Genomic DNA, 72,089 nt, shown 5'->3' with positions numbered 1-72,089 from the left:
TGGTTTTACCTGAGCAATTTCCTCTTCACAGTCCTTTAACATTTTGGGAGCTTGAGAGCTATAAGATGTAGAGAAAGGCTAGACTGCCAACCCATGGAAGAACCGAGACCGCTACCTCTGCGTGGGGCATACTGGATTTACTACTCCCCCCAACACACACAACAAAGGAGCTTCTCATGTGGATCCTGTTTCCACCGACAGAATCGTTTCCCATGCTGCCTCGTGATACTTGCGTCTTAGCCATTGTTCTGTTGCTACCAAGAGACGGCAAAATCATGGAAACTCTTATAAAGGAAAGCATTTAATTGGGACTTATGGTTTTAGGTTTAGTCCATCGCTGTCATGGCGGGAAGCATGATCACAGGCAGGCAGACATGGAGCTAGAGAAGGAGCTGAGAGTTCTACAACCAGATCCACAGACTGCTGGAAGAGAGGGGGGGAGAGAGAGAGAGAGAGACAGAGAGAGAGAGAGAGAGAGAGACAGAGACAGAGACAGAGAGACACAGAGAGAGACAGAGAGGGAGGGAGGGAGGGAGGGAGAGAGAAAGAGAGGGAGAGAGGGAGATGGAGAGACAGACAGAGAGAGGGAGTGAGGGAGGGAGAGAGAGATGGAGAGACAGACAGAGAGAGGGAGGGAGGGAGAGAGAAAGAGAGAGAGAGGGAGATGGAGAGATAGACAGAGAGAGGGAGGGAGAGAGAGAGATGGAGAGACAGAGAGAGAGAGGGAGGGAGGGAGAGAGAAAGAGAGGGAGAGAGGGAGATGGAGAGACAGAGAGAGGGAGGGAGGGAGAGAGAGAGAGATGGAGAGACAGACAGAGAGAGAGGGAGGGAGAAAGAGAGAGAGAGGGAGATGGAGAGACAGACAGAGAGAGGGAGGGAGAAAGAGAGAGAGGGAGAGAGAGAGACAGAGACAGAGACAGAGACAGAGAGACACAGAGAGAGACAGAGAGGGAGGGAGGGAGGGAGAGAGAAAGAGAGGGAGAGAGGGAGATGGAGAGACAGACAGAGAGAGGGAGTGAGGGAGGGAGAGAGAGATGGAGAGACAGACAGAGAGAGGGAGTGAGGGAGGGAGAGAGAGATGGAGAGACAGACAGAGAGAGGGAGGGAGAGAGAAAGAGAGAGAGAGAGGGAGATGGAGAGATAGACAGAGAGAGGGAGGGAGAGAGAGATGGAGAGACAGAGAGAGAGAGGGAGGGAGGGAGAGAGAAAGAGAGGGAGAGAGGGAGATGGAGAGACAGAGAGAGGGAGGGAGGGAGGGAGAGAGAGAGATGGAGAGACAGACAGAGAGAGAGGGAGGGAGAAAGAGAGAGAGAGGGAGATGGAGAGACAGACAGAGAGAGGGAAGGAGGGAGAAAGAGAGAGAGAGAGAGAGAGAGAGAGAGAGGCAGGAAGACTTGCTATACAATCATGAAGACTTGAGTTTGGATCCCCAGCCCTCATGTGATTTTTTTTTTTAGCAGTTGTGATTATTATTCATCACCTCATATCACCATAAATTATCATTATTACCATTAATTATCATTATTACCATTTATTATCTCAGGTCCCAGGAGGCAGAGACAGGCGATCCTGGGAGCAAGCTGTCTTAGGTAGACTAGCTGAGTGAGAGCTAGGTTCAAGTGACAGACTCTGCTTAGATAGACAGTGTGAGCAGAAACCAAGGAAGAAGCCTGGAAGTTTAGCATCTCTGTCCTCCACATACATGTGCATAATTGTGCACCTTCCAACATACAAACACACACATACACACCAAAAACTAAACTAAATACACAAAGCTTACTTTTACTGTTCCCATATCTCCATGAGAGTGTTCTCAATTAAAGCATGCCTTCACGATACATAATTTTTCCTATATGTTTAAATTAGATTATTTCTGGATACAAGCACAAACATCTCATTCTTAGCATTGTGTGTGAATAAGGTGAATGTGTTGTGGGATGCGGGAGGGGTTGGGGAGTTCTTTGCACCAAGAGTAGAAGCTGACCTAGAGAGCCTGAGACATCTGAGCTACATGTAACATCTTTCCACTACCAAGAAGGTGGCCTCAGTCTTACTTTCCGTAAAGCGAAGTTCTTAGGTGATTTCTGGAGTCCCTTTTAGCTGTCACTTTCATGGAGTCTAAGCATTCCCTACGTCTAGCTTTTGCTTTATTTATCCCCTGCAAATGTGGGGTTGAATGAATTGCTTGCTTTCCAGCTTGTCTCTTTTCTTCTTTCAAAACAGCATGAGATTAGATAGTTTTCCCTGACAGGAATAATGGTCAAATGCTTAGACTCGGGCAAGGGAGGCAGCAAGGTGCACCCGTGGCCCAATATCTCGATCCTGGCAGTGCTGGCCAGTGCCTGGCAGATCTTTGGGGACTGCTGGGATCTACAGAAGCTTCATCTTCACTGAATGTCTGTGGTCCAGGCTGGCCTACTGATCTGTAGTCACGGGGAAGTTGTAGAAAATCAAGAGTCTTGAATATGAATTTTATCTGGTAAGTACATACAGTATTTCTCACTTCTGGAGAAGATCACCCTAGAGACTGTATTGTATTACCTGGTAAGATTCTCTGCAGTTGCTAACAAATTTCAACATCTTTCATTGTCTGATATTCAAATTCCTCAAATTCACTAATAAGAACTTACTGGTTTTCCCCTTTAGAGAAAGAAAGAAAGCATTTGACTGGAGTTCAATTTTTATTAGACTTGTGATTTTTTAAAAAAAATCATTTTTACAAATATTCCATGGGCATAATTTAATGAAAGGTGTGTGTTATAAGTGTGTATGTGTATGCTATAAGGTGTGTGTGTGATAAGGTGTGTGTGTGTGTGTGTGTTATAAGGTGTGTGTGTGTGTTATAAGGTGTGTGTGTGTGTGTGTGTGTGTGTGTGTGTGTGTGTGTGTGTGTATGTAAGAAAGAACAAACGCACAATGGTTGTATACTTCCTTGCTCATTGGTTAACATTTACCACCACAGATAATCAGCTATCCCCACTGGGCTTTAGTTGCACCCACATTAAATCAGTACACTGTGTCTGATTTAGAAAGTTCATCCTAGCCTAGGTAGGTCACTTTACTGCATCACAGGGTTCAAGAGAATCCCAGAAGCTAGCATTTAATGTAATTATAGAATAATGATTACCGCATGTAAAAAACACCCTGAGTCGTCCGAACATAAAGAAGCAGGAACAAAACCTGCCTTCAAACCAGACGGGGGTTATGAAATGGCTAATTGGTTTAATTGTCGTTTCCTCCCACTCTCAGTATCCGGTCCTTGAACCTTTCTCTTGCCTGGATGAGGAGTCTGCTAGGAATGTCCTCTCGGTGGGGGAAGTGTGCTGGGAGAGACTGATACAAAATGGCTGGCATTATCTGAACTCAAGGAATCAGAAAGAACTGTAGCTCCAATGTGGACATTTTGCTGCTCATATCAAATAATGTAAATTCCAATTGGATGCTAATCTTTCCTGAAGTGCACATAACTTTAACCTCTGTTTCTGCTGTAAGCTCAAGGAAACGGAGATAGGACAATTACCACTTCTAATTTGGAATCAAAGATGTGGCAACCCTAGACTGAGAATGGCATCCTGAATCTTCCTTTTCTTTTTTTCTTCTCTCTTTTAGAGATGGGGCTTTCCTAAGTAGCTCAGGCTAGCATTTAAACTCCCAGAGTTCCTGTTTTCACCTTCAGAGGGAGAAAACTAACATTACAGGTATGTATTACCATTCTTGGCTGTGAGTCTGGCCACTCTTTGATTTTCCCAGTCTTCACTCACCTTGAACTATGTTAACAGTCTGTGTATCCCATCTGATTTTTACTTCTATTGGCCTGTATCATCTAGCAGTAGTCACGACTTACAGGTTAACCTATATGACCACTCTTCTCTTTCAGCTAATACATTTTTGATTCATAGGATGAGTATTTAGACTCTTCCCGAAATGGAAACCTCATAAGATAATTTTCAGCATGGAAGGGTGATAGTGAGTGGGTAGCCAAAGTATGATTTATTCTGTCTGGATTATGATAGGCTGTGTAACTTCCATACAAACCCCAAAGAAGTGGATCTGTGAAATCAAATTCAATGCACAGATAATTGTCTTTCACAGCCTGTCTTAGAATACGACAGTTGTGCTGTGTCTACTTTCTACGTGGATCAAGTAGAAAAGAGAGTTGGTCTTCCTCTTGCTTGATTACTGAGAACTTCGGGATTTTTGCTTATTGGAAGCATCCATGATCGTAAGTAGTCCCTGGGAATGGGAGTCTGTGGTGAATCCTGGACAGTCACGAAGTAGCTCATTCCCCGGAGCTGTGCAGCACAAACGTATACGAGTGTAGCTTTCATGTCTGGGTATTGCTTAGTGGTGCGAATCAGACTTCAAACAGAGTGGAATCTGGGTCTCCTTGGGATGCATGGCTCTCACAGACTCCTGCTAGGAGCACTTCACTCCAGTCTACATCTGTTACCCAGCAATGTGCAAGACTGACTCCCGCTAGCTCCCGAGGAGATGAAAGATGCAGGTAAACATCCCTGGGGCAAAATGCATCGCCTTGATGCAGCTAAAAAATAATTTGCTCTGGGCAGCACCAGGAGCAGTAGGTACAAGACCAGAAAAAGTCTACAATCCACTCCCAAGACTATAAAGAAATATCACAGGAGGGAAAAGAAGGCTCCCCACACACATAGCACTCCCCGCTTCAATCCAGGAGGACTCTGTACTGGCAGCATTATCTTAGCATCAGCAGCTTGTGCTCTAGGTTAAAACATGTAGGGGTGAAAAGAGCTGTATCTCTAACCATAATCTTTCTGCCAGGCCCCTTCCCCTGCACCCACCCCTGTCTTCTTGCAGGAAAGCTCTTGCTTGCATCCCTTCAAGGAAAATCATTTGTATTCTTTCCCTGTGTCGGCTGGCAGCTCCCTGTCACTCATTCTCCCTCAGCGACAACCACCTACCAGCACGTCCTCGGAATTACAAACATCAGCCCCATCATTTACCTCCCTGATGAGAAGTGCTGTTGTCATTTGTTGCTGTGTCCTAAAAATAGGAAACAGAACACGATGGCAGGGGAAGATGAGGAAGAGAGGGTTTTTGACTGTCACAATTAGCTAGATTCCTGCTAATGGAGGTCTTATGTACTTCGCCTTTTTCTTACTTTTTTTTTTTGACATCTCGGCAAGATTGACTCCTGCTGCTGCAGAATATAATTATGGACCTATCTTCAGTGATACAGGATATTGATTTGCCTTCTCCGGGTAGTAAATTCTTACTGACAAGAATTATCTTCTGTCAATTTCTTTTGTACAATGCCTAGCACATGCCTAGACAAATACAGTAATTTTAGATATATGTTTTGATTTAAATCATTTTGATTTAATGGCTTAAAGGAAGTTATCGAACTTTTGTATTTTACTGTTTATGACAAAAAGCACAAGTAATTATGAATAAGATGCTTGAAAGAAACTTCCATATGTCATAGAACATTCTACAATATTAATTTATGTAGACTGATTAGCATATAGCCCCTGACAGATAGTTGGTGATCCATAAATATGGGTTATGTTTCATTATTATTATCAGTGTAAATTTAAGATGCCTTGAGGATTTATAGTGAGGTCCTGTGCCACACACAGACGTACAGATGACAAGATCCTCATGGGGAACAGAGTTCGATGCCTATATCCTGGAGGAGATAAATGCGGTCCAGAGCTTGTGGTCACTGGTGAGGTGGAAGGGGGGGTGTTGAAGGGAAGTGAGGACCATCATGAAACAGCTGGTCCCTTAGGGACATGCAGTGATGACCTGTAAAAGTTTATGTCCCAAATATTAGGGTTATTTATTATTATTAAAGTTATTAGGGTTATTAGGGTTATTAGGGTTAGCGTTGAGAACCAGACTCCAATATCAATGGATGATTCCAATATGATAGATCTCTGATATTCTGATCCGATAGCCCTTTATATCCATCTTATTTAATCTTCAAATAGCCCTACGGAATATTTGTTACCCCATTTTCAGTTAGTAGGTGAATTTTAGGACTCTACAGTTAAGCGAAGAGACAATCTCAGTTCAGGCTTATCTATTCTATTGACATAATCTCCCCTCCCCCCTTCAATGTACCGTGCAGAAAAATGTCTCTGTAGTCCTTTCCCTGAGAAGTCTAAAACAAGCATTAAATGCCACCGGCTTCACTCCCATGTTTATTTATGCTTGCTTTCCAGCGTTGACAACACCCACCATGGTTAACATACTAATGTTTTGAGCTGAAGGGTGGGCAAATGCAGCATCCATCAATCCTAACAGAGAGAAAAAGCTGCATCCCCTAGATTGCAAAGATGGAGGACCACTGCAATAATGGGGAGGGGGGTCACGCATGACAGTGTCACAGCAAAGCTTGTTCTGTTGACAATCAGTATATGTGAATGAAACGCTAAACTAATAAAATTAAAAAAAAAACTGCTGTGTTGTAAAAGAGGGGAAGGGAGAGAGGAAAGAATGGAGGAAGAGAAGAAGGAAGGGAGTGAGGGAAAAGGAGATAGATAGATAGAAACAGAGTCAGAGACAGAGAGACAAAGAGACAGAGAACTACGGGGGCCAATTCACCAATCCTACTTGGCCCACATCAGCTTTTCCTGTTCAAACAGAAACTCTCTTATCATCCTCGAGTTCCTTTGTGTTCAAACACCAAGATGCATACTCCAACCTTCTCAGAACCATAAAACCACGGGAGCTCATATGCTGTCCGCTGATCACAATTAGGAAACATCACTGACAATAACTGCAGATCACACAAATACATCGAATCATTTTATAGATAGGGCAAAACAGGATCTTTGTGTTTTAGATTTCTATTTCTCATATAATCAGAGGTTTGTTGAGGGCAGGGAATATGTTCTAACATTTGAGGACGCCCCTCTTCCATTTGCTGTCAGAGTGCTCATACATAGTGGGCCTTGAGAATGCTGCTAAGTGATTGGATCACTAGCAAGCACGTATTACTAGAAAAACGTCATCCCCAGGAATGATTTCCCCCTCTGTCTTGTGATCTTTAGACTGTTTCACTACTATACTCCAGAGACAAGCATGCTTCACTCAGGAAACATCAAAAGGCAATGGAGGGTGTTTTATGGTCTCCCAAATGTCCTGCTATCTTTGCTTAACAGGCACTGTGGGGGTACTCACTTCTTAACATTTATTTATTGCTGGAATAACCCTGTAACTTTATTGGTGATAAATTGGTAATATTTAATACTTGAGTTTTGGCTTAAAATACTCATATGGACTATATAATGCTCTCACATAAAAACAAATTAACAGAGGGGGAAAGGTTCCCTCCTACTATTTCCTCCTGGAATATTCACTGCAAAGGATGCAGGTTGTCTTAGTTTACTCCAGATGCTATAACAAAATACCCAAGACTGTGAAACATGGGAACCGAAGAAGCTTACCGATTATCATTCCAAGGCTGGGAATTCTAAAATCAAGACTTGGCACCCAATATGAACATTTCTTCCCCATCCCCCTCCCCAACAAGATGGCACCTTCTTGATGTGGCCATGACAAAGGACATTTTATAAGGGCACCACACTTATCCCTCATGGACTTACAACTGTCTGAAGTTTCACCTCTTAAAGCAGTTGCATTGTGGATTAAATTTCAATGTGAATCTTGGACAGACAAATATTTAAACTGTAGAATATATACATATATTTTCATATTTTATTTCCTCTCCCAAGCTCTTCCCTTTCTAACACTCCATCTAACCCATGAGTATTTCCTATTGGCTTTGCCTTCAACATGTTTCTGTAGTCTAAACTTTAAACCGCCAACCTCGCAACTACTGCGTGTTCGTTAAGGACATGGAAATCAGAGCTCGCATCCCATCCTAACCCCTCACATACCAATATGTGAGAAACATTTAAAATAGTTCTAGGCTCTTTAACAACATTGTGGTAGTCGTTGTCGTCATCGTCATCGTAACATTGTCATCATCGTTGTCATCATTGCCGTCATCGTCGTCGTCGTCGTTGTCGTCATCATCATCATCATCATTGCTGAGTAGTTATTGTCCCAGCCTTTAGTTCCTTGTCCAGATTTCATAAGATCAGTTCTTCATCACTAGTGAAAGACACCTTTAAAACAAAACCATGCCCCTCATTTCCTAAGTCCCAAATGCCCTGCATCTTATAAAGAAATTCAAAGTCATTAGCATGACGCATCTGGCTTTGTCAGAGCTAGCTTCTGCTTACTCCTCTGAGAGCATATTCTATTACTCTTCCCTAACTTCATAATGCTTGGTTGGCCTGCTTACATTCCTCAGACTTACCCTTGATGTTGTCTCTACCTGACCTAACTTCCGGGACATATTTTTCTGGCTCTTTACTGTCTCCAGGTCTCTGCTCAAATGACGCAACAGTTTAGAGCAGAGGCTTCCTTGGCATCTGTAGCCAAGACAGTGGATCTCATACCTCTCATGCTCTTTCCTCTTTCCCACTTTATTTTTCTTCATTGTATTCGGCACTTCCTGACACCATGTATTCATTTACTTCTGTTTTTATTCCTGCCTTCCCCGGTAGAATGTAAGCTCTGTGAAGTTAAACCTTGTCTTTGTGTCTAGTATTAGATTTCTAAGCTCTCCAAGTTTAGCACACTCCAGAACCCATTAAGTTCCACTTATTTCATGAGCTTTTCTCAATTATAACCAAAGCATAACTACGGCCTCTGGACACCATAGATCATATATTCATACAAATAGATTTGTGTATATATATATATACATATATATATATATATACTTTTTGTCTGTTATTACTCTTGCAGTTTCTAATTACTTACCCATAGCTTAAATATTCCGTGTAGTATTGTCTTAAACTATTTCAAAAGAAGGCTTGTGTTTTTCTTTTATCAAGATGACATAAATGTCTCATATGTATGCTTATGAAAAATGTTTATTGAACAAATGAATAAATTAATGAAATTAAAATGTTATCCCAGTGATCTGAACATTGGAGTTTCTTTTTATTTTTCTTCCATCTTTATTAACTTGAGTATTTCTTATTTACATTTCAAATGTTGTTCCTTTTCCCAGTTTCCAGGCCAACATCCCCCTAACCCCTTCCTCTCCCCTTCTCTATGGGTGTTCCCCTCCCCATCCTTCCCTCCATTACCCCTCCCCCCAACAATACGTTCACTGGGGGTTCAGTCTTGGCAGGACCCAGGGCTTCCCCTTCCACTGGTGCTCTTACTAGGATATTCATTGCTACCTATGAGGTCAGAGTCCAGGGTCAGTCCATGTATAGTCTTTAGGTAGTGGCTTAGTCCCTGGAAGCTCTGGTTGGTTGGCATTGTTGTTCATATGGGGTCTCGAGCCCCTTCAAGCTCTTTCAGTCCTTTCTCTGATTCCTACAACGGGGGTCCCGTTCTCAGTTCAGTGGTTTAATGATGGCACTCGCCTCTGTATTTGCTGTATTCTAGCTGTGTCTCTCAGAAGAGATCTACATCCAGTTCCTGTCAGCCTGCACTTCTTTGCTTCATCCATCTTATCTAGTTTGGTGGCTGTATATGTATGGGCCACATGTGGGGCAGGCTCTGAATGGCCGTTCCTTCAGTCTCTGTTCTAAACTTTGCCTCCCTATTCCCTCCTATGGGTATTCTTGTTCCCCTTTTAAAGAAGGAGTGAAGCATCTGCATTTTGTCATCCTTCTTGAGTTTCATGTGTTCTGTGCATCTTGGGTAATTCGAGCATTTGGCTAATATCCACTTATCAATGAATGTATACCATGTGTGTTTTTCTGTGATTGGGTTACCTCACTCAGGATATTTTCTAGTTCAATCCATTTGCCTATGAATTTCATTAAGTCATTGTTTTTGATAGCTGAGTAGTATTCCATTGTGTAGATGTACCACATTTTCTGTATCCTCTGTTGAAGGGCATCTGGGTTCTTTCTAGCTTCTGGCTATTATAAATAAGGCTGCTATGAACATAGTGGAGCATGTGTCTTTGTTGTATGTTGGAGCATCTTTTGGGTATATGCCCAAGAGAGGTATAGCTGGGTTCTCAGGTAGTGCAATGTCCAATTTTCTAAGGAACCTCCAGACTGATTTCCAGAATGGTTGTACCAGTCTGCACACCCACCAACAATGGAGGAGTATTCCTCTTTCTCCACATCCTCACCAGCATCTGCTGTTGCCGAAGTTTTTGATCTCAGCCATTCTGACTGGTGAGAGGTGGAATCTCAGGGTTGTTTTGATTTGCATTTCCCTTATGACTAAAGATGTTGAACATTTATTTAGGCGCTTCTCAACCATTTGATATTCCTCAGCTGTGAATTCTTTGTTTAGCTCTGAACCCCATTTTTAATAGGGTTATTTGTCTCCCTGCAGTCTAACTTTTTGAGTTCTTTGTATATTTTGTACATTAGCCCTCTATCAGTTGTAGGATTGGTAAAGATCGTTTCCCAATCTGTTGGTTGCCATTTTGTCCTAATGACAGTGTCCTTTGCCTTACAGAAGCTTTGCAGTTTTATGAGATCCCATTTGTCGATTCTTGATCTTAGAGCATAAGCCATTGGTGTTTTGTTCAGGAAATTTCCCCAGTGCCCATGTCAAACATTGGACTTTCATCATACTTGCTCTCAGTTTTAGGTTGATTCTAAACTTTGCGAAGGATATTACTCAATACATACTGTGTACGTGGCAAATACCTGTTCATTTTTCATGCCCCAGTGGTACTCACACACTATTCAATAGATCGGACACACATTGCATCTCTTCCACTCATCCACTTATTAATGACAGCAACAAAGCCAGTGCAGGCATGTAGATAAAGTCTGTTGGATTATGGGTTGGTGATATACCCGAGATGAGATACCTCTTGGTGCCTGGAAGACATTCTGCCAGTTTGGCAATCATCATTTGAAATTACATATCCCCTCCCCGCACAGTATTCCATTATATGGATGAACAAAAGTACGTCTCAGAAAGGTTAAGTATTCTAAGCTGGGTGGCAACACATCAATAATAAACATAAACAACCAACTACTGTGGTAATGTTAGTTACAAAAATGAATGGGAGATTCTAACGGTGGGATGATAGCATTCAGTTCTCCCTACTCCTTGGGAAAGTAGTGTGGGTCAGAAAGGATTTCTGTAAAACAGACTTCAATGACAAATCAGGAATCATCTAGACTAGCGAAGAAAGCCAGACAAGTGTACAAACACACAGAAGTTCCAGAGCATAAAGCTAGAGAGAACAACTCCTAAGTGGTGATGGGAGCCAAAGCCATTTAACCGATCCTGTTACTTGAAATGTTTCTAACACAAAGGCTTTGTCTGCCACACTATGGCTGAGTTTGAGAGTCAGTTTCTGGGATAAAATGATGGGTTTTTATATAACTGCTCCATACCTGCATCATGCCTGCATCATGATTGCACAGGGTTCATGCTCCCAGGTTTAGGATGTTTACACGGCTGCTTAGACTTACAGCTGGACTGACACATGCTGATGCTAACTTTTGTTTTGGCCATTTTCAAGGCATCTCTCTAGAAATAGACATCTCAGAGGCAGTCACAGGGTAATAGTGACAGGAAGGAAGAAATTATCTGAGAACTAGGTAATGAACTCTTTTTTTTAAAAAAATTATTTATTTATTTATTTATTTATTTATTTATTATTTATTGTATATAAGTACACTGCAGCTATCTTCAGACACTCCAGAAGAGGGCATCGGATCCCATTACAGATGGTTGTAAGCCACCATGTGGTTGCTGGGATTTGAACTCAGGACCTCTGGAAGAGCAGTCAGTGCTCTTAACCCCTGAGCCATTGCTCCAGCCCTAGGTAATGAACTCTTGACTAAGCATAGCCTAAGTCAGGTCCGGGAGAGTCACAATCCTCTCATGAATCTGGCTCTCAGTATATTGCCCAAAAGTGCAACAGAGATTCCAAGATAACAAGATACAGTGAGGAATATCTGAATTGGGAGATGCTGTGAGGATAAAATATGCTCATTATATACAAAGTGAAGAATCAAAAATGCCCGGTTCGCTAATTAAAGTATCTTTCCACTTTCTAATCCTTTTCCATTCTGACTGCAGGGTGGTTGCTGGCAAGAGCTGCCCTCCACCCGCCAGCTTCTGCACAGAGTCAAGAAATCAACATTATAATCATGCATTGTTTCCACAGCAAGCTCTCCCACAGCTCAGAGCAAAGCAACACTTTCTAGCTCCTGCCAGAGTGTATGTGGCAAAGGAAGATTAATTAGCTGCTCACTAATTGACAGTATTTCCCACCACATCTGCTTGTGCCTGATGTGAGTTTAAATGTCTCTATTTAAATGCGTGAAGCTGATCGAATGTGTATAAAACTTAATGCCTCCTTTCAAACGTCAGAGCCGCCTAGCACTGGATTCTCTCTCTTTAGACAGTAGAGATGTCAGGGAGTGTGAACACAGGTGCCATCTGGTCGACTATAGGACCTGAGGGTCACACTGCCTCTTTAGAGTTTTCTTTTTATCCAGGTATTAAATGAGATCCCTGTGTTCCTGTGTTTCCTGATGCTCCAAAAGAATCAGGTCTCTTAGTATCTCCTACATTTCATGAGAGTGGTGTTTCATAGAACTTTTCACCCATCAGATTTTTCTGCCATGATAGAAAGGCTCGACAACCACAGCATTTATCTCACAGGCAGAAAACACAATGGTTTGTTTCTCCCTGGTCACACCTTGGTGCAGACTCACACAGCACAACACAACAAGAAAAGTGGATATAAAACTGTAATTTAAATTATATTTATTTAGTTTAGATTTCAATAGTCCTGTGTGGTGAGGAGCTAGCATTTGGTTCCAAGTAGCTCTTGGTGCAGTTGGTGTCTAAGTAGACATCACTGAAGACTTTATCCCATCAAAGGATGCTCTTCAGATGATGTCTTAGCACCATCAGAATCTTTCCACATGTCAGGCAAAATGTGTGGGAAAACAGATTGGGATGATTGCTCTTCTCTAAAACCAAAGAGATGATGTTCTGCCCCTGCTGTGTAAAACAATAAGAATTGGATTATGGAATTAGCATCCTGAGTCTTAGAACCTCAGAGATAATTTAGCCTAGAGGTTCTCAAATCCAGTGGAAGCTTTGCTTGAGCAAAACTATCAAGGAAGTACATTACTGAAAAGAGAATAGGTCAAGTGTACTCTGATTGCAACTGGAGTAGAGATGTTCAGAGCTCTGTCCAACCAACTTGTTCCAGAGGCTACTAATAGACTCTGAAGCTTCTGGAGGCCCCACATTTCAGACTGTGGAGAACATAAACATCAGAACTCAAAGAAAAAAATTGAGTAAAGTTAATTTTCTCAGCCTGATAAATCTATTTTTCTTCACAGACCAGAAGAGAAGGTCAAGGATTTCCAAAGTAAAGATGGTCAGAGCTCTGTCCAGGCTACCTCAGAACTCAAAGCGGCTCCAAGGGTAAAGATTATGTCAATATGGTCTTTGGAGACTGATGCTGAAGACTGGAGAGACAGTGGTGATGCTAAAATGTGTGTGCGGCTACAGCTAGAAGGAAATTGAAAAGCGGGATTGCCAGTGATCATGGTGAAAGTTTGAGGGGCCACTGTCTAGGTGTGACTTCTGAGACATGAACTAAGGAGATTGCCTTCTATGACAGAAGAATCACTCCTGAGGGCTGAACTTGTGAAACCACCAGGACGTGAGGTTTCCAGCATTTTCTATCTGAGAATTATACAAATCACGTAATGTGCAACAAATCCCATAATAAGTGGCAACATCTCTGTGGCTCTGGGAGAAAAGGGAAGAGATTGTCATTCAGTCATGTAGGCCAAGGTTTATAGCACAGGAGTCTATAGCTCTCTCAGACAGGGGAGACTCACACAGTCCTTTAATTCCACTTCCCCAGACTCTAAGGTACATAATCTCCAGCAACCTTTCAGAAACTTGAATGACAGCACGGGTGTAAATTTTCAGTCTTTCTCTACCACATAAAGTAAGCAGTGGGACCTGTTAAACTTCAAACCAATATTTTAACCAAGACCTACAACTGTGGAAACTGTATTACTGTATAAATTGTTTCCCAACTCTCATTCTCACTTGGAGTCTAGATTAGATTGTTGGCAAAGGTTTTGTCTTTCACCATAAGTTTGGGCAAGTCTGACACTCTGAAGTGGACTTATCACAAAAGTGCCGTTTGCTATCATTTTTCTTGGCTTTATCACAGTCCTGATTGTCTTTTCTTGCTCTTACCCAGCAACAGAAACCATCAGTGGAGTGAAAAGAATGTCTGTGTGTGGGAGAAATAATTTTCCAGCTGCACAGGATGGGCTAATATCTAGGATATGTAAAGAACTATAAAAATACACAAAGCAGCATATCTAAACAATAAATGAACTAGCACCAGATACTCAGCTCTCTAAAGAAGAATCACAAATACCCAGTGAATACTTGGAAAAGTTTTCAATAAACTTACCCAGGAAATGCAAAGTAAATGAATGTACTTCCGATTTCACCCCATTCCAATCAGACTGACTAACCCCAAGAATTCAAGCAAGTCTTGGTGAGTACTGGGCAAAGTGAGACTGCTGACTGGAATGCAAACTTGTGCAGTCACTGTAGTAACCAATCCTCAGGTTCCTCAAACACCCCAAACTGGAACTGCCACATGGGCCATGCTGGACTGATCCTTATCAAATACCCAAAGATGCTTAAGTTTTACTATGGAGATACCTACACAACTGTGTTTATTGCTGCTCTGGTCAAGAGAGCTTAGATTAGTTCTTTGTCAACAGATGAAACTGTTAAACTATGCATGGTACGTGTACCCAATACAATTTCACTCAGTCATGAAGGAAAATGAAATCAAAACATTTGTAAGAAAATGAGTGTAATTGGAGATCACTCCACTAAGTGAACAAAGTCAGATCCAGAAAACAAACACCGCATGGTTTCTCTCATATGTGCTTCCTGCATTTGTGTGTGCATGCATGTGTACACATGAGTGTGTGTGCCTGTGTGTGTGTGTGTGTTTCTAATTTCACAGGGAATTTGAAAGGGAATTGTGGTGGTGATGGGTAGAAAAGATCTTAAAGGGAGAAGGAAAAAGTAATGGAATATACATGGCATGAGGGCAGAGGGGGGCGGAAACTGGGCGTGAGGAAAGGGACCAACAAGAGGTAGAAGAGAGAAGGAAGGAGGAGGGGAGTGGTTGAGGGAGATGACTAAGAAAAAAGTATTGATGTGTATGAAAATACCATGATGAAATCCACTATTTTATATACTAACTCGCAAATAATAATAATGATGAAGGAGGAGGAGGAAAAGGAAGAGGATGAAGAGGAGGAGGAAGGAAAGAAAGAAAGGAAAGAAAAAAGAAAGAAAAGGAAAAAAGGAAAGAGGAAAGACTGCCTCCCCGAGTGCCTCTCAAATATAGCATAGTAAGATCCTTTGCCTAGTACAACCCACCCTGGAATTCTGCAGCTCTGTCTTTGTCCAAGGATGGAAAGACCATGTTGTAATCCAGCTTGGTCTCTTTTAGTTCACAGCTATGTGTTCCTGAACAATCCAGGTTCCCCTATGTCCATCTCAGCTCAGCCTGAAACCACACCTGCCAAAGGAAGAGCGATGCATTCTGACTTCCTTCTGAGCTCACTGCTACTAAAAGAAGTAGGACAATTGCCGAGTCTACTGAGGGAAGACCAATTACAAGTCGAAATCTCTATCAGAGCATCCAAGCACCTTGGGGTAGTAATTGCATGTCAAGTGTGGGGTTACCCTCCTAAGACTTCGCTTTTGTTGTGAGAATAGCTCTTGGTTATGGGCAGTAGCCTATAATAAACTCATCATGTGGAGCTGGGTCACATGTACTCGAGGGCAATTTAGAACTCAGGGGTCCATGTGGCTCATTACTTTTCCCTCTGCCATAGACCTCTGGTTTAATAAATCTAACTTGTAGGGTAGGAATTATTTCTCAGAAAAGATGGTGACCCCATTGGACTGGCAGCCCTTCGTATGCACCCTACTCACTGAAACACTCTTGCTTTCCACCAGCTATACAAATAAACTCCATGGAATCATTTCCCATGATTGATTGGAATGATAAAATTGAAAGCTATTGAGACTTTAAAATGGAAGGAGAAACCTCAGGTTAGAAAAATGGGAAACTTATTTTTCTTCATTCCGTGAAATTACTTACATCCTCACAGGACCCAGCAGAGGATTTTGCTTGATATCTGCCTACAGTCACATGAAATTCATTTTCCCAGTTGTTCACAAGGAAGTGATTAATGACAAATTGGGAAAATCACCACTCAGGAAGTCTGTTCTTTACAACTCTGGCCTGCTTCTTTGAAAATGGACTCAGAGGAGTCTCGTTTGAAATGACTGGATGAGAAAGTCGGTTCTATGGTTATGGCAACCCTTAGGACCTAGGAGAGGAATTTGCCAAGAGCAGAGCAGAGGTAGACCTTTGGGTTGAATACAAGAAGAAAGTAGTTAAGCCCTGAAACATACCATTAAAAGAATTGCTAAATCCAGCAAACCCTGCAAGTTTGTATAAGGACAGCCAGTTAGGAAGACAGCGCCACATGGCTAACGATGTGAATACAGGCGAGATCCACCTCACTATAACAGTTAGGCTGCAGGCTCACGGCTGAGTAGGTAAAAGAGTGGTAGCAGCTTACAGTTAAGAAAACGGGCTGCTTGGGAGGTGGCACTAGGCCGGGTTTATTCTTTTAAGCTTCGCCATCATATTAGCATATGCCTTCTGCTTTGCAGAATAATGCTGTCCTTCAGTTAGACCTGAATAATTTTCTTTCAGAAGGATCTGCGGTCATTTTTTCATAAAGCAACATTTCCCTCTGTGATCAGTTGGCTTCTGAGAACATGTGTGAGTGTAATAAAAATACCAAACCCTTTGAAAGGATTGGATAACTTCCTGGGTGCCCTGCTCTTCCAGGAGATTCCTCAACCACTCTTCCTTACAGATCACGGGGAAACCTCTTGATGGATCTTGCTGCTTTTCTCTGTCATTCCATGCCATGGTATAGAGCTAAAGAGGTGTTTGTCTGATGTGGAAGTGATGCTTTGCAATCCACCTAAGCCCCAGGGGTGAAGATGGCAACTATTACTGTCCTGCTATAAGGTCAATTGGAGAAATGGATCCCCAACAAGTGAGTATAAAGCAATGCGAGGTCTAGCATTGAATGCTGTAGCCTAGAGGAGCTATGATAAATCAAAGGAGGGGTTCAGAGAAAAAATGAACAAGAAATGCTTCTAGGAGCAAGACAGCAAGGCCCAGAGAGTAAGCATGTAGCTCAGAGTCAGTCAGGCCCAAGTTCAAAGCTCGAGATATTTAACACTTCACTTCAGGCACATACTAAAATATCACACTAAACTAGGAGATGGACACAAAAGGGTAAAAATCTGGGGTTGTTCTTCCTGTTTATAGAACCCCAAATATAAATGGCTGTCTTGATCCTATTAACCAAAGTACCACAAAATGGAAAAATTGCAAGAATCAGACACTGGCAAATGGGAAATAGCTTAATGTTTCTTCAAAAGTTAACTGATGCTATTAATTTTTTCTTCCTTATCAATTTATCAATTACCTATAACCTATCAAAATTATGCTATGAATATATAGAAAGAAAATTGTAGTCTTTTCTCGTCTGTGTTTGTCTAAGGTTTTCCATTGCTGTGAAGGAGCATCATGGCCACGGCAACTCTTATAAATGAAAACATTTAATTGGGGCTGGCTTTCAGGTTCAAAGGTTTAGACCATTATTGTCACGGTAGGAAGCGCAATGCCATGTGGGGTGACATGGTGCTAGAGAAGGAGCTAAGAGTGCTACATCTGGATCAGAAGGCATCAGGAAGGAGAGAGACGGTGGACCTAGCTTGAGCATCTGAAACCTCAAAGCCCACCCACCCTCAGTGACACATTTCCCCCAATAAGGCCATATCTACTTCAACAAGGCCACACCTCCTAATAGTGTCATTTCCTGGTGACCAAGCATTCAAATACAATGAGTCTGTGAGGGCCATTCCTATTCAAACCACCGCAGTATTTTAGGGTCTACAGAGGTAAATTAAATGGTTATGTTGGTATAAATTTATGAGTTGTGAAAGAGGCCACAGAATGTATTAGTAGGAGAGCTAAGAATATGTGTGGAGTTGGACCGGGTTGGGGCTATGAGGATGGTCATCTGTAAGGAAGAAGCTTTGGAGTTGTGATCTAAAGGGTTCAGATGAATTCAATGTGGGACAGAAGAAAACACAGCAGCAGAGACCTTGGGGCCACTGTGTGAGCAGCCAGGCTGCCAGAGGGCAGCATCAATCTGACTGCGCGTCCAAGGGTACAGGCCCTTTAGGTCAAACTAAAGAGATGGAATATCCATCAAAGCCAAGGGAAGTCATTGAAGTATTTTTATATCTCTTAGATCTGGAGAGGAGAATGACCTGAAGCAGAAAAGGGCTGAAAATGTAAAGACCCAGGCGTTCCAGAATCCTGGAAAACCATAGCAGAAGCTAGAGATGGGACAATGATGCTGGAGTTGATCAGACACACATGTACTGGAAAGCTAGGAGGTGATATCTTAAAAACACAGGGAAAGACCGCCTATTAGAGGGTGAGCGAGATGGTGTCTAGATGGAAGACTATGGCAAGGAGGGGCGATGGCCTTAGAGACTGAATGCCCAGGAGAACCTGCGAGCATACAAGAGACCTATGCTCTTGTTTTCGTTGGGTACAGCAGAGGAAAGTGAGGGGCAGGGTACCTATTCTCTTCCCGTGACAATAGATGGGTACTTGAAAAGTGATAGAATAATCTGGAAGCCTGTGAAGGATCTTGGCTGTAAGGATATCAGGGCTTTCCCTTCAGTAGGGGCAAAGAGACCGGCAATGAAGTTCTGGGAAGTGATGGAACTCATGGGTGGCTAGGACCTCAGGGGGACCGAGAGCTGTCCTAGAAAGACCAGTGTAAATGAAACACAACAGAAGAAAAGATAAAGACCGGTTTGTGGGTACAGTACAGGGAAGCCCCGTGCGCTTTCGATCAGAGACTAGACTCCTCAGTAAGTCTTACAGTCCCTTGCTTTGGTTCTTCAGGAGAGGTGCCCTTCTTGGTACCTGGTTTCCCAGTTTTCAGACAGTTGTGTTGGCAGATTTTTTTTCTAGGGCACAGAGTTGGAAACACCAGCAAGTGGGTGGTTATTTCCCATCACTAAAGAGCATCCTCAGAGAAGACTCTAGTGAATTTCCAGGGCCAAGCAAGGCTGAGGGAATGCTGGCCTGGTTCTAGGTGAGCATATCTAACACATTGTGGAAGACCTCAGACTGGAAGTCAATTCCCAGATGAACTTAGTAAATTTGGGGGAAAAATACCATTTGTATGTGAATGAGGTGGTGATATTCTGATCTGATAGTGTCATGCCAACTGACTTCAACCGTGACCCTGTATCTGGCTTATTTTCCTCTGGCTTGGAATAAAGGAAGAGCCCAGGCTGACTCCCAAAACCATGGCGCTCTGTGCCTGTCGGTACTCACTTGGCTCTCTTTTTCTCCTTTGTGGCTGAAGAGGCCTGAGGTCCTCAGGCTGGGGCCTTGTTCCCCTGTGCTTTGCTCTTCTGCTACATGACCATGGAAGACAGAGTGGTTGAATGCAGGGCTGTGGGAGCAGATCTCCACCGTGCAGAGAGGGGGAGGAGTGAGGCCAGTGAACCTGTGAGCAGCAGGCTCCCGTGTCTTGCTCACCCACCCTCCAACTCACTCTTTGCTTCCTGAAATTCCCAGGCAGCCTCACACACAATGTTGCCTACACAGATGAGAGCAGGCCTCTGGAGGAGCAGTTTACAGACTCAGGAAGTGGTTTTTTTTTTCCCCAAGCCGTGCCTCTCCCCATCAGCAGCATATTTTATAACCTTGCTATCTTTTATTCAGGATATTTTTACACACCCATCAATCTTTTCCTTTTCCCAGTTGTCAGCAGCACATCACCCACAGAGGTGAACATTTATCCACGATCCACTCCATCAGAAATGCAAATCAAAACAACACTGAAATTATATTTTTGTCAATCAAGCTGGCAGAATTTGTTTTTTTTTTAATATTAATACCCACTGCTGTCATGTTTCTATGAAGTTGGGCATTGTAATGTACTACCGGCAAGGGTATAAATTGCTCAAACTTTCTAGAAGGCAATGGAACAATTTTTATCTCAGATCTTGAAGACATCTATGTCATTTGACTTGACAGTTTTACCTTGGAAGCCTGTGCTGAGATCTTGGCTCAGTTCTTGAGATGATTTCATGAGTTTTCATTATTATATGCTCACTTACCAGTGAGAAGATTGAACTCAGAAAGGGTGGGTAACTTGTAGAAGGTTGCACAGCAAGTGCTGATGAGAAATGGGCACTAACTCAAATCTCAAACACAATGTTTCAATCTCAACGGATGTTGGAACTATATTGTGATACCTAATGGAAACTACTTGAACAAAGCTATTCTCAGAGCTGGAGATATATATATATATATATACATACATACATATACACACACACACACACACACACACACACACACACACACACACACACACACATATATATATATATATATATATATATATATATATATATATATATATATATATATCCATGTCTGCAAATCCAGGTACTTGGGAGGCTGAGGCAGGAGGATTCCAAGTCAAGTTCTAAAGCAGCCTGTGTTGGTACTACATAGATAGCAAGTTTACTGAATTGCATCAGGAGGCCCTGTAAAAACAAAAGAAACAATAAAAACTCTTCAAAGCGTTTTTCAAAAACGCTTCAAATCAGGAAGCAACCTGGATATCTATCACTAGGGAGTTAAGTTTATAATATATATCACTAGGGGGTTAAGCTAATTTTATAATATAACCACACAGGTAAAGATGCACACTTAAAATAGCTTTGTGGTGCTGGAGAAATGGCTCAATTGCTATAGTGCTTGCCGCGTGAGCATTAGGATCCCTGGTAGCCAAGTCCATAGTTGAGCACGGAGGCTGTGCAAGTCTGGACTGGGGTGTCGGGGAGAGGAGAGACAGTCAGATCCCTGAAGCCTGCTGCCAGCTACTTTAGCTGAAATGGGTGAACTCTGGCTTCAGTGAGGAATCCTGTATCACAAACTAAAGTGAGCTGCAATGACTTGAGGGGCCAGGGTGAGTTAGTACCTAGGGAGGACCTCCCCCTTCTCAGAGGTGAATGGGAGGGGTCCCAGGTAGGGGCTATGTGAGGGGAATTCTGAGGGGAGGGGGAGGGTGCTATCAGGATGTAAAGTGAATGAATAAATAAATAAATGGGGGAAAGCAACAGAAGTAAATAGCAATAAGCAATAAAGACACCTGAAGTTGACTTCTGACCCCCACACAGATGTGCTTGCATGTACAAGCATACCCCTGCACACAAGTGTGAGTACACATGGGTATTGTAGAGGAATGTTTAATGATGCAGGGTTAACTTAGGTTTGCAAAACTGAGCTCATGCCACAGAACGTGCAATGTAACCTCGGCATTATGAATCGTGCACATATGCCTAGAAGAGACCAGAAGACTGTAACTCAAATGCCACTGGTACCTGTCCCCACTGTCTTCACCCTTGTCTGCACTTTCTCATTTTCTGTAATGAATCTGTACTGTTTAGAGTTTGGGGAATGGTTTGAAAGTCAACGTGCACTCCATTAGAGCTCCATTTCCTTAAGCACCTGCATTCTGCCCACCAGTAGGTAGTTCGAGGACCATTCACAGGCTCCGTGTGGAAAGCTAAGGTTCTGCAGGGCTTGTCACAGATGTTGCAGCTAATAAGTGGTGGATACCCCCAGGGCTCCTAGCCTCTCCAGATGATTTTACAGCCTGAGGTGAGGTGGTTGAGAGCTAGGACTTCAAAGCCAGCAGTGGAGCTACTGGCTAGCCATGTGAGTACTCTTCCTTTTGGCTCGATTGCCTCTTATGTAAATTCGGATAATAAGGCTGTCTGCCGCGTAATGACGAGGATTAAATGAAGTAATTATGTAAGGTGCTTGAACAGCAGGAGGCATGTTGCATTCAAAGGGCCAATGTCAATTTAAAAAAAGGCTGTGCCCGATGGCGGTTGGCGCTGGCAGGTAGAATGTAGCCTAATCTATCCAGAAGTGTAGTCTGCTTTGGGCCACTTAACCGAGTGACCTTGAACAAGTCCCCCGAACCTGTTTCATTACATTTTGTGTCAAGTGTGCACTGCACAGTAATTTTCAAGAGGACAATCGCTGCCCTAATCACTCATCTCAGACCTCTGCCCCACCACCCTCGCCACACACAGTTGACTCAGTTGCTGGTTAGGAAGGGGCCTTTGGCTCAGGAGGAGCTGGTGTCCTTGTGGCCACAGCAGCAAAAGGGCTCTTGTGGGGAGAGCTAGCTTCAGGGACAGCTTAGACACAGAGACTTGACCTCTTTTCGTGGTATCCAATGGAGTGGGAGATGGGGAGGTGTCTGTTGGGCTTCTTGTGTGGGAGAAGCAGCTCTTGAGTTTAACACCTTTCTCCTCTCCTTACAACAGCAGATTCTTTCGCTGTGCCAGTAGAAGAGCTCCCCAAATGTTTGTTTCTTTTAATAGTATTTTTTAAAAAAATCCCTTCAACAACAACATCCAACTGTCTGCCATTTACCTCCGGAGCCTGGAATGGCTGTAATTCACCGAGCAGCTGGGGCGGGGAGGGAAGAAGCAGTTTAGTGGCTGCAAGGGTTTGTGGCTGTGCAGCCTGGGAAAATAATCTGCTGTAGCTATTAAGGTGTCTGCGTGTTTCCTAGGAGAGAACACAGGGAAAGAAGGGCAAGCAAGCCTGACTGGAGAATTTTTGCCTTTAAATTCAGAAGCCTCGAGTGCCCCCTCCTCCATGCTGCTCCCTGGGTCTCAGGTACGAGCGGTGCCAAGATACATATTTGTTGGGTTCCCGGGACCACCCAGAAGGTGTAACTTGGAATGGTAACTTGTCCAGCTCTGGCTGCTGATGGCAGAGCATTGGAGATGTGATCTGGTCCAACGTCCTCCATGCCTGGGATGATTCCAGATGGGCCACCCAGCTTTCTCTATAGGTTTATTGGGGTCGGTGCAAGGATCCCAGCTCAGCGTAGGTCAGATGACTAGTTTTGGGTGCACTGCGGTCTGTAACCATGCCACAAACCTGGCCTGAAAATGAGTTAGTGCTGTCTTGCTGAGGAAGGTGGTGTGGCTAAGGGCCTCACATACATCTCACTTAAGCAGTGTTTCTTCTATAGGGCTTCAGGGAGAATCAGTGGACTGAGGAGTCCAGGAGATCGTCTGTGCCAGGAGACAGATCAGAAAGAAAAGACTGCTGAACTGAAGGTCAGGTCACCTGGACGTCGTGTCCTCATAGAAAGGCAAATCATAGATGTTCGGTGTGGGACTGGTATATTGAGGCCTGTAACCAAGACCAGCCCACTGTCTGCTTCTGTGCATCTTGTAAGCTAGGAGTAGGTTCCATATTTTTTTAATGATTATGAGGACAAAACCGAAAGAACATTATAACTTAAAAATGATGTGAAATTCAAATATTTATGTTGATGCATGCTCTGTAGCTGATCTCATGTTACCACATAGTTGGAGAGTCGTTGAAGAATCTCTCTGTTTTTTCACAGGAAATCGTGGGTGACCCTTGTTCTAGCTCAGTGATTTCCAACCTTTTGTGCATTCCAAAACACCTGGAGGGACTGTTAAACCGGATCACAGCTCCATCCTCAGCTGCAACATCAGCTGGTTTGAAAAAGCATCTGAAATTTGCCTTTCTAATGAACTCCCAAATGATGCTGTTGGTGCCAGGACTCAGTCCCCACAAGGAGAACCAGGGCCAAGAGAAAAACAGGAACTGGGTTGGGGAGGGACTGAATAGAAAGGCAACTGAGAAGAATGGATTCCTGAAGAAGGTCAAAGCCAGACGCAAGGCAGCCATGGAGAGGGAAGTCGCAGATCTGGGAGCATTATGGAAAGGGGACACTTTGTTGATTGACACCGTATTGACAAAAGGCAGACTCCCTTCAAGCTCATGACTTCAACTTTTAAACATCTCTCTCTGTCTCAGACATAGGAACTGGTCTTTGTCTTGGCAATGCATCAGTTCACGTTAAAGCACGCGACTTCCAGTAACTGTAACTTTCAGTTGAGTAACTGACTTTTCCCCCTACTGAGGATTTGGTAGCTGAGATAGGTTAACTAGAAGTTTAGTCACCAATCTCCTTAGTGGCTGCCTGTGGGTCAAGAGGGACCCTGGTCTAACTGGGTCTGTCTTTGCCTTGTACCTCTGTGGTTCTTCCACATGTCTTTCCAGCAAGGGCCCCACACTTGCCCTATGGAGTACAGGAGCAGAAGCCCCATGCCTTTTCAAGGGTTGGCTGCAATGGTCTGGTCCCCCACATACAATCTCAGTGAGACTGTATTCAGCAAGCCAGAGACCACAGTGGTGGGGGACCTCACACTGCAGACTAAGCCCTTAGCAGCCACCAGGGAAATAAATCAGAATAGCATTTGTCTAGAAAAAACACCCCCCCAAAAAAAGGAAAAAGAGAAGAGAGAACAGGGGTAAAACTAAAATTGCTGATCTTTTTGGGGTGTCTTCCAAAAAATGTAAAGTACCAGAAGCATGTATGGAGTATTAACAGATGTGTTTCTATTTTATTTCTTAATTGTGCCCACACAAGTTATAATTGTGTGTACTTTCTAACTTGACCAAATCTGTCGAGTTAATGACAATTATGTCAATTGCCTACTCGTGAAAAGCTCACCAAAGAGGTGAAAAAAGATTGCCTTGAAGCTAAGCAATCAGCTGACTGTCTTGCTATTACCTTCTTTCCATTTTAGCCCAGGCACATTTCTGGGTCTGCTGCACACCCTTACAGTGCTGTGCAGCAGACGCATGTTAAACCTTGTCTTTGGGGAGATGGCAAAAAAATCCAAAACCATCTTCTATCTCCTAGACATCCTTTGATTCTGCCCCTCTCCCAACACCCATGTTTGTAATTGCAAAGAGTTTTCAACATACAACGCAATGCATCCTGAATCTTCATTCAACCCTCTTACCGTAGAAACAAGCGCAACTCTACATTGGTCTTTCTAATGACCTCACAGTATTTTATGGCACCATTTAGCTAATCTTCAATTACAAGACAATTAAAAACACCCATTCATTCGAAAACTTGTCCATGAATATCCACAGCAGTATTATTCATAACAGCCCCAAAGGCGAGCAGCCCTAGTGACTCTCAGCTGAAGAGTAGATAAGTCAGTGTGTATGGAGCAATCTACTTGGTGATAAAAAGACGTAAGGTACCGTAATATACTATGATGTGGATGGATCTGGGAAACACTGCTAAGTGAAAGAAGCTCGGTACAAAAGGCCAAATATTTTCTTTCCCGTAGCTACAAAATGAAAAGCCACACGCAGAGAGAGTGGGCTTGCAGTCCTTCATTCTTGAGATTTTCTTCTTCCTGGCCTTCTGAATGGCTTTTCTCACACAGGGCCTTACTACCCTTCTGGTGAGTTCTACTTCACTTTTACCACCCACCTTTCCCCGAAAGCCGTGGGCCTTGGTGACTCACGGATTCCCTCACATTGGATACTCTGTGCTGAGCTCACAGTGGCCTTTGTTGCAGTTATGACTGTAGATGCAGCTTAGGTATATGGAGCTGACCTCCAGCCTCTCTAGGTGCTTTCCCATGCAGTATTTCTTCTTAGACACCTCACAGGCTCAACATAGAATCTGTCTGCTGCTGTTTCACTGAGGCTTTCACTGAGGCTTTTAAATGTCCCCTCTCTGTTAGAAACGTGCTCCATGCTGCTCCATTTATTAAGATTTAGCTCAAAGTCACCTCCTGCAGGAAGCCTTACAAACCATGTGGGCCTTTAGATAATTAGTTTTCCTCCGTGCTCAGGTGCACTGTGAGGAGAGTGTTCTGTGCATTTTTCACATTTGATTTCATTAAGTTTTCAGAAGGTTACAACCTAGCCTGGAATTCATGATCTTCTGACCTTAGTATCCTGTTTACCCAGCATATAAACCAGGGGCACCCCACACAGTTTTGTTTGTTTATTATTGTTTTCATATATAGCAGCACACAACGAGTGTCCTTTAGGAATCCAATTGTCCACGAGCAATGACAGCTTCCACTTTTGTGTGTGTGTGCGTTTACCAAATACACCATTTTGACTACTTCATTTGTGGGAGCTCACTTAGCCTCCCCACAGGCCACTTGGGGTAGACACATTACTATGCCAAATCTTTAAATGGACAGACTGTGAGAAGGAACATCCAAATTAAGGTCACACTGGAACCATATGGTAGAGCTGGGATAAGAATCTAGACATTCTGATAACAAGGTCTGTAATTTTTAACTGTTACTTATATATTGACATGGAGAAGAAACTTGAGCATTCCATTTCCCTTTTCAAGATGCTCAACACTCAAATGTGGATAAATGAATATAATCCATTCCTCCTTTTGACCATGTCAATGGAAAAGAGACTTTCTTTGAGCTAATTAATAAGACTTTATTGTTTAATGTTTGGTGGACAGCAGAGCCTAAACACTAATAAACATTGCAAACATTCACTAAGGCCTCTGTACACAATCTTAGGTACCGAGGGTAGAATGGTGAACTGGACATGATCTGTATGTTTTTACCACACCAAGCCTGTCTACAAATTAATTTCTTGTTAAAGAAAAGTTGAAATATGCCAAGGACTAACTTTCAGCTTGGAGAGGGGTTCTGAGGAAGGGGTATTTGAGAATGGCAAAAGAAACAGCTCAAAGTCAAATTGTGGATATAAGCTAATGGCCTGTGTTCTGCTTCTGCTGCTCTCCAGACAGCTCATCCGTATAATTCAGCTCTCACAGACCAAAGCCCAGTCTCTTATTTATATATCAATTCAGTCATTTACTCCAGATTCACTTTTGATTAGCCCATGATTTTATCCCCTTGATTCTTAGAAAAATACAGTAAGCACATTGGTTTTGTTTAAACATTGCAAATGAATTCAGAGACTTGCTTGCCTTTGTAAGAACAGACAATAAACTTAGCTGGGATCTTGTCCTGCCATCACTACCACCCAAGTCTCTTTATCTCCTCCCTTAATATCTTTCTGACAAGCTGGTTTATAGTGCAACTGCCTCTGTTCTTTCAGGTCTGTGAAGCCATTCCTATCACTCATATTGCATTTTTATATTTTTCATACTTGAGAAATTATATATTTTTGAACTCATGTTTTCAGCGTTCTTTCCCACAGCTTTAAGGACTGTCCTGAAGGTCACAGCATTACCCTCACCTTCTGGACTCATGATACTTCTAATTATTATGGACCTTGGTAGGGAGAACATTCCTGAAGAAGGAACATGAAAGCATGCATATTGTTATACAAACAAGCCTTATGCCCACAGCAATCATCAATACTTGTGGATGCCCCCCCAGCCTGCTGGCTCTGATCCAGAGGCAGGAACCATGTCATGCCATCCATTGCAGGGACATGCAGGACATGGCAGAAATACATCTGTAGTGTAATTTTTTTTGTCACAGTTTTCCAGAGAAATAGAACTTAAAGAACATGTAGATTTAATATAAGATATCTGTATCTCCTGGGCATAGACAGGAGGATCTCTGTGAATTCAAAGCTAGCCTGGTCTAATGTGAGTTCCTGGACAGCAAGGGCATATATCTCTCTTTCTTTCTTTCTTTCTTTCTTTCTTTCTTTCTTTCTTTCTTTCTTCCTTCCTTCCTTCCTTCCTTCCTTCCTTCCTTCCTGTCTGTCTGTCTGTCTGTCTGTCTATCTATCTATCTATCTATCTATCTATCTATCTATCTATCTATCTTGGTATCTCTATCATCTCTATGTAGCCCTGGCTGTCCTGAAATTCATTGTAGATTAGGCTAACTTTGAACTTACAGAGATCCATATTTTATAACGTATCATAAAATATTTTATAACATTATGTATATTTTATAATAGTATAAAATAATGTGTAATATATTAAATATATTATGTGTATATATGTATGTGTGTATATACATGTAATATATTATATATATATATTAAAAGACAAAGATTTTTAAAATTTGGCTCACATATTGTGAGGGATAATAAGTCTGAATGTTTAGAAGAGTCAAGAAACCAGAAATCCAGGTAAGAATTGATATTTTAGTCTTAACCCTCAAGTTTCTAAACTGCAGTCTTGAGGTAAATTCTTTTTGCTTCTGAAAACCTTGGCCTTGCCTATTAAGATTTCAACTGATTGGAGCTGGCCTACCTCCAATCAGTTATCCAATGGCCTCCTCCACTTAGTTGTTTCTACCTTTCTGCTACCTGGAAGTACTCCCTGCTCTTCTTCACAGGGACCTTCCTCATGAAATCAACTTGAGAGCGGCATCCTTCCAGGCAATGTCTGTGACTCTCCTTACTTCTGTACTGCTCAGGACCTGGGTAATTCATGGGTTATGCATTCCAGACCTTGACAGGACACTCAGTGTCCAGTTTGGTCAAATTTCCTTAATTTATTGATGAGGAAGGAGGATGTGATGAGTCACTTGCGTCTGTAGAGACAAGATTTCAGGTCTGTTTTTAAACTCAGGAGTTTTAGATATTCTAGACAAGAGAAATGTTGCATTTCAGAAGCTGAAGAGGCTTACAGGAGAAATCTGATCATGTTTTGGGTATGGAAAACAGAACTCCACCAAGACTTTTAACCTTCTTGAATCTAGGTTTATAACCCTTTTTACTGAGATGGATAGGTGCCCCAGGTTGGAGAATAAATTTTATGATTACTATGCTCTATATTTCTGCTCATTGTCTGTGTTTATAGAACACAGAAGGTGTTCCTTTTCCACTTGGCTTCTTTGAGCCAAGAAGGAAAGCATGTTCCAGATAGTTCTCCTATACACACTGTCAGGACCTCATGCTTTGTGATTCTCTATTTTCTCTCCTTACCAAAAACAGACTAAGTTTGTGAATTGTCTAGCTAGAACTTTTCACATTGAGCCCTCCCAAGATGTGGGACCCTGGGAAAAACTGCATGCCATTGTTTGTTTTGTGGTGACCGGCAGAAAAGCTCACTCAGAAGATTAAATGGAAAATACCTCATGGGTGATTTTCCCACTTCCTATTCTCAGGGAATCAGTGTGTGGGTATGTAGTTCCCAAATTCAGGGGCAACCTCTGGCAGCGAATGTCTATTTCCATCTAACCAAAGTTGTTCCTAAAAGCACTGGCAGATGGGATCTGACCCCAAACTATGAGCCAACCCTTTGCTATTCTATGTCCCGTTCATCTGAGCACCTCTTTAATGGGTCTCCATCCAAGGAATATATCCTCAGAGGCTCCAAAATCTAGTATCAACTTTCACCTTCTAGGATTAAGTTGGTAGCCTTTATTTGCTTATCTACCTATTTAATAAATAATTTCTAAGTGTCTGTTATGTGCCAAGAAAGCGCATAACCAATTGGCTGAAATTAAGAACTGGATTCAGATTTACTCTATAGCTCTTAGCCCCTAACTGAAAGAAGCAAAGAGGCAGAGTGTTTTATTAGTGAAAAAGTAGAGTACAATAGATGTGACTTCCATTTTTAAAAACCTGTGATTAGGGGTTGGGGATTTAGCTCAGTGGTAGAGCGCTTGCCTAGGAAGCGCAAGGCCCTGGGTTCGGTCCCCAGCTCCAAAAAAAAGAACCAAAAACAAAAACAAAAACAAAAAAAAAAACCTGTGATTAATCTAAACGTAAGAGCCTATGTATGAAGAATAGAAATACATGTAATTAGACCATTTACAGGTTAGTTCGCTGCCCTGCTCCTCTGTGGAGGATGTGGGATCACTGAGATAGTTTGGCTACCCCACTTAAATTACAGGTCAGCCTGCCCTTCATGTGAGCCAGCCTTATCACTACAGCAGTGTACTGAGTGTCCTGTCAGTGGCAAAAGCCCATGAAGTGCCCAGGTCCTGAGCAGTACAGAGGTGAGGAGGAGTCATGGACACTGCCTGGAAGGACAAGGTTCTTACCAGTATCTCAGGAGGAAGGTTCCTGTGAAGAGGGCCGGGGAGGACTTCCAGGTAGTAGAAATGTAGAAACAACTGAGTGGAGGAGGGGTGTCTGGGGGCATTGGAAAGAGAGGGTATGGAATATTTACAAAGTCAGTGCAAAGGAGGAAAGTGTTTCCTTGGCTCACCATTTCAGAGGGTTCTGTCTTAGTCCATTGGTGTCATTGTTCTGGGGTCTCTGGTGAGGACAGAGCACCATGGTAGAAAGTATAAAGTGGAGGCGAAGAATCACTCACTGCAAGGTAATTAGAAAACAAAGACACTTGGAACCCTCAAATCCCTTCAAGTGCTCCTTGCTGTCTTCCTAACTTCTTGTGATTAGACCTCACATCCTGAATGCTCCATCATCCCCAGGTATGCCAAAGGCTGTGACAGACCTCTAGCAACATGCCTCTGGGGGACATTTAAGATTCAAACTCTTCATTTCTAATCCCAGTTCTCAGGAAGCAGAGGCAGACAAGTCTCTGTGAGTTTAAGGCCAGCCTGGTCTACGCAGTAAGAGTTCCAGGGAGGCTGTATAGCAAGACCTTGTCTCTAGGACAAAAATAAAATCAACAATAACAGCAACAAAAACCAACAAACAGAAGCAAAAAGACCCAAATTCTCACCTCCTAACCAGAACGATAAATCTCCACATGGTTTGTGTTTCCCCCACGGTGCTTACTTTGTAATATACAGCATAATTCTACAGTGTTTATTGATTTTTCTTCCTCCATTAGAATGTGCACCCCATAAATTTGTTGAATAGATGGCCTGGGCCTACAAAATGATCTCAAAACAGGCCAAATTCCAGAACAAACTAAAACTTGCAAATAATGTCAGACGGTCAGGAAGGGACATTGAAGATGCAGGGAGACTAAGACATGGAGAAACGGAGAGTGCTGGAGTGGTGGGTACAGTTTACCAGGACAGCGGAATTACTCAACTCCCATTTTGCCACTGCCTTCTCCAATAAGAAAAACAAAATGAAAGCTTGAAAGGGTAGGGCAGAGATGGCAATATAAGACAGGAATTGCAAGTCAGGGCATGCTCTTCAAAGTAGTCACAGTTCTGGGCCCAGGTGACTGGCATCTCAGCTACTGAAGAAACTTCTAGTCAACATCTTGAATAATAACATATATGGGAGAGATTCCGAAAGAGGATCCTGACTTTCAATGCTACGTATGTATCTATGTGTAAATAGGTATGTAATTTACTGTGTTTTTGCTATTTATTTACAGTATTTGACACTGACATTGAAAACCACCACATCTGTTGGTAAGCTCTTATGTGCAGTTATATCAGCTAGGTTGAATGAAAGTTACTCATCGCTATTTAGGGAATAGAAAGACAAAGAACTTTAGCATGTTCTCCCTTAAAGATTATAATTTACACTCTTTGCTTTCTATCTTTGTTTTCTTTATTTCTGTCTGTCTGTCTTTCTTTCTTCCTGTCTGTCTTCCTTCCTTCTCCTTCCTTCCTTCCTTTCTCTTTTCTTTTTTTTTTCTTTCTTTTTGAGACAAGGTTTCTCTTTGTAGCCCTGGCTGTCCTGGAACTCATTCTGTAGACCAGGGTGGCCTTAAACTTATAGAGATCCTCCTGCCTCTGCTTCCCAAGTGCTGGGATTAAAGGCATGTGCTACCACCACCTGTAACAGTTCATACTCTTATCCACAGCAACAGTGTGAGTTTTGTTTTGTACAATGGATATTTGGTATTCCTCTGAGTAATGACTCAACTAAAGGAAATGAAGTCCACACAGCCCAACCCAGTCTGGACAAATTTCTGCGACAAATCCTTTTCACAATCATTTCCTTCTCCTAAAATCTCATGAAGTGCCCTGAAAGCTGTATTTCTGCTAAAAATCAATATCACACACACAAGAAGTGTACTTCTCTCATTTGCTCTGACAAAATGCCTGACAAGAAGCAAGTTGAGTGAGGAAAGGTTTACATTGGCTTGCAATTCCAGGTGATGTTACTCCTCATGATGAGGGAAACCATGGCAACAGGATCAGGTGTTGGTTCTATTACCTCCTCAGTCAGGAAGCAGAGATTAATCAGGAAGGCAAGCTGGGCTATAAAGCCTGCTCTGTGTGACCAGCTTTCTCTGCAGGGTACCACCCCTTAAAGTTACCACAAACAGCACCCACAGCTGGAAAACAAATATTCAAATACATGAGCCTATGGGGAATTTTACATATTCAAACCACAACGTATGATTTCTCTGACTATGCAAACTCTGGGAAGTTAGCACACAGAAGATGGCATAAGTCATAATCAAGATATCCTTGACAGGTGTGATGGTTCGAATGAGAATGGCCTCCATGCACTCATAAATGTAATGTTTGGTTCTCAGTTGATGGGCTGCTTGTGAAGGATTAGGGATCTGGTCTTGTTGGAGGAGGTATATCACTGGGGGTAGCCTATGAGGATTCATAAAGTTCAAGCCAGGCTGAGTCAGTCTCTCTCTCTCTCTCTCTCTCTCTCTCTCTCTCTCTCTCTCTCTCTCTCTCTCTCTCTCTCCCCTCCCCCTCCCCTCCCCCTCCCCTCCCCCTCCCCTCCCCCTCCCCTCCCCCTCCCCTCCCCCTCCCCTCCCCCTAAAACGTACTGATCAGATGCCATCTTTTAATTACTGTCTTAGCACCATGACTGCCTGTCTGCTGCTGTACTTTCTACCACAACAGTCATGGTCTCGCCCTCTGAAACTGTAAGCAAGCCCCCAATTAGATGCTTCCTTTTATAAGTTGCCTTGGTCACAATGTCACTTCAGAGCAATAAAAAAAGTAACCAAGACAACAAGATTTACAATTTGTAAGACTGCATTTTAAAAAACAAAACTAGAACGATAAAATGTATCAGGAGTATTAAGCAACCAAATATTGGTTTTACCATTACCAGATGGTGGAAATTATTTTTAGATAATTTCACTGTGATGGTTAATTGATAGCAAACTTAATGTATGCATCAACATAGCTGTTCTAAATGTGCCTTCTAAGGGAACCAGAGCCTCAGCAGCAAAAGGACAATATCCAGCTCATGAAAAGTGACCAGACTCAGAGGTGCCATCTGCGCTCAGTCACGTGCCGTGCAGTGTGGGGTGAAGCAGTTCGACAATCTGAGGCAGTCCACACAATGGCAAGAGGGAGCAGAAATGACAGGGAGTTTGGCTCTAATTAGCCTTAATTGAGAAATCCATCAGTTTCTGCCTTGACAGCTGCAAAAGCTAAATTGGAGACCAGGAGTGACGCTGGCAGCTCTTGGGCAGGCGGGAATGAAGCTGGGAAAGGGACGGTTGAGAGAAGTCGGACTTGGGGAGGGAGTGAATACAAATTTCTCTTCTTCCTAGGAAAGGGGAAAGGTGAGCATAAGTTGGTGGCGGTATGGGAAAGCAGGAAGAAGCACTTGTGTAAGTGGGGGAGCCTCAGATCTTGCCGTGTCCCCTACCCAGATAACACTAACAACAGCAAAGAGAGTCTAGCAATGGCAGACACCAGGTCAAACTCTGGAGCCTGTCTGTCTACATTTCCATCCCAAGACTACCGCTTAATACCTGTGCTATTAAACCTGTGGGCCGCAGATCTTTCCATCTATCAAAGAGGACTAATGATATTTGACTCACACACTTGGTCTGAAGGTTAAACAGGATTAGACAGAAAACTGGGAGTAGGTCTTAGGGGTAGAGCACTAGCTTAGCATGGTGGAGGCTCTAGGGGCGATTCTCAGCACTGGACAAACGTATTAGGTTTGTGCTTGTGACATACATGTTTGCCGTGGGTGAAGAGCATACTGTATCCTTGCATTATCTTTTGCAATGTTAAGAACAACCTTAGTGTACACAGCAGTGATTGAAATCATTTTACAAATGAGATTGCTAAATATTGAGTAGTTAAGAATTCTGCTTAGAGTAGCTTTGGTAAAAATAATATGGAAACCCCTAACCTATTTAGGAGCTCTGATTCCAGCATCTGAGATCTTAGCATATGGGATTTTCTGTCTTTACATTGATGTCAAGGTACGGGAGAGCTCACCTCACCACGATGCTCTGAGTGCCAGCCCAGAGCAGTATTACCTGAGGTGGAGTGGCTGGCAATGACCAGCAGGACTGATCTCCAATGTTAGAAGGAATGAGAGGCTGAGGCGGCAACACCAGTTATGTTCTAGACACTGGACAGAGATGGAGGAACAGCTGTTCCTCCGCAAACAGCGAGAGCACAAAGCTGGATAAGTCGAGTTGTTGGGACACGGCTGCTTCATCCAAATGCAGGAACTCACTGGTAAGCTGACAGGTCACATCTAGTGATAGCCTTCTTGCTGACAAGTCCCAGAAAATCTTCCAGGATTTCGTTATGGAGGCTTAATGACCTTAACACCATAGTCAGCACCAATAAGTTTGCATTTTTCTCTAATACTTCCCAATATGAATTAAATGGCAACACATGACCCTTTGGGGCACACTCAAACTACATCTAAACTGTAGTGGGCAGTTGCTTCTTTCTTGCTGTTTCAAAGGCTTCTTTTTTTATTTGTCTTGGGCCATAGGAGTCCTGTTCAGTGTGCAATGTGAAGCCTAGAATGAATGAGTCATAGCTTTATGTTTCCTTCAAAGAGGGAGACCAGGAAAAATAAAGCAAGGAGGCTATCACTAGATGTGAACCCCTCAGCCTCACACCACCAAACTGATCACTGAAGCATAATTCCAACCTATGAAACTTGCCTGCTTGGGGCTGGAGAGATAGCTCAGTAGTTAAGAGAGAGTTCAAGTTAGTTTCGAGCACCCACTCTTGAAATCCAATTCTAGGGAGGATTTGAAACCCTCTTCTGTCCTCAGTGGACACCTGTACTTGTGTTCATATGCATACATATAATTAAACATACATAATTAAAAATGAAAATTTAGGGTTGGGGATTTAGCTCAGTGATAGAGCGCTTGCCTAGCAGGTGCAAGGCCCTGGGTTCGATCCCCAGCTCCGAAAAAAAAAATGAAAATTTAAACCATTCTATTATAGCAACAGAAAACTCACTAAGACAAGACCTGGTGGGAAATTGAACAACAGAGTGCATTTTAGAAAACCCTATTGTGATTTGGCTACAGGAGGCTTCCTTAGTTAACCAGTGGGGATTCCAGGAAGCATATTTTAGTGGACATTTGCTGAACCAACCTTATTTTCATAGACACCTCAAACTATGATAGTTCTAGTGTTACCATGTGCTCCCCAAGGCTGCTGTGCTCCCCAACTTGTTGATGTCATTGTGTTTGTTATTGGACGTGCACCCTTTCATCAAGCACTGATTATAAGAGCTGTTTCTACACAGCCAGACTGAATCACTAGGCGCAATTAATAATTGAGTAATTTAAAAAATGTGCTATGCAGTTCCATGTGCCTAGTAATTGCAAAAGAGGGGGAAACAATTAGAACAAGGTGGACCTTGAGCTCCGGTTGTCTTACAAGCACACCCTCCATGATCTGCCTCTATTTGAAAGCAACGAAGCTGTAATTCTTAAGCAGAGCATTTTGAGGGCGTGTTTCATCTTTGTTAATATGAAATCCCATCAGTTAATGATCCATTTTCTCAATAGGAGTCCTATTGACATCTTGGGTGTGATGATTCATTCAGCAGAATTGCCCAGAATTAAGGCATTTAGTCTCTCTGGGAGATACTAGACAATTCCACAGTGGCCTTTAGTCAAAAGTCTTCCTAATGACTAACAGATTTTCCTTGTAATAAGTGCAATCCTTCAGTACCCACTACAGAAATTAAGTGCTTATATTCAAATACAGGGCCTTAGTCCTACACCAAAAGATTAGAAAATAAGTTCTTTGTTACATATTTTACATTACTTATGTGGTAATAAATATAAAATATATGTATATGTAAGATACAGACGTAATTCAATGTAAAACATATGTCTCTATTTCATTTGTCTTTTGTGATTCACTAGCAAGCTTCCCCGGGCAGGTTGTTTTGGTTAACGTAACAGCATGGTTGAGTGTCTGAGGACTTTCAGAGAAATAGAAATCTTCTCAGGTTACCCACATGGCACAGGAACTTTTGAGTGATCTATTTCTAACCAGTTGAGCCAATAGTCCTACAGAGACAAAACAAACGAGCTTACCCACATAAAGAACTTTCCTGTTTGAAGGAAATTAAACATCTTCTACGAGACTCTATATAGAATATTCTAGAAATAACTGTTAAACAAATTGAACAAAATGTGATAAAGCCAACTCAGTATAGCATAAAGAATAATGCCTTGGTGCCATACAAGCTTGGGCATAAATCCTAGTTCCAACGCACATGATATATATAAATTGTCAACTTACATCCCAAAGTCTTCATTTTTTTCTTTCATAGAACTATAATAATAATATTTATCTCAAAGGGTTATGAATAAATAAAATAGTTTATCTTCAGCTCCCAGCACAGTTTCTGGCGTATAGTGACACATAATAAATGACAGTTCCTTTCTCATTTTCTTCCCTCTTCCTTGAGGTGCAAAACAGAAACAAACAAACAAAGAAACAAAAGACAATTATCTCCTAAAAAAGCACTACATCCTAGTACCATTATATTTTGAGGTGTTTATAGATCAGATCAGCATCTGTAGCAGTTGTTGGTTAGTGCTCTGTTCTAAAAGTCATTTATTGTCTCTTCCCTGTTAGTAGCCCTCGGTATTTGCTTAAGGCTGGGTAAACATCTTTGAGCTTCCACAAAGGTCAACCTGTCCTTCTGGTCTAAATCCATGCCTTTAGTGGAGTATTTGGTTACCCTTCATCAAATATACATACCTCCTTATGGCCTCCACAAAAGAGTGTCCTTTTCTACTGATTTTGAAGTTGCCATGGTACCTGAAGAGCGTGCCAAGTGTATGTGGAGGGTTGTTCTTTCAAGAACCACTGACACTGGGTAGCCCAGGTCTCTAACATTGAATCACACCGGGAACAGACTTCTGGGCTGACCTATGTTTCCTTGCAACCTAAAGTGTAGCCATCCTGGCTGAATGCCTAATGGCAGAACCATCATTATATGCCGTGTCTAAGGTGACAATGAAGGCTGACGTGCCAATGAAATAGTAGATAATTAGTTAGGAAGGCTCTGGAATGGTTTGTTGTTTTTCTTTCAGCTTGGATAAGAATAAGGCATATGGAGATAACGCTGTGCTTAGTGCTGCATCCTGAGTTCTAATGGTAGCCTCTTAATACCAAAAGGAACCACAGGCAGCAGCCCCAAGCCAGTGAGCCAACTCCACCAACCATCCTCCTTCATTTGTTCCAAAGTGATAAGGATAAATGAGCTCTGTGTCTGTTGGCTTTGCTTCTCCCCTGCAGCTAACTGATAACTGAAACATGTCAGGATTAAATCTCAAGCTTGAGATGGTTCTGTTTTCATGACATATGCCACTATATTTTGGGTCTTGGTTATCTTTTTAAGGGTTACAGACTTGGCCCTTTGAAATGTCATATATTGAAGGCTCTTAGCAGCTAATGTCACTATTGGGAACCTTGAATACCGTGACTCTCAACTTTCCTAATGTTTCGACCCTTTAATACAGTTCCTCAAGTTGTGGTGACACGCCCTAGTCCCCATGAAATAATTTTGTTGCTACTTCATGACTGTAAGTTTGCTACTGTAATAAATTATAGTGTAGATAGCTAACATGCAAGGTATCTGATATATGATGCCCAAGGGGGTCATAACCCACAGGTTGAGAACCGCTGTTTTAGTAGGTATGCCCATGATGGCTTGGAGCAAGGTCCATTACAGGCATGGTCTTAAAGGGATTGTGACCACTTCCTGTCTCCTGGTTTGATTCCTAGCTGGCATGAACTGAACAATGAACTTCCTCTGTGGCAAGTTCCCAGCCTAGTGGACTGTCTATTAACAGGTCCAAAGCAACAGGGTCACAAACCAACCTCTGAGGCTGTGAGCCAAAATACACTTTTCCCTCTTGGGAGTTAGCTTGGTTTTGGTGGTGGAAACACAGCCCATAACTAACGCATTTGCCATTTCCAGAGTCACTTCTGGTGTGTGATCAATGTGATTCCACACTGCTGACTCGGACAGCAAGGCCTGTGAATCTAGAAAAACACCTAAACAGTTAGCAGATTTCCCAGGGGTCTTCCCCGTGACCACATTGATGGGCACAAATCTTCCTTCCCTTCAAGGATGCTTCTCCACTTTCAAGAGTTATCTCTCCCTCTGTTGGACATTGGGGTCAAGGAAATATAAAGGTGACATTCCTATATCACAGGAAATTGGACAAGCACCATTTTAGAATGCTCATTTAGAACTAAACTTGTGTCATTAGGAAAGACCACAGAAGCTTAATAAATTTGCTTAAGTTCAGGTCTCGGTTCTACAACTGTGAAACTGTAATCAGGGTATACAACAGAATAGCATAGGATAGGTAGCCTTGACAACATTTATTTCTCATAGTTCTAGAAGCCAAAAAAGTACAAGTTCAATGTACTAGCAAGCCAAGTTCCAGGTAAGGGCCTTTCCCTTTGCTCGTGAGCAGCTCCCTTCTTACTAAGTCCTCATTTGTTGGGGGTGCAGATTGGTCCTTCAAGGCTTTCTTTCAGGACATTTATCCCCAAATAGCCCTGCCATTGACTTGATCTACATCTATCATTATGCTGAGAATTGGGAGTCAACACATGACTTTGAGGAGAGCAAAGCATTAATTCTACAAGGTGTGGTGTGTTTTAATTCCCTTTTTGTTACAGACAAATGAAAATATTGCTATCACATACCTCATGGTATCATCAGGAGGCTTCAGCGAGCCTGTTCACATAAAGTGCCTAGAATGATGCCTACTGAATCATAGTTATGAATGAAGGGACCAGATTCATAGTGGGTGTCAACATTTAGGATGCTGAAGTGCATGGAGAGATGGATGAACAATGCCTGAAGAGGCCTGTGGAATAGTAGGGACATAATGCCTGATACATATGATTTATACATTATGATCTCTATAAATCTGAGACTAATACAGGTCTTAAATATTCTGCATATTATTTATATTGAGTGATCCTGTTTTTCTTAAGACTTCTTAAAATGGGGAATATTCCTTCCTGTGTTTGTTCATTCCTTCAGCAAATTTAGCTCTATAGCCTCTTAAAATTAATATTTTAGTACTATATGGCAGCCTACACACACACAGACACACACGCACACACACACACACACACGCACACACACACACACACACACACACACACACACATATATATATATATATATATATATATATAGAGAGAGAGAGAGAGAGAGAGAGAGAGAGAGAGAGAAAGTCTAGGGCTCTTAAATGTATTAAACCTTTTAAATATTTTTCAGCATTTTGCCCATGTAGAACCTCTTAGACTGTTGGTTTTTCACTAAATTGATAGTTCTTCCACAAATGACTGCTCATTCTATGATTGGCACTTCTATTTTAGCCCCATAGCGCAATGCAATATGTTCTGTGAGTGAGCACAACACTTCAGATAAAGCATACCACGGTAATCCCGGTCTCTCCCTTCTTTTACAAACTACACTTCTGCCGGTAAATCTATATGCACCAAAATTCCTGCAGCAGCCTCACTAGCACACTATGAATTTCCTTCCTGTGTATCTAAATCCTGAAATACTGTGTTGCCCTTTTATAGTTATCCGTTTATTCATTAAATTCTACTCCATTACCTACAGTCATTAATATAACCGGTCAAGGTCTCTTTCTGTCTTAATTCTGCCACCTACTATATTTCCAGCACATCTAGATAGCTGTCATATAAAAAGTATAATAAATGTGTCTATGATGTCTTCATTTGGGTCCTTGGCAAAACTGGAAAAGACCAGGTTGTCACCAAAACCCATTCTCATTGATCTGTTAGTTACAACTTTGGTGTGAAATTTAAACAAGGTTCAGAGATAATTACCGAAGGGAGGATGAAACATTTTTAAAGCTAGAGGAACAGGAAGTTTGCTACGAGGTTGTGCCTCCTAGATATGTCAGAGAAGCTACACTCAAGAGGTCTCACCAACATGGCAGCCTAAATATGACCTAAGCAAGGATAACACCAAAAGACAGGCTGATATGGAAGGCAAAGAAATCAGGAGACCTAAACCCTAGACAAAGAGCTAGAGAAATAGTGTTCCCCAGGGAAGATCCCAGCAATTGGTTATCCAATTATCAGCTATTATCTGTCCCCTCATTTTTCTTTTCCAGGATGCATTCAGCTACAGACATCTCTGTGAAGATGGTGAACAGATATAGACATCCTCCTCCCTCAGTCATGCATGCACTCAGTACCACAGCAGAGCGTGGAAGGAGGCCCTACCCCACGGTGCTTCCCGTCCTGGGTGTCCTCTCTGAGGTTTCCTTCTCAGAATTTTGTCCTTCACAGTGCATTATTTCTCTGTTGTTTCCCCCTCAGTCCAAGGGGTCGGCTCTGAAAAATATCCACACAAGTAACATTATTTAGACTGAACATTTTCCTTTAAAGGTTTTTCCAAGTTGTGCTGATAATCCATTGTTATATATGAGACAGTCTTTTAATCCAATTTGCTTCTTTGAAAATCAGGATATGCTTGGAGGATTTTTCCATGGCTCCAGTCTCCACTCCACGAAACACTGTGGATTTGTATATGCCTGGGTGGGTTTGGGGCAGGCATCTTTCTACAAAATTATAGCTGAGAGCTATTATGGAACTGATGCCTTCCTTTATTCAACCAAGCTCCATTGCAGGTGTGGACAGAACGCATCCCAAGGACACAGAGAATCAAGATGCATGAAACCTGTCTGTGGACAATGACTGGACAGGAGGGATAATTTCCTATTATGGCAAAATTTGTGTTGCTGTAATTCCATTTTAGCTTCAGAGACCAAGGGGAGAAATTACAGACTTCAGGTAACTGTGGATTTTAGTCCTGACACTGAAGTTGAAGACCTGTGACACTGAGTTTGTTTGCTGAGAAGCACTACTAGTCCACAGTGAAAAATGCTTTAAGGAAATCCTATAAGGCCATGGGAGAGCTGCTGAGCTGGTTCAGTTGTAAAAATGCTTGGCGTGTAAGGCTTCAGACTGGAGTTTGGACCCTAGAAACCCACTGAAGTACCAGGTAGGTGTGATGGCCAGCCTGTGATACCAGTATTAGGAAATAGGTAGAGGATCCAAGAACCAAACTAGTTGGCAAGACTAACCTTCACTGGGAGGTCTGGTTTTGACTGGGATGTGCATAAGGTAGAAAAGAATTGGAGGATGATTGTTGACATCAGCCTTGGGCTTCTGCATGCACACACCCCTCCCATATATGTATATACACGCCCAAAACATATATACATACCAACATGGACACACTGCCCACACATGAAGAATGAACAGAAAATGGGCAAAGTGCTTGCCATGAAAGTATGAGAAATTCAGTTACATTTCAGAATCCACATTAAATGAAAGCCAGGCATGGTGGTGGTATGCCCTTGTAATCCCAGTGCTTGGGAGTCAGGGACAAGATCACTGGGGCTTGATGACCAGATAGTCTAATCTGCTTGGCTAAGTCTGGGCCAGTGACAGAATACTTAAAACCCAAACCAAACAGAATAAAACAAAACAAACAAAACCAAGATGGATACCTTAATGGGAAAACATCCATGCTGTCCTTTTGCCTCCCTCTCATCTCTGTCTGTCTCTGTTCCCCTGTGTCTCTTTTACACACACACACACACACACACACACACACACACACACACTTACATGCACATGCACATGTTTGTACATATGAACATGCATTTACACACAGAGATACTTTCTATTTTTATTTAATGTAATCAGATGATTAATTAATTTTGAGCACAAAATCTTGCTATGTAGCTCAAGCTGGTCTCAGATTCTAGATTCGTTTACCACAGCTTTCAAGTTCTGGGATTATAGGAGCGCACCACTATACTTGTCTTTCCTTAGTATTTAGAAAGGTATCCTGGTGTTGAATTTAGGGTAGGCTAAGGGCTAAATGCATTCTGGTTTTGTCTGATAGTTCACCTCTTACTTTGAGTATGACAAAGTTAAACTTTCTCATTTTTTCCAATTGTACTCTTTGGTAAAACATTTGTCCCTGAACATTAGAATCCATTCCATTTTCCCCAAACTTTTTAGTGTGTATCTCACCACATTATTTCTTTTTTTGGCTGACAATCACTGTTTCTCTTACTAAAATCATTATTGCAGCCAAGAAAGAGGTTACCAAAGCCTATTTAATCTCCTGACTTAGAGGGCCCGTGGCATCAGTATATAGAAGAGCTTTGGTCTTGGGTCTTGGAAAGCTAGTTCTATGAGGAAGACTGAGGAGGAAACGACAGAGAAATAATGCACTGTGAAGGACAAAGTTCTGAGAAAGCAACCTCATAGAGGACACCCAGGGGTGGGGAGCTCCATGGGGTAGGGCCTCCTTCCACGCTCTGCTGTGGTACTGAGTGCATGCATGACTGAGGGAGGGGGATGTCTATACCTGCTCACCATCTTCCCAGAGATGTCTGCAGCTGAAGGCATCCTGGAAAGGAAAAAAGGGGAGACAGATATAAGCTGATAATTTCCCAATAAGAAGTATCCTCAGGGTTGGTCCAGATAGCAATTATGTCTATGATATGCCACCACACTCTGTCTTGTTCTAGTTGGTCGCTCTATAAATTTAAATTTAACTTCATTTTGGATCTCAATTCTTCTTTCTTTATTAGTATTTCCCATGAGGCCTCATTTGCCCTCCCAGCCCGCAGGAATCCTTGATTGCCCATATTCTAAGCAATGCTATAGGGGCATTACCAATATCTTAATCCTGTGAGCTGTCGCCTTACCAGTGCTTTAAGCATGGGAAGGTATACATCTGATAAAACAAAAAGTCTGAAATAATAAATTTACTTACAAAGGACCAGAGGATGGAGGAAGGGGAGAGGAATGTGGCTAAATAGTAGCAAGCAACAGGTCAGGCTACACACCCACTTATAATCCCAGACTCCAGAGGCTGAGGCAGGACCATCATGAGTTCCATCATTTGAGGGGGGTAGGACACGTAGCATTCAGGAAAAGAAACTTCCTCAGGATCATTTAAAGCAATCACGTCCTATGCACTTTCTTCCATGTCTTCTATCTGTCCTTGTCTCTGTCCAACAAAGGACTTTATGTTCATGGAACAGCACATAAAACATAGTGTGGGAAAAGACAGGACCTCCTTCTACAGACACTTTTAAATGGAGTTTTACAGGAGGAAAATTAGCTTTGCTGTCTCATACTGACTCAGATCAGCACTCAGAACTGCAAACAGATGTTATTAACTGACATTCACAAGTTGTTTCCAACATTTATTGTGAATATTTAAATCGATGCTTTCAATGTTGCTGCTGTTTGTAGTGGATTAAGTAAGGAATACACACACACACACACACACATGCACACACATACACACATATACACACACATGCAAACAGACACATGCACACAGACACAAACACATACACACACATGCACATAAACACACAGGCACACAGACACACACACACATGCACATACATACACACACAGGCACACAGATGCACACACAGGCATACACATAAGCACTCACACACACATGTTAGGGACATGGATACTTTAAGATTAAAGCTATATATTCAATTTAGCTTACAAAAGCGGGTGCGTGTGGGGAGTCTAAGGCATACTAAGGTTGTTACATTGTTTTCTTAAAGACAGGTTAAATTTGAAGAAGCTGTTTACAAAGTAGGGAAACAAATTGAATACAAAGTTTTAGATGGTCCCAAAGTCTGTTATTAATTTAGTTACAAGGTCCAGCAAAAAATTCAGTTTCTGACGCAGGAGGTATTAGTAGAAAAATTAATTACCACAAAGGAGACCCTGTCTCCATAATTAAACCAAAGGAAGCAAAACCAAGGCAACCAATCAAAAACTGAACAGAGGAGGAAGTGACGACAAGTACATTTCACATTCTTAAATGTATGTTAAAACCTTCTGTCGCAGTTTGATTTTTATTGTTGTGATAAAGCATTGTCCCAAAGCAAGTTGCAGACGACAAAGTTTACATGATTTATAAGTTACAGGTCTCCATGAAGGGAAGCCAAGGCAGGAATTGAAGCAGAGGCCATGGAGGAATGCTGCTTATGGTCTTGCTCCACATAGCTCCCCCAGTTGAGGTTTTCTCTTCCCAGGTAACCCTAGTTTGTATCACGTTTACAGAAACTGACCAGCGAACCTAATCCTATCTTGAGATCCCAGCAGACACTCACTGTACACAGCTCCCAGCCAATTCTGAGGCAACACTGTTCCTCTGCATAAACTGCCTCTCAGGGTAAAGCTGTCCCTGCTTCCCATAAGCCAAAGATCTCTATAGCCAGTGTAGCTTCCTCATGAACAGTTTCTGCTGACCGCTTCAAATTTACATCATAATGTCCTTTGACTTTCTAGGTCTAGCAGACATTTGCTGACTGCTACCACATTCTGCTCCAGGGACACTGCAGGGGAACTTGTAGGATCAAGTCTTCTTTTAACCTCTGAAACAGCCCAATAAAACCTTTTTATTTAAACGTAGGAGTTTGGGATCCTTTCAAATGGTAGTCAATATTGTAATCTCTATAAAAATTCTGCTTGCGATTAGTTTTTCTCTATTTGAAAAGTTTTGTTAGAAACTCTGTTGGTTTGTTTGATCGGTTGTTTTGTTTTTTGTTCTGTCCTAGATTGAGGCTATAAAGCATGTCATTACTCTTACATACTGTCTAAAAAGTTTAAAGCTCATTCTTGGGAACCATCTGCCGGTTACTCATCTCCCGTCTTCTCTTAAAAAGTTTCAATCCTTAATGACATAGGCGAACATTGAATATGTTTTGAAGGTTTTAAGCCTTTTGTCTGACCTCTTGGATTCCAGACCACAGTGCCTTCTTACCTTACTGCTAATGTATGTCTTCCAGGTTCAGCCTTACCTACTGTGTCCACAGCAGTAGGAAAACTGCAAATGTATTTCCCAGAATTCCTTGCAAGGTAGCCTCCAAGGGAGACATGACACAGAGGCTTGCGGGAAAACAGCGAGTTGTCCCAGCCCCTCTCTGACTTCTGCTTTATCTATGTTAGTAGCAGCACCAGAGACAACAGCAGTGGTGGCAACAGTCATATTAACAATTAGGGCAGGAACACTGAAGCAAGCATAGGGGGTGACTAGAGAAGTCTGGGCAAAGCTATGCTCACTTTTGTATTCAAAATAGTTGAGTATACTAGCTTAGTAATGACTATGTAATAGCCAGGATGACCCAAACTTGCCTTGTTTTAATCCCAGCCACTACTAATACTCCTGAAACTCACTACCTAAGAAAAGCACCGCCCTTATCAAACATCTGCCTCTGCTAGTATTTCTCTGCCTGGGCAGATGCTGTAGACACTGCAGTGAATAAACATGGGTGTATAACATCAGCTGAGGCTGTGTGTCCTGGGAGGTGTCACGTTCTGTAAAAACATCCAAAGACTCAACGGGCAATCTCAGCTCTGAACACATTTCTCTATCTTCCGGGAGAGAATAAGCAAGCCCTCAGATCCTGGGTGAGGCTTCGTGTTCTCCCCCAGCATTTACTGATCTTGTCTGTGCCATGCTGATTTCCAGAAGGAATGTATTCAATTTATTGACAAGAGTTGCAGACCTTTATTTCTGTTGAGCGCTTTCTTCTTCAAGGCATGTGATTCAACACTCTTATCTCCCTGAGCCTTTTCTTCCCTTCAGCCAAAGAATTTTCAATCCATGTTTTCTTTTGGCATCTGCTTTCATTTTCTCTCAAGCTCTTTCTCTTTGCAGATAAATTGTATTCAGGGAGTTTTTTTTCAATCCTTCCCTTCATCGGCAACAACTTTTAATTAATTTTTAGTACGTGTATATAATAAGTTTATGGCATTTCATACATTTGTGTTAAAATTCACTCATTTGCCTCCCTCTCCCTCTCTTGTCACCCTTACCCTTCTTGCCAATGCTGTTTCTCCCTCAAATGGTCCTCTTTTTATTTTTATCACACACACATCTATATCTATATCTATATCATCTATATCTATATCTATATCTATATCTATATCTATATCTATATCTATATCTATATCTATATCTATATCTATATCTATATCATCTATCCAAGTTTCACATATATCTAGCCAAGCTTCATATGTGAGAAAGAGCATGGGTGTTTTCTTTTTTTATTCTTTCCCCACTGCCCTCTCTTCCTCCCCATGTCTTCTAGTCCTGTATCATATATGTGTACACACATATATATTCTATGTATGAAAAAACATGACACTTATATTTCTGAATCTGTCTTGTTTTGCTTACTATATTTTCAAGTACCACCTATTTTTCTGCAAAGTGAAATAGTTTTAGACTTCTTTATGGCTAAAAATAACTCATTGAATAGTTGCACATTTTAAAATCTATTCATGTGTTCATCTCTATGCATGTTGGTTCTGTGCCTTGCCTATGTAAATACTGCTGCAGGGAACAGAGGAGAAAATGGGAGTCAGTCAAACACTGATGTATGAGAAAGACATTTTAAAAATCTCATACTTGGTAGGATTAATTGTTTACCCTCATAATCACAAATATTTGTAGCTCTCATGATTCATCATTTTTAAAAAAGCTTCTTTTTCATCACATGGAGACTACTACAGAAACCTACAACTGGTCCAAACGCAGAAAAAAGCTGACCAGGTCAGCACCAGCTGACACATCTATAGCACAACCCCTACCATTGATGCTCAGGTGACATCAAAGAAGAGGGATCCAAAAGGACGAGAGCTGGAGGCCCAGGAAGACTGCTGTAAGATTGTGTGTTCTAAATGTGACAGGGAAGTCCCACTTCTGAGATGCTGAATCAAACTTTAAACCCACCACAGCGTTGACATGTCAGTGTGGGTGGAAGAATTTCATGAGTTCCCATCCCTAGATGAGGGGCCACAGTCCTGTAGTAGAATGTATTTATTTCTATCTTAATCTTTAGTAACTTTACTGGAGACACGAGTCTGGTCGGCAGTTATTTCCTTTCGGTGCTTGTCCAAATTTCTTAGGAGCCATGTTGGCTTGGAGGTTTGGGTTTTGATCCCATTCACTCTTGAGTTCTTCCTTTTGAGGTGAGCTGGCATTTCCCCCTCACAGGTTTTAATTCCGTTTATTTGCTTGTAGCTTTTGACATCTTGACTGGAATGTATTACAGGGGTTCTTTTTTTAGATAAGAACAGTTGGGGTTATCAATGATTTTTTTTTTTTGCTCAAATGTCCATTTTCATCCACTGTTGGGCCTAATTATTATTTTTTATTTCTTGTGCTTTTAGCTTTTACATGAGATACTTTATCTACCCTATGGATCCTTAGGTTTGGTTCTGGGTTGTATTCCTGAAATACCAAAAGTTGTGGTGATTAAAAATAAAACTCTATATGTTTCCAAAAAATTTAAAAAAAAAAGACAAAAATAAACACATCCAGTGCTTTGACTTTTTCCTGTTTCTGGCATTCTTCATTTCCCTTGTGATTATCCCCACTGTGATTTCGGTATTTGAGCCATTAAAGTTTTCATTTCAAGCATATCTTTTAAAATATATAACATTTTAAATAACTGAGAATTTCATATACACATACAACGCATTTTGGTCACATTTACCCAATTTCTTCTAACTGCTGTCAGATATATTCTCTAACCCCTGGCCTTCTTCCAACTTCATGCCCCATTTTTAATAACCCACAGGTCTCTGTTTCATTCATATTTTCCCTCATGTGATGGTATCTACTGGGGCATAGTGGACTTACAGTGGCCATACCTTAACAAAAAAAACAGACTCTCCCTGCCCCAGACATCATCCACTGTCAAGAGCGCCTCAGTCAGATGTGAGGGCTCATGAGCACCTCTTCCTTCTCACTGAAATGCTGCCTTGTTTTTACCTTTTTTTTTCTTTTTTTTCGGAGCTGGGGACCGAACCCAGGGCCTTGCACTTGCTAGGCAAGCGCTCTACCACTGAGCTAAATCCCCAACCCCTTTTTTTTCTTTTTCTTTTTTTTTTGCCTTGTTTTATCTTAAGCAGGAAAATGGCCACTGTGAGGTCATGAGTATGTTGTCCTGTCCTGTCCTATCCGATTTACACTGTTTCACACTTGTCCTCTCTGGGTTTTGACTTCTGGCTCTTTCAGTGTTTCTGCCTCCTGTTCCATGATGGCCCTAAGGCTTAAAGGGCATCCCACATATGTGTAAGCATGCCCCAGACTTATCCTCTGCACTTCCATAAGTTGTGAGACCTGCATTGTTGGGGTCCGGGACCTCAACAAGTTTCCATATCAACCACCATCCACTGCACAGAGAAGCTTCTCTAATGAGTTCTGAGAACATCCCTAGTCTCCGTGTACAGAGATACAAATTTAGAAGGTGGTTTGATATAGTGTCCATTTAAGAAAATAATACTGGGGGAAATTTCCTGAGCAAAACACCAATGGCTTATGCTCTAAGATCAATAATCAAGTGGGACCTCATAAAACTGCAAAGCTTCTGTAAGGCAAAGGACACTGTCATTAGGACAAAATGGCAACCAACAGATTGGGACAAGATCTTTACTAATCCTACATCTGATCGAGGGCTAATATCCAACATATACAAAGAACTCAAAAAGTTAGACTCCAGAGAGTCAAATAACCCTATTAAAAATGGGGTACAGAGCCAAACAAAGAATTCTCAGCTGAGGAATAACAAATGGCTGAGAAACACCTAAAGAAATGTTCAACGTCCTTAGTTATCAGGGAAATGCAAATCAAAACAACCCTGAGATTTCACCTCACACCAGTCAAAATGGCTAAGATAAAAAACTCAGGCAACAGCAAATGCTGGCAAGGATGTGAAGAAAGAGGAACACTCCTCCATTGTTGGTGGGATTGCAAGCTGGTACAACCACTCAGGTAATCAGTCTGGAGGTTCCTCAGAGAATTGGACATTGCCCTACCTGAGGGCCCAGCTATACCACTCCTGGACATATACCCAAAATATGCTCCAACATACAACAAAGACACATGCTCCACTATGTTCATAGCAGCCTTATTTATAATAACCAAAAGCTGGAAAGAACCCAGATGCCCTTCAACAGAGGAATGGATACAGGAAATGTGGTACATCTATACAATGGAGTACTACTCAGCTATCAAAAACAATGACTTCATGAAATTCATAGGCAAATGCATGAAACTAGAAAATATCAACCTGAGTGAGGTAACCCAATCACACAAAGAAAAAAAAGAAAAAAACAAAACAAAAAAACCCCAGACATGATATACACTTCTGATAAGTGGATATTAGCCCAAAAGCTCAAATTACCCAAGATACAATCCACAGACCACATGAAGCTCAAGAAGAAGGAAAATCAAACTGTGAATGCTTCAGTCCTTCTTAGAAATTGGAACAAAATTACTCACAGGAGGAAATATGGAGACAAGTGTGGAGCAGAGACTGAAGAAAAGGCCATCCAGAGACTGCCCCACCCGGGAATCCATCCCATATACAGCCACCAAAACTAGACGATATTGATTAAAGCCAAGAAGTGTATGCTGACAGGAGCTTGATATAGCTGTCTCCTGAGAGGCTCAGCCAGAACATGTCAAATACAGAGGCGAATGTTAGCAACAAACCATTGAACTGAGTATGGAACCCCTGTTGGAGGAATTATAGAAAGGACCGAAAGAGCTGAAGAGGCTTGCAAGCCCATAAGAACAAAAATACCAACCAGAGCTCCCAGGGACTAAACCACTACTCAAAGACTACACATGGACAGCTACATACGTAGCAGAGGATTACCTTGTTGGGCACCAATGGGAGGAAAACCCCTAGGTCCTGTGAAGTGGAGTAGCCAACAAGAGGAATGTCAGATTGGAGAGGCAGGAAGAGGAGGTGGTTGGGGAGGGGAAACACCCTTATAGAAAAAGGGGATGGGGAGGAGAGAGGGGGCTTATGAACAGGAAACCAGGAAAGGGAATAACATTTGAAATTTAAATAAAAATATCCAATAAAAAAATATAATAGTAACAGACTCATTTCTGGGATTTATGAGCTCCCTAACCATGAGTCCTTGGCTGGACTACAGTACCAGACATAGATTTCCTCCTGTACAGTGTCCTTAAACCCAATTAGAAAGTAGTTGGCTACTCCCATAGCATTTATACTGTTACTGTACCCATGTCACTCTCTTGCTGTGAGTCACTATTGTAGCCTATAGGTTCACAGCTTGATAAGGCTATTCCTAGCTTCCAAAGGTACTCAAATCTAAAGATTCAATGCTAGGATTTACACAGGAGTTAGAAGATGCAGGGCTTTTCTTTCTGCGTTTGGGTTACCTCATTCAGTCTAATGTCTTTTCACTTCTGTCCTGCAAGTTTCTGAATTTGCCTGTAACTTTCTGATTTCATCTTCTTTAAAACTGAATACAATTTGATCGTGTATAGATACTGTGGTGTGAATGAGAAATGTTCCCCCATAGTCTCATTATTTGAACACTTGATCCCCAGCTGGTGGCACTCTTTGCAAAGATTAAGGAACTTTCAGGGAGTGGAACCTTGCTGGAGGGAGTGTATCACTGGCATTTTGAGTTTATAGTCTTGCTCTTCTTCATGTTCTCTCTCTGACTCCTGTGTGAGAAATAGGATTAGCCAGGCATTTGCTCCTGTGGCCATGCCTTCCTGGCCTGTGGCCATGTGATGGGTTTTATCCTTCTGGAACTCTTCCTCCCTTAAGGTGTTTATGTCAGTGTTCTATCTCAGCAGCATGGACATAACTGATATTGGCTCTACATTTTCATTCCCATTCATCATTCGATGGACATCGAGGATGTTTTTGAATCTCTGCTATTTTGAGTAGAGCAGTGATGAACATGGATACTACAGTAGTAGCAAGTAGGGTGCGGATTCTTACCCAGGGGCTGGCTTGCACAGTACATCTCTCTCCAGATGTTTAGAAGCCAACAGGCTGCTTTTCACCGAGGTTGCACCACTGGTAGATTCCAACAACAATGCATGAAGCTCCCCCCTTAAATTCTCAAAAGCATCTGTTATTTGTTTTCTTAATCTTAGCTATTCCAATGTGGGTGAGATGCATTTTCAAGTTCTCTATTCACCTTTTGCTTACTGAGTTTCTTACTCTTGGGGTCAAGTTTCCAATCCACGGTGCGAGTTCCCGTCCTTATTTCTCTTCTCCTCTCTGGCTCCTGAACTGATTTTCTTGCTTCATCTGATTGTTTGCATCCACTTTGCAGTCACTGATAGCATTTATAAATTCTGAGTCTGTTTATCCAGGGTTTCAACCATTCCAGTGTCTTTGCCATTTCTGATTATGAATTTTTAGAAGAATAAAATTTTCTTGAGTTTTCATTGGTTTTGGTCCTTTCTGTGTGATAGTTTATGCATCTGTTGGGGTATATCTTTTCTGGGTTTTTTGTTTATTTGTTTTGAGTCTCTTAGTGGGAAGTCATTACTAGAGGGCCTAATATCCAGCACCATTCACCAGGAATGTAATAAGTTGTCATAAAAGCAATAACACTAGACAAAAATTGGATATAGAAACACACTTAAAACCAATTATAAGCAACTGTTAAGCCACCAACAGAAAAGCGAATGGCAAAACTAACGAAGAGCTTTATTCTGTTGAACTGATACTGTGCCTAGTGTGGCCAAGAATCAGCTACACAGAGGTTTAATTATTTCCGTGTGTACCTGGAGCTGCTTCTGGGCATGGCTAGCTTTGCAGCCTGTGGACCAGTCAGGCTCCCACTCAGGGGATTCCCTCACCTGTATGTCTTTGGATTAATCATGATAGAGTCAAGGGGTCTCTTCTGAAGATATTGAGGTGTGGGGGAGGCCGATGGGGCACCGGGGTCTGTTGCTAAAGGACCAACACCAGTGCTTCCCAATCTTGATCAGTATTACTCATGCCACAGCATAAAGGAGTGTGAAATGGTGTCCACTGAGCCTGAGAACTTCATGGTAAAGAGGAAACAATTCCAGAACCTTACTGACTTCTGGCTTGGGGCTATCAACCTCCATGGAATTACCTATTTCTGGCCAAAAACATAGAGCCACCAGCTTTCATAGTCTGAGTCTCCTGCTAAGTGAGCTTTCTAATCCTTTCCATATCAAATTCTCATCCACACCAATCAAGACATACTGTTTGTATGTACTCTCGGATTGAAACATATACTCTTTCCTTCACTTAAATCATTTCAATATCCCTGTTTCTAATCTTTCATCTTGGGGCAATCTTGAGAAATAATAATTTCATCACAGTAAGGCAGGTCAGCATGGACAATATTTTTTGCCACATATGTAGCTTCTAACCAACATGGGTATAGGTAATGCGTACTCTCCCCAAGAAGTATGAAGGGGGCATTGCATTAAACTATGAAATAATTCTGTATGTTACCACAGTTAAATTCCTGCCTTTATGTATGTAGGAACCATTACTTCGCTATTTTGAGCAAGGGGATGAATGTTTCTGATTTCAAATTTGGGGAACACACATGGAGTGGCCTTTTGGACTAATAGATTTTTTTTTACCTTTAATCCTTAGCATCTATCTACAAGAACTTTTCTGCAATGTCTTCATATAATGCAGATATGATAGGCTTAGAATTGACCCTTCATTAGACATGAAACTTGGAACAACAACAAAAACCCCATCAACTGTGCTCTTGAATGTCACCCAGACACAGAAAGGCACGCAGCCAAGTTTCCCCAGCTCTTTGTCCCATCTCCTGCTGTTGCTTGGATATTAGTTTATCAACATAACAAGTTTCTGCCACTACTGTGTGACCAGGGAACACTGCGAGAACACTGCCTTGGATATGCATGTTTGCTTTTAAAACGAGGAACCACATTGCAAGGTAAGTTGTGTTTAAGTAAATCTGTCTCTTGGTTTTAGATCTCGGTTAACTTGCAGGTCATTTTCGTCATGCACTCTCCGGGCATTTTAATCAGACTTTATTCTGCATAGACCACTTGGATGGGTAAGATGGATTTCTTCTGTAACAGCCCAAGAGAAAGCATCCGTGAGCTGCGTGCTCGCATGCCACGGGAAACATCATCAGTCATTTTCTCTCGCACTCTTTGAAGACAGAAGGAATCCCAGCTTTGAAGAATAGTTGTTCTTTGCTCCACAGACCTGAAAAATGGGAGGAGGGATATGGAAATGATTTGAGTGAAGGAAAGAGTATATGTTTCAATCTGAGAGAATGTGCAGAGAGTATGTCTTGATTGGTACGGATCCCTGGGTACTCACTAAAGAAAAGCAGTATTAAATAAAATATTCATAGCTTCATTTATGAGCTTATATTGTGGAAACAGAACATAAAGAGATGCTGACAGATGTTTCTACAATTCATTTCAGTTGCAGAAGATCCCCAGGGTTAGGCTTCATATCTGAGCCAATCAGAACCCTCAAATGTATTGAGGTTTTTTTTGTTGTTGTTGATTTGTTTGCTTGTTTGCTTGATTTTGAGACAGGGTCTCTTTATGTAATCCTGGAATTCTTTATGTAGTCCAGGCTAGCCTTGAACTTATAAAGATCTACCTGTCTCAGCCTCCCAAGTGCTGGGATTAAAGCATGTGCCACTATGCCCAATTATTCAAGTAATTTTAAGAGTGTGTGTTTGTGTGTGTGTGTGTGTGTGTGTGTGTGTGTGTGTGCATGAGGATTTGCTAGGGGAGCATAGAATGAGAAGAAACAGGCACAAATCGAGAGCTCTATACTCATGATCTCAGTGAATGAAACAAACAATGAATCGGGTATTATGACTACCATCATGAAGATGACAGGAGGGAAGCTAACAAGGGAAGGAACCAGGTCTGTTGGTTCTAAAGCCATGTGGCCACTATTCCAGGTTCTCTTCTCTAGTTATCCTGTGACCTAGGCATTGATAATAGTCTGCTGTATCTAGAGGGTTTGTTGGTTCTGTTCTTTTTTTCTCTCATTTGTAGTTTGTTTTGCTGGTACAGGCAGAGGAGTGTGCAGAGAGGGAAATGATTGGATTCCATTTGGCTCTGCAAACCTTACCAATACACTCCTTTCACTGTGTTAGGCTTTCCTCGCTGGACAAACCTTAGATTCTAAACGTGAAGGCACCGATAAAGGAGATAGCATCACTAGAGGGAAGCTATTATTCATACCTTCCTCAGGCAGGGAGAGAAACATGACTGAGCCCAACAGTTTATTTTGTAACATGCTGTGTTAAAACCAAAGACCTAAATGTGCAAGAAATGGATACACTTGTGTCTGCTAGCACTTGGATTTCAGGAAATATTTAATGTACTAGGAAGGTTCATGAGATAGCTGTATTGTAATTACTTTTTCTAAAATCAAATAAAATACCAGTTAATCATCAAATGTCAACAAAATTTAAGGATGGATAATCTCTTAAGAGTTATTCATTTATGTATAAGAGTGCTCTATTTGCATGTGTGACAGGAAAGGGCATTAGATCCCATTACAGATGATTGTGGGCCACCATCTGGGACTTGAACTCAGGACCACTCTGCAAGAGCAGCCAGTGCTGTTAACCACTGAACAATCTGTCCAGTCATGGAGAGTCTTATTTTCTTCTCCAATTTGAAAATTTTCAAACTCCTAAAGACATAGGCATTTCTTTTAGAGTCATATAACAGCACTAATTAAAACTATAAAGAAGGAACTTCTGTAGACTTGGATGTCTCTACAAGCTACCCATGCTGGACACCGTGAAGCAGGAAGGCAAGGGTGCTGGGTAATTAATTTTTCCACAGGGAGGAAGGATAGGAAAAGTTAGGGAAATAGGAGACAGCAGGGATTACTTTCTTGAAAATAAAAAATAATATTCTTTGGAAAAAATACATATCTGCTTACTTAGGTCCATCTTTAAAGCTGGTTAAACAAGACGAAAACTGTTTTTGTTATCCCTTGGAGGTACAAGCTAAAGAAAAATGTGGAGAAACTTGAAAAAGCAGTACAAGAATCAAAGTGTTCCACGAATACCCCGCATTCAAGTCCCCGCAGCGGCTGCTGACATTTCGTTACTGAAGGTGCGGCATCTTGTTCATAGAGGGAAGGGCTTCCCTTCTTTCTTCAGAGGGTTGGGGACTTTGTGCACTGCCTGTGTGAGAGCTAGATGTTTGATCTGCATACATGACTGCTGAAGGAGTCAACGAATGAGGGCTGGCAGAGCCTAACCTGCTCACCCTCATGGTCAGAGTCTGAGAAACTGTCTTCTCCTTACATGGCTGACCCGCCACCATGGGGACTCACTAATTGGCCACATCAACAGTGCGGCTTCCTGTTTGATCTGTCAGCTTCTTTCCCACTGAGCTAATTATAGCCATTCACATAAAAATTCTCTGTAAAAAAGCTCATTTGTCTTGCATCTCTTTTGAGAAAGATAGGGGACAGTATAGGAACATGAGAAATGGAACCTGTCACTTACTTCTCAGGATGTTTAAAGTTTAACACAGGTAAGGAAGTAGGCATAGTTTTTCTTGATAAAATAAAAACTGTGACTGTCAAAAATTTTATCTGATGTAAGGGTATTCTCATGGTACTAGAGAGCTTTGTTCCTGAGGTAGGCTAGCAATTTTCATATTATCTTGTCTCTGCAATCATGTGAAAGGTTTAATTAGTTACTCACAAATGAAAGCCATTCTCCTCCTCAAATATACTTTAATACAGAAACTTAGAGTGAATTGATTTCTTGTATTGTGAGGCTCTTGGCCTTGCCACTTTTACTGTGTTTACTTCTAATATAAAATTTAAGGACTCTAGACAAAAAAAGAAAAAAGGTAGAAGAAAAAGAAAGAAAAGGAAAAGAAATAACAACAAACAAAACAAAACCAATTTGCCTTGTGGACTTCTGAATTTAGTCTCCTAGAAAATGTCTAACCAGTAAGGGTAAATGTCACCATAACCTACATTTATATGGAATAGTTTAAGTATAGTTTTTCCACACGGTTTTCAGTTGGCTTTGAAATTTCTGTTGCTTTTGTATTTCATATCCAAGAAGAAGTTATTTTAACTTGATAGTTCTAGGAAGCTGATGCTGTTACCATAGTTTCTCCTCATTTATTTTTGAGGCAGAGTTTTGTGTAGCCCGGGCCAGCCTTTGTCTTATAATGTAGTTGAGGATGACTTTGAACTTCTGATCTTTCTACCTCCCCATTCCCAGAACTCTCTTTGGAGGAGTATCTCATGGTGTAGACCAAGCTGGCCTTGAACTCAAAGTGTCCCTTTGACCTCTGCCTCCTAAGTGCCACCACTCCTGGTTCCTCTGTTTCCATAACACTCATTCATTGCCAAGGTTGACCTCATTGCCCATTTGAGCATCTATCTCTATTCTGTATGAAACTTTCCACTGAGCATCTCAGCTGTCTGGAAGCCTCTCATACTTCAGGTTCTATATACACTCCCGCAACCTATTTTTCTCAATTTAGAACTAATAAAATCTTCAGATCCTAGCAGGCTTTACATCTCTCTCAGCCTAAAATCATAACCTACGTAACCTAGCACCATTTCTTTTGCTGTTTTCAGCAGCATTACACAAGAAGACTATTGTTTACATAAATGGTGAAGGGAATATTCCTGAGTATTCACATCCCATATGCTTTAAAAATAAGTGTCACCATAGAAGAAGCATCCTACTCCTGTGGACACTCGTTTTGAGTGTATCACACTTTTAATGGCGTCTGGATTTATCAAAGTCACCTCTTGGTTTTGACAGGACCTAAATCAAGGCCAACAGCGTTACTTGTACAGCATCATGAGGATTTATGACTCCAGGCCCCAGTGGAAGGCCCTGCAGACCCGCTACATTCACAGCCTTGGATACCAACAGCATCTGGGTGAGTTTAACTACCTTACTAGAGCCAGGCACATCAGGAGGTGACTTACTATTACAGTCAGAAGTCACATCTCCAGATAAATAATTCTAGAAGAATGGCCTCTGCCGACCTATTTTATCAACATGGTTGGCCAACCAAGTTTAAAAATGATTATCCCTGACAACAGACAGTGAAGTTTTATAGGTGAATTAAGAGGGTTTAAAGAAATTAGAGTATTGATTCTTATAAAATGTTAACAACTCTCTGAGATTTATATGAACTTGATCTAGTAGATCAATATCACTGGACTTGGAAAGCCAACATAAGCTCAAACATGGCTCTCCTCCTTACTGCTTGTGTAAAATCAAAGATAGTTTACTCCCAACAATAATAACTACATTGAGCATTCAGCGTAGTCCATACATCCAGCCAAGAATATTATGTACAATATCTCCCTCCCTTTCCACTTTATAGTTATGGAACCAGAATCATACGCAAATCATGTAATTAACGAGGGCTTCAGGCAAGAGGTGTCTTCTCTAAGGATCATAACTTCTATCTGCTCATACTTTGCTCTTTCTCCTTTTCTACTAAATCCACTCATAGTTTACAAAGCACAGATGATACTATGGCTTCAAAAGACATAAACAGATCACGAGCACCAACTCTATGGAAGGCCTCATTGCTGCTACACCATCTTGCAGGAACGTCTCTAATTGGTTGCCCCTTCTACCACACAATTCTCCCAACTCAGATAGAAAACTGAAACCTAGACGAGTTAAATAACTTGACCTTGCTTACACATAGTAAGCAAGAACCTAGGGTTTGGTGATTATTGAAGATTATCTGAAGGGGGATGGAAGCACCATCTCGTGGCTCTGTTTTCAGAGTCACATACCGAAGAAGCCAATAAGCTTAAGTGAGGATACATTTACTAGTGTTCATAAAGGCTAACTACGATCTTATTAAAATGCAGTTTCCCAGGCCTTGATCTCTGGGTTTCTAATTCAGAAGGTCTTTGAAGACAGTAGAGTTCTAAATTACAGTGGGTATTTCTTTAAACACATGGATTCAGACAATCTAGTAGGTACTGTGAAGACTGTACTTTGAGAAACTCTGAAAGAAATCATATATATCATTTTAATCAGATATCATCTTTCTCTGCGTTAAAAAAGTTTTGCTAACTAAGATAAGTTGCATGGGAGGTCTACTCAAAGTTCAAATTTCTTTCCAAACATCTTCGACAAGCAAGTTGACGACTATCGTAATGTTCGTTAGTTACCTCTTCTCATTCATTTGACAGAAAATCTGCCAGAAATAGTTTTGGTTAGGAAGGACTTATTTTGGCTCATGATATTCAGAGGTGTCAGTCTCCTGTGGCCAAGAAGGGTGATAGAGGACAGCTTTTCACATCCTGGCAGCCAGGAGGAAGAGAACAAGGAGTATGGTTACTCGGCTGGCTTTCTCCTGTTTCCCTTTTCTTTTCTTCTAGCTCTGCAGCCCATGGCATGGTACCAAGCACATTCAGGATGAGTCATCCTCCGCTAATCTCTAGAAATCCCTGCACACACATACCCACAAAGTGTGCCACAGTGATCTTTAGCCAAGGTCATTCAGATTGACAGCAAGGATTAACCACCATGTTCATTGAAGGAAAGCTAAGGCAAACCAAGAAATAAATACTTCCTGTCCTCAAAGATAGTATAATTATGATAATCGCAGATGTAGACCTTTTGTGTACCTCTGAATATTTTTTTCTGTAAAAATTGTTGGACTGAAGAAATGACTCTACGATTAAGAGTACTTGCTGCCCTTGCAAAGGATCTGAGTCCATGTCCTAGCTCTCAGTTGGCTCATAACCACGTGGAAGGGCAGCTCTAGGAGTTCTGTCACTCTCTTCTGGCCTCTAGGAACTGTGGACACACATGTGGTGGACATCTACATATTTGGGCACAACTCTCATACACATAAAACAGAACTAAATAAATCTTTCTTTTTTTTTTTATTAACTTGAGTATTTCTTATATACATTTCGAGTGTTATTCCCTTTCCCAGTTTCCGGGCAAACATCCCCCTCCCCCCTCCCCTTTCTTATCGGTGTTCCCCTCCCAACCCTCCCCCCATTGCCGCCCTCCCCCCACCAGTCTAGTTCACTGGGGGTTCAGTCTTAGCAGGACCCAGGGCTTCCCCTTCCACTGGTGCTCTTACTAGGATATACATTGCTACCTATGAGGTCAGAGTCCAGGGTCAGTCCATGTATAGTCTTTAGGTAGTGGCTTAGTCCCTGGAAGCTCTGGTTGCTTGGCATTGTTGTACATATGGGGTCTCGAGCCCCTTCAAGCTCTTCCAGTTCTTTCTCTGATTCCTTCAACGGGGGTCCTATTCTCAGTTCAGTGGTTTGCTGCTGCATTTGCCTCTGTGTTTGCTGTATTCTGGCTGTGTCTCTCAGGAGCGATCTACATCCGGCTCCTGTCGGCCTGCACTTCTTTGCTTCATCCATCTTGTCTAATTGGATGGCTGTATATGTATGGGCCACATGTGGGGCAGGCTCTGAATGGGTGTTCCTTCAGTCTCTGTTTTAATCTTTGCCTCTCTATTCCCTGCCAAGGGTATTCTTGTTCCCCTTTTAAAGAAGGAGTGAAGCATTCACATTTTGATCATCCGTCTTGAGTTGCATTTGTTCTAGGCATCTAGGGTAATTCAAGCATTTGGGCTAATAGCCACTTATCAATGAGTGCATACCATGTGTGTTTTTCTGTGATTGGGTTACCTCACTCAGGATGATATTTTCCAGTTCCAACCATTTGCCTACGAATTTCATAAAGTCATTGGTTTTGATAGTTGAGTAATATTCCATTGTATAGATGCACCACATTTTCTGTATCCATTCCTCCGTTGAAGGGCATCTGGGTTCTTTCCAGCTTCTGGCTATTATAAATAAGGCTGCTATGAACATAGTGGAGCACATGTCTTTTTTATATGTTGGGGCATCATTGGGTATATACCCAAGAGAGGTATAGCTGGATCCTCAGGCAGTTCAATGTCCAATTTTCTGAGGAACCTCCAGACTGATTTCCAGAATGGTTGTACCAGTCTGCAATCCCACCAACAATGGAGGAGTGTTCCTCTTTCTCCACATCCTCGCCAGCATTTGTTGTCACCTGAGTTTTTGATCTTAGCCATTCTCACTGGTGTGAGGTGAAATCTCAGGGTTGTTTTGATTTGCATTTCCCTTATGACTAAAGATGTTGAACATTTCTTTAGGTGTTTCTCAGCCATTCGGCATTCCTCAGCTGTGAATTCTTTGTTTAGCTCTGAACCCCATTTTTAATAGGGTTATTTGTCTCCCTGCGGTCTAACTTCTTGAGTTCTTTGTATATTTTGGATATAAGGCCTCTATCTGTTGTAGGATTGGTAAAGATCTTTTCCCAATCTGTTGGTTGCCGTTTTGTCCTAACCACAGTGTCCTTTGCCTTACAGAAGCTTTGCAGTTTTATGAGATCCCATTTGTCGATTCTTGATCTTAGAGCATAAGCCATTGGTGTTTTGTTCAGGAAATTTTTTCCAGTGCCAATGTGTTTGAGATGCTGCCCTAGTTTTTCTTCTATTAGTTTGAGTGTATCTGGTTTGATGTGGAGGTCCTTGATCCACTTGGACTTAAGCTTTGTACAGGGTGATAAGCATGGATCGATCTGCATTCTTCTACATGTTGACCTCCAGTTGAACCAGCACCGTTTGCTGAAAATGCTATCTTTTTTCCATTTGATGGTTTTGGCTCCTTTGTCAAAAATCAAGTGGCCATAGGTGTGTGGGTTCATTTCTGGGTTTTCAATTCTATTCCATTGGTCTATCTGTCTGTCTCTGTACCAATACCATGCAGTTTTTATCACTATTGCTCTGTAATACTGCTTGAGTTCAGGGATAGCGATTCCCCCTGAAGTCCTTTTATTGTTGAGGATAGTTTTAGCTATCCTGGGTTTTTTGTTATTCCAGATGAATTTGCAAGTTGTTCTGTCTAACTCTTTGAAGAATTGGATTGGTATTTTGATGGGAATTGCATTGAATCTGAAGATCGCTTTTGGTAAAATGGCCATTTTTACTATATTAATCCTGCCAATCTATGAGCATGGGAGATCTTTCCATCTTCTGAGGTCTTCTTCAACTTCTTTCTTCAGAGTCTTGAAGTTCTTATTGTACAGATCTTTTATTTGCTTGGTTAAAGTCACACCGAGGTACTTTATATTATTTGGGTCTATTATGAAGGGTGTCGTTTCCCTAATTTCTTTCTCGGCTTGTTTCTCTTTTGTGTAGAGGAAGGCTACTGATTTATTTGAGTTAATTTTATACCCAGCCACTTTGCTGAAGTTGTTTATCAGCTTTAGTAGTTCTCTGGTGGAACTTTTGGGATCACTTAAATATACTATCATATCATCTGCAAATAGTGATATTTTGACTTCTTCTTTTCCAATCTGTATCCCCTTGACCTCCTTTTGTTGTCTGATTGCTCTGGCTAGAACTTCAAGAAGTATATTGAATAAGTAGGGAGAGAGTGGACAGCCTTGTCTAGTCCCTGATTTTAGTGGGATTGCTTCAAGTTTTTCTCCATTTAGTTTAATGTTAGCAACTGGTTTGCTGTATATGGCTTTTACTATGTTTAGGTATGGACCTTGAATTCCTATTCTTTCCAGGACTTTTATCATGAAGGGGTGTTGAATTTTGTCCAATGCTTTCTCAGCATCTAATGAAATGATCATGTGGTTTTGTTCTTTCAGTTTGTTTATATAATGGATCATGTTGATGGTTTTCCGTATATTAAACCATCCCTTCATGCCTGGGATGAAGCCTACTTGATCATGGTGGATGATTGTTTTGATGTGCTCTTGGATTCGGTTTGCCAGAATTTTATTGAGTATTTTTGTGTCGATATTCATAAGGGAAATTGGTCTGAAGTTCTCTTTCTTTGCTGGGTCTTTGTGTGGTTTAGGTATAAGAGTAATTGTGGCTTCATAGAAGGAATTCGGTAGTGATCCATCTGTTTCAATTTTGTGGAATAGTTTGGATAATATTGGTATGAGGTCTTCTATGAAGGTCTGATAGAATTCTGCACTAAACCCGTCTGGACCTGGGCTCTTTTTGGTTGTGAGACCTTTAATGACTGCTTCTATTTCCTTAGGAGTTATGGGGTTGTTTAACTGGTTTATCTGTTCCTGATTTAACTTCGGTACCTGGTATCTGTCTAGGAAATTGTCCATTTCCTCCAGATTTTCAAGTTTTGTAGAATATAGGCTTTTATAGTAAGATCCGATGATTTTTTTAATTTCCTCTGAATCTGTAGTTATGTCTCCCTTTTCATTTCTGATTTTGTTAATTTGGACACACTCTCTGTGTCCTCTCGTTAGTCTGGCTAAGGGTTTATCTATCTTGTTGATTTTCTCAAAGAACCAACTTTTGGTTCTGTTGATTCTTTCTATGGTCCTTTTTGTTTCTACTTGGTTGATTTCAGCTCTGAGTTTGATTATTTCCTGCCTTCTACTCCTCCTGGGTGTATTTGCTTCTTTTTGTTCTAGAGCTTTTAGGTGTGCTGTCAAGCTGCTGACATATGCTCTTTCCTGTTTCTTTCTGCAGGCACTCAGCACTATGAGTTTTCCTCTTAGCACAGCTTTCATTGTGTCCCATAAGTTTGGGCATGTTGTACCTTCATTTTCATTAAATTCTAAAAAGTCTTTAATTTCTTTCTTTCTTTCTTCCTTGACCGGTTATCATTGAGTAGAGCATTGTTCAATTTCCACGTATATGTGGGCATTCTTCCCTTATTGTTATTGAAGACCAGTTTTAGGCCGTGGTGGTCCGATAGCACGCATGGGATTATTTCTATCTTTCTGTACCTGTTGAGGCCCCTTTTTGACCAATTATATGGTCAATTTTGGAGAAAGTACCATGAGGAGCTGAGAAGAAGGTATATCCTTTTGTTTTAGGATAGAATGTTCTATAAATATCTGTTAAGTCCATTTGGCTCATGACTTCTCTTAGTCTGTCTACATCTCTGTTTAATTTCTGTTTCCATGATCTGTCCATTGATGAGAGTGGGGTGTTCAAATCTCCTACTATTATTGTGTGAGGTGCAACGTGTGTTTTGAGCTTTAGTAAGGTTTCTTTTATGTATGTAGGTGCCCTTGTACTTGGAGCATAGATATTTAGGATTGAGAGTTCATCTTGGTGGATTTTTCCTTTGATGAATATGAAGTGTCCTTCCTTATCTTTTTTGATGACTTTTAGTTGAAAATTGATTTTATTTGATATTAGAATGGCTACTCCAGCTTGCTTCTTCCAACCATTTGCTTGGAAAGTTGTTTTCCAGCCTTTCACTCTGAGGTAGTGTCTGTCTTTGTCTCTGAGGTGTGTTTCCTGTAGGCAGCAGAATGCACGGTCCTCGTTGCGTATCCAGTTTGTTAATCTATGTCTTTTTATTGGGGAGTTGAGGCCATTGATGTTGAGAGATATTACAGAATAGCGATTATTGCTTCCTGTTATATTCATATTTGGATATTAGGTTATGTTTGTGTGCTTTTCTTCTCTTTGTTTTGTTGCCAAGATGATTAGTTTCTTGCTTCTTTTAGGGTATAGCTTGCCTCCTTATGTTGGGCTTTACCATTTATTATCCTTTGTAGTGCTGGATTTGTAGAAAGATATTGTGCAAATTTGGTTTTGTCATGGAATATCTTGGTTTCTCCATCTATGTTAATTGAGAGTTTTGCAGGATACAGTAACCTGGGCTGGCATTTGTGTTCTCTTAGGGTCTGTATGACATCTGTCCAGGATCTTCTGGCTTTCATAGTTTCTGGCGAAAAGTCTGGTGTGATTCTGATAGGTCTGCCCTTATATGTTACTTGACCTTTTTCCCTTACTGCTTTTAATATTCTTTCTTTATTTTGTGCGTTTGGTGTTTTGACTATTATGTGACGGGAGGTGTTTCTTTTCTGGTCCAATCCATTTGGAGTTCTGTAGGCTTCTTGTATGCCTATGGGTATCTCTTTTTTTAGGTTAGGGAAGTTTTCTTCTATGATTTTGTTGAAGATATTTACTGGTCCTTTGAGCTGGGAGTCTTCACTCTCTTCTATACCTATTATCCTTAGGTTTGATCTTCTCATTGAGTCCTGGATTTCCTGTATGTTTTGGATCAGTAGCTTTTTCTGCTTTACATTATCTTTGACAGTTGAGTCAATGATTTCTATGGAATCTTCTGCTCCTGAGATTCTCTCTTCCATCTCTTGTATTCTGTTGGTGAAGCTCGTATCTACAGCTCCTTGTCTCTTCTTTTGGTTTTCTATATCCAGGGTTGTTTCCATGTGTTCTTTCTTGATTGCTTCTATTTCCATTTTTAATTCCTTCAACTGTTTGATTGTGTTTTCCTGGAATTCTTTCAGGGATTTTTGTGACTCCTCTCTATGGGCTTCTACTTATTTATTTATGTTTTCCTGTAATTCTTTCAGGGATTTTTGTGATTCCTCCCTGTAGGCTTCTACTTGTTTATTAATGTTTTCCTGTGTTTCTCTAAGGGAGTTCTTCATGTCTTTCTTGAAGTCCTCCAGCATCATGATCAAATATGATTTTAAATCTAGGTCTTGCTTTTCTGGTGTGTTTGGATATTCAGTGTTTGGTTTGGTGGGAGAATTGGGCTCCGATGATGCCATGTAGTCTTGGTTTCTGTTGCTTGGGTTCCTGCGCTTGGCTCTTGCCATCAGATTATCTCTAGTGTTACTTTGTTCTGCTATTTCTGACAGTGGCTACACTGTCCTATAAGCCTGTGTGTCAGGAGTGCTGTAGACCTGTCTTCCTGTTTTCCTTCAGCTAGTTATGGGGGCAGAGTGTTCTGCTTTTGGGCGTGTAGTTTTTCCTCTCTACAGGTCTTCAGCTGTTCCTGTGGGCCTGTGTCTGGAGTTCACCAGGCAGGTCACTTGCAGCAGAAAAGTTGGTCTTACCTGTGGTCCCCAGGCTCAAGTTTGCTCGTGGGGTGCTGCCTACAAGCTCTCCACGGCGGCAGCAACCAGGAAGATCTGTGCCGCCCTTTCCAGGAGCTTCCGTGCACCAGGGTTCCAGATGGCGTTTGGTGTTTTCCTCTGGCGTCAGAGATGTGTGCAGAGTGCAGTCTCTTCCGGTTTCCCAGGCGTGTCTGCCTCTCTGAAGGTTTAGCTCTCCCTCCCACGAAATTTGGGTGCAGAGAACTGTTTATCCAGTAGATCCCTTCATGTTCTGGCGGTGTCTCACACGCAGCGGTCCTGCTGCTCTTGGGCCCTCCTCTACGGGAACCCAGAGGCCTTATACAGTTTCCTCTTGGGCCAGGGACGTGGGCAGGGGTGGGCAGTGTTGGTGGTCTCTTCTGCTCTGCAGCCTCAGCAGTGCCCACCTGACCAGGCGGTGAGGTCTCTCTCCCACGGGGTTTGGGAGCAGAGAGCTGCTGCGGGCCGGGATCCACGCCATAAATCTTTCAAAAATAAATGTTGACATTGAAATCCCTCTCCACCCCCAACCCCCTCCTAGGTTATATCACTCAACAGGAAGCCTTGTCTTGTGCTGCTGTACTTAGACATTCAACCATGCAAGCCTCAGCTATGGTCGCTCCTCAAAGGACTATTCTCCCCAAAGTCTTCAGCCGTGCAAAGAATGTGTCAACCAGCAAAACCAGGGCTTAGAGTTGGATCCAGAACCTCCAGAACATCATGCTGCATATCAAGACCCTAGACAATGTGTAGTCTCTGAAGTGGGCAGTTCAGCTCCATATCCTTGGAATTTTTGTGGTTCCGTGGTATGCATTTGTTGAGTGACAATGAATAAAAGAATACTAATGAAAACTCTACATCTACAAATATTGCCTCCTCCACATAAATGCTGCCAATAAGAGCAAGTTGGAAGATCTGAAAGCTATTGAGCAGAGAATAAGCAAGCTTTAGTGTAAATAATCTGAAAAATAAATGCACTTTCAAAGCTTTCAGAGTAAAAGCTTCTTATGAGTCTCAGGCTCCCAGAGACATCTGTAGAACAGCAGAAGGGGACAAGGGCAGCACCTCTAAGTCTGGGTGACCACTGCCCATTGCACATCTGAAAATACACGAACCCACACAGTCAAGACAGATTATAGAGGATTTCTGGAGTTACAGTGTTAGTGATAAGTGGCATGTGCCTCGTCCTATCCCCATCGCAACCAAGCAATATTTACCTTGGTTCTGCAGTTTCTGGTTCTAGCCTGACTTTGTGCGGTTTTGAAATTTGTGCTTATCAGCCTCTTACTGCGAGGATGATTCTGTACCGCTGTAATTGGCCTTGACACGGGTAAGACGATTCATGCACACACCTGGCGCTGGCAGTCACAAACACTCTCAGCAGAACAGAAAATAGCCCGAAAGGATCGATCTCATGTCTTACCTCGGAAGATTCTAGGAACGAATACAAGACCGTGCAAATGAGCAAATAATGAGAAAGCTGCCAGGTAAGCCTCTCTGCAAAGGCACAGAGCCATATTAGTTATGTTTACCAGTGACTTTCTTCACCAGCGATTCCCTTGTGTGCACCAAAAATCAGTGAGCCCATACAGTCAAGTTAGAAAACAGCCACTCAGGGTTGGGGATTTAGCTCAGTGGTAGAGCGCTTGCCTGCCCTGGGTTCAGTCCCTAGCTCTGAAAAAAAGAAAAAAGAAAAAAAGAAAAAACAACAACAACAACAACAACAACAAAAACAGCCACTCCCTTATCTTTGTTTTTAAAAGAGTCGTTCATGCCAGCCAGTGACTGTTACCACATGAAGAAATTGGTTGGGATAGAACTTAGTTGACAAAGAGAGATGGAACATTCATCTGAAAGGAAAATGTGAAAGCATTCTCAGACCCCCCAAAAGAACCCAAATTCACAAACCCTTATTGGTGATGGTTGTCTTCTCTCTATATCCACTAACATAAAAGTTATAAAATCTGTCAAAAGCTTCTGAAGACTCTCATTGTAGAGTTTACAACTCTATCTGACTTTTCTTTGGGTGGGGCAAGGGGCATGGTTGTCCTACCAGTCCATCAGGAAGGCTAACCTTTGACCAAATGGAGACTATCCTGCTGTGACTTGTACTGTCCATCATCCACAGGGGAGACTAAGGGACCATTTACTCAATCATGAAGAATCCTTTTAACAATGGCAAATCCTGCACTGACTCAAGTACTAATCAGACCACACTGTTAAACTAGGGGTTGTTAAGTAAGCTTTTTTAAAAAATCAAATACAACCGAGGTGAACTGTGAGGGAACTCTTGTAGGTGATAGAGGGAGGGGGCAGCCCTAACAGTCTATGTCAACCTTCCTGTTTTCACACAAGCCTTTTACCTGTGTGAACTGCTGACATGTACTTTATCTTGGATTGCTTTTGTAATTTGATTGGCCTAGGTCCCTGCTGAGTGAGCATTAGCTCCTGGTACAGAATAACAAGAATAACAAGCAGGTAAAAAAAAAACAAAAACCTAGGGTCTTCGTTGCAACCTTGCACCGGAAAAAAAAAAAAGAAAAAAAAAGAAAGGAAAAACTCAGACGCATTTATTTCTGCACAAGCGTTTATAGTCCACTGGGGGACAGATGAATGTCATAGGCACATAAGAAGGACAAATGGATTTGATGGATGTAAATCAGCGTGGAGCCCTTCTTTCCAGTTGTCCCTTCTGAGTAGATAATGGCCCCCATAGCTACAGTTCCACACTTGAAACTTGGATGGATGTGGTAGGTTAGTGAGCTTAAAAAAAAAAAAAATGTTCATTGAAAAGGACTCTGCAAAAGGAAGGTAGGAAGGACACAGGAAGGTTTTAGGTAACTTTACCACTTTGACAGGTTGGAGACCATGCTGCTGTGGTTGACAGTGACCACCATCAACACAGGTAGATAAGGGACCATTACACCTAAAAGTGCTAGCACCTAACTGTGGTAGTCAATCAATAATGCTTGTGGAACAATAAAAAAGTTTTCAAAGAGTCTACAGTCAGAGTGGCTTCTAGCTCTGTGGTGCATTCCAAGGGTCCCAGGAAGCTACCCTACTGGTGAGGCCTGGTAGTGGTTAGCAGGGGCAAGGGATCAGTTCATCCCGGGTGCAGGCAACAGATTGTCATGTGGATCCTCATGGGAGTCATGACAGACATCACCATCAGGGGAATTGATGTGACTCCTAGGAGACCCCAGGTAGTTGTTTTTTTTAAGAAGGTGGTTACGAAAATACAATAAAATAAAGCAGTGTTAAGGTAGTTATCCTAATACTTCAGTGGCCATTTGAAAATATTCAAGTGTTCTTAGACAATCGTATAGTCTTTGATGGATACTGTGAAGATAAAACTTTATGTCCACAAAACCAAACTTACTAATTGTTTCAAAATAAATGTGCCAATCCCTGAATTGCTCACCGGCTTCCTGTTTATTGACATTCTCATATTCTCTCTCTCTCTCTCTCTCTCTCTCTCTCTCTCTCTCTCTCTCTGTGTGTGTGTGTGTGTGTGTGTGTGTGTGTGTGTGTGTGTGTGTGTGTGTGTGTCTCCATGATGCCAGCTACTATGAGGCGATATAGCTAGGGGACCCTCTGTAAAGCAAGAATGCACACTAACTGTGCTGTTTAGAAATACGGTCTCCAAAACTGGGACCTTTAAAAATAATACTTTTTATGATATTCCCAGTCTCTGCTATTTTATTACAGCAACAGAAAATAGGCTAATACAGCCTGGTACTTGACCAGCTCACAATATATCTAGTACCAACTGATGTGTCTCCAACCAATGCATGGTATATCCTCTTAGAAAACGATTTTTTTGTTTGATGCGTTTGAGTGTTTTGCCTGCATGTATAATGTATAATGCATGTATTGGTGCCCAAGGAGGCCAGAGCAAGGCCCCGGATCCCCCTGAAACTTAAGTTACAGATGGTTGAGAGCTGCCTTGTGGGTGCTGGGAACTGAATCCCAGTCCTCTGGATTAGGCTCTTAACTGATGAGCCATCTCTCCAGTTCTGATATTATATGTTCTTGCACTTACATACCAGACTTGAACAACTACTATAATGACCGAAAGCAGAACTTTGAATTGCTTCAGTTCTATAAAATTATGTGCTACATATGCATTCAGTTTAAGCTCAGTGAATCTTCACACACCCAGCACCACACATGACAGAAGGCATTTACTTTCCCCAATCTCCCTTGGTCTCTCTGTAGTCAGCTTCCTCTGCCAAGCTATGACCAGTAGACATCACAGATTTTTACCACTGTAGTCTGGTCTTTTCTAGAATTTTACATAAGTGGGATTTTTGTCTGGCTTCTCTTGCCTAGTGTCACTCTTCTGTTAGGACTCAACATGTCATGTAATCTATACTTCATTCCTTTTCATTGCAGAGTAATGTCTGTCCCATAGATGTGCCATAATCCAAGCCTTCACTCACCTGATAATGAATATTTGGGTTGTTTCTAGTTTTGAACTCTGACATAACTGGATTTTGAATGCTAGTTTTACTTGAACATTAAATGTTTGTCTTGGAAAGACACCTAGGCGTACAATTGGTTCATAGGTTATATCTGCATTGCTTTGAAACATAGGTGAGACTGCCATGGTGTTATCCAAAGTAGCTGTGCAATTTTGCATCCTAGAAGCGTTATAGGGTTTTCATGTTCTAATGAGCGTCACTGTCCAGCAGCTTGGGACTGTGAGAGACACTGCCACCATTAGTGATGGCTGGGAAGACAGTCATGAGCAGCGTGGAGAAAGCGATGCTGCTATGCTTGGAGATTTAAGGGAACAAACAGCAAGGCTTAGCGGTTCACCCTGAAAGGCAACCTTCAATATTAGCTGAGGATGGGGACAGAAGCTACAGGAGGACTGTCCCTGAGTAAAGCCATGATGCAGCTCCAGTGTGAGCTCCTTAGTTGGTCGTTGTTCCTTGTTTACATTGTTCTTCGGGCTCACCATCCCCTAAATCTGTAGTTATCTATCTTTACGTAATAGATTGCTCCAAAAGCCAGTGATTCAAAACTACGCTATTTACTGTTGTAGCCCATCGTGACTGGGGGCAGGCAGAGATTTTGGTATAGCTTAGCTGGTGCTCCTGACTAAGGGTCTCCCACAAGCCTTCATTCCATATCCCAAGGGGTGGGATGAAGTCTTAATTTCTAAACATTCATTCAGGGAAGGAACCACTACCAAGCTCACTCATGTAGTTGTGACAGAACTGTGTTCCTTGAGGTCTAGCACACTCAGGGCCTGGGTTCTTAGGAACTAGAGATGTCCGTCCCTCTCTATCCAATCACAGACATCTCAATAAGGCAGCTCAGAATTGTGACTTACTTCCTCAGGGCTAGAATGTGTATGTGAGGTGGAAGTCAGAATCATTTATAAGAGTTCATAACATTTGTTGTTTTTTCTTGTGTTTGTTGGGTTTCTTTCTTTCTTTCTTTCTTCCTTTCTTTCTTCCCCTTTTTTTCTTTTTTTTTCTTTGCATTCTAAATAAGACACCAAGTCCAAATTCTACAAGGGTAGGATATTCCCCAAGGGCATGGCTACTAGAAGGTAAAGTTCATAGGGAGCCATTTTTGGGGTATGATGAAAGGCTGGCATGCATTAGGGTGCAAAAGGAAAGGAAACACTTGCTCTTACACAGCCCAGAAAGGGACTCCAACTTGTCTCTCCATCCATATCCTATCACCCCACTGCTGGCCACATATACCCAGCATACTTAAGCTAACCTCTGATCACTTAGTGTAATCAGAGAGTTAGCTCTTTGCAGGCAACCATTCTATACTGCAGCCTCTGTTCCTGCATGACCCTCTTGAGATTTGTTTTTAAACTTTCAAGGCACTGTGGGTGGGAAAGAGACAGCAATTAAACTGAAGACAATTAAACTTAAGCAAGGCCTTATTCCTGTGTGATATATATGGTTGGAATACTAGTTATCAGAATATCATCCATGTACTAGACTCGGTGACGGTGCTGTAAAATGCAAATGTTGTGCATCCCCCCTTTGATTCAACGAATCAGAATATAACAGACAGCATCCTTAGTATTTAATTCCTAAGCAGGGTAAAGTAAAACAGACGTTGTCATTCAAAAATAGTCATATGCATTGTCCCAGAAGAGATACATTTCTCCTGTTAAGTTGATTTTTTTAAAATTGAGGGATAAGAGCTACAGGTAGTGGAGACTTTGAGAGACAAGCAATGGAAATACCTTCCTGATAACCTTCAATATCCTGTATGAATAAACTTATCACTGTGACTCCAAAGCCGGGGCATGTTGCGATACAGGTCAGGATCTTCTGAAACATTCTTTTCCCTAGAGCCATGCAATACGGTTCCTCCCAAGTGAATCCCTGCCTCCTTTTCAGTATGTGTCCCTATTTGTGATGAAGGCCAGAGGGAAATGTGCAAGAGTTCGGCACCTTTTCAATTAAAATGAGCTCCTAATTGCATCAGTGCTTATAGAAGAAACCCTTTTATCTGCCTCATTGACTTGGCTTTCCTCCCTAAACCAGTCCATTGCCTGAAGTGTAATCAATTCCTTCTTTGGAAATCAATCCCTATCTACCTCTGGAGGATGCTCGTGTGTTCTTCTCCACATTAGAGCTATCAGAGTGTGCCAATTACACAATGGACTTAGTCTGGCCAGAAGAGGAAACGTTTGTGGGTACTGAAAACCACAGTTCAGATAGGTCAGAGCAATTACCAAACTAACTGTACAGGGGCTGGACACTGGAATACACATGGCCTCTTGAACAACTCCCTGGTTCATGAAGCTCAGAAGATATGAGAGCACCTAAGACCTGTCTAAAAATAAAAGTTCTAAAGAAAGAAATGTCTTCCTTTAATTTTTAAAATCACGTGTGTGTGTGTGTGTGTGTGTGTGTGTGTGTGTGTGTGTGCGCGCACGCACGCGCGTGGCTAAGAAAGGGCTAAGGAGGCTACCGCGGAGGAGTTGGTTCTATTCTTCTATCATATGAATACAGGGGTTTAAGCTCTGGTTCTTGGGGTTGGTAGAAGTGCCTTTACCCAATGAACCATCACAATAGCTCAAACTTCTTTAACAACAGTCCCGAAGACAGTGAGAATGATTTAACTGCTATCATTAAGTGTTAAGGATGTTCAGCAGGTGGATGGATAAAAACAATGTGATCTATACA

General features: G+C 41.8%; 1 protein-coding gene across 3 annotated transcripts; it reads left to right on the top strand.

The window, feature by feature from the left end:
- The first annotated feature begins 38,554 nt into the window (after window positions 1-38,554).
- On the top strand, window positions 38,555-65,777 carry Fam216b (family with sequence similarity 216, member B). Of its 3 annotated transcripts, none has more exons than XM_063274156.1 (6): window positions 38,555-38,760; window positions 40,275-41,167; window positions 52,656-52,968; window positions 54,967-55,138; window positions 56,824-56,944; window positions 65,462-65,772. In XM_063274156.1, the coding sequence occupies exons 4-6, from the start codon at window positions 55,040-55,042 to the stop codon at window positions 65,611-65,613; spliced, it is 372 nt and encodes a 123-aa protein (XP_063130226.1). In that variant the 5' UTR covers window positions 38,555-38,760; window positions 40,275-41,167; window positions 52,656-52,968; window positions 54,967-55,039; the 3' UTR covers window positions 65,614-65,772. The 3 variants fall into 3 exon arrangements, with proteins under 3 accessions (XP_063130226.1, XP_063130224.1, NP_001407078.1); XM_063274154.1 differs by having other exon boundaries at window positions 38,557-38,760; window positions 55,023-55,138; NM_001420149.1 differs by lacking the exons at window positions 38,555-38,760; window positions 40,275-41,167 and having other exon boundaries at window positions 52,887-52,968; window positions 55,023-55,138; window positions 65,462-65,777.
- Window positions 65,778-72,089: the final 6,312 nt, after the last annotated feature.

Source organism: Rattus norvegicus, chromosome 15, assembly GCF_036323735.1.
Source record: "Rattus norvegicus strain BN/NHsdMcwi chromosome 15, GRCr8, whole genome shotgun sequence".
Taxonomy (NCBI): Eukaryota; Metazoa; Chordata; class Mammalia; order Rodentia; family Muridae; genus Rattus; species Rattus norvegicus.
This window is presented reverse-complemented; position numbering and strand designations above follow the sequence as displayed.

Excerpts from the sequence above, each read along its gene's own strand:
- Fam216b (NM_001420149.1), top strand. The coding sequence starts at position 55,040 with ATGTGGAGAAACTTGAAAAAGCAGTACAAGAATCAAAGTGTTCCACGA. Across the intron at positions 55,139-56,823 it reads CTGACATTTCGTTACTGAAG|GACCTAAATCAAGGCCAACA; the intron begins GTGCGGCATCTT and ends TGGTTTTGACAG. Across the intron at positions 56,945-65,461 it reads TGGATACCAACAGCATCTGG|GTTATATCACTCAACAGGAA; the intron begins GTGAGTTTAACT and ends ACCCCCTCCTAG.